This window comes from Schistocerca gregaria, chromosome 1 (genome assembly GCF_023897955.1).
Source record: "Schistocerca gregaria isolate iqSchGreg1 chromosome 1, iqSchGreg1.2, whole genome shotgun sequence".
NCBI lineage: Eukaryota > Metazoa > Arthropoda > Insecta > Orthoptera > Acrididae > Schistocerca > Schistocerca gregaria.
Window position 1 is genome coordinate 1,094,082,827 of NC_064920.1, and position 72,089 is coordinate 1,094,154,915.

A 72,089-nucleotide genomic window follows, 5' to 3' on the forward strand; every position below is an offset into this window, starting at 1 on the left:
TGCGTCGACATGGGGCAAAATGGAAGGCAGCGTCGGTAACACCTGGGGCTGAGGCGAGCCAGTAGCTGGGTTCCCGGGGCGCTGACCGGACGGCACCGTCGCTGAAAGCAGATGGCGAGCGGCAGATCCCGCACGACAGAGGCGCAGCTGATCGAGATGCCGACGCACCTCACCAGAGGCCCCCAAAACCAGATACATAGCGCGTCCGAGGCAGCGAAGAATGCGCCCTTCGAGCCAACGCCGTGAACCTCGATAGTGGCGATAGTAGACAACGTCGCCTGGAGCAAAAGCAGGTGTCTGCCGCTGCACAGGAACCTGATGCGGCGGATGTAGCAAAGACATCAAGGTTCGATGATGACGACCGTGGAACAGCTCAGCCGGCGAGCGACCATCTCGGGGCTGAGAGCGATACGAGGACAAAAAGAGCAATAACGCGTCCTCCCGAGAATGCGACTCTTTCATCTTCAACATCTGTGACTTGAAAGTCCTGACCAAACGTTCAGCGACACCGTTTGACTGTGGTGAAAACAGTGCGGACGTCAGATGTTTAATACCATTGGCCTTGCAGAATGACTGAAGTTCTGCGTACGTGAATTGTGGGCCATTGTCGGAAACAATAGTCTGTGGAAGACCTTCAATGCAAACGGATAACGCTTGGATAGTGGCAGATGGCGTCGTGGAAGAAATCCGGACAACAAAAGGAAAATTACTCAATGAATCTACCACAACCAACCATCGAGCATTCCAGAATGGACCAGCAAAATCGATGTGTAAGCGTTTCCAAGGGGAAGAGGCTTTTGGCCATGCAAGGAATTTCCGCGGTGGTGCTGATTGTTGTTGGCACACACCATGCAAGAAGAGCACATATTCGTAATCGCAGCATCGACTCCGAACCAAGTACAGTGCTGACGAGCAAGTTGTTTCGTTCTCACTATACCCCAATGTCCTTGGTGGAGAAGCTGTAAGACAGAGAACTGTAACGAACGTGGCACCACGAACCTGGACTGATCATTATCAGAACGCAACAGCAAAACACCACGTCGTACAAAAAGTCTCTCCTTGTCAGCAAGAAATCGGCGAACCAACGGGACCCGATCCGTGACTTCGATAAGGGCCATTGCGTATCAACAAAACGCAGAACGGGAGCAAGGACAGGGTCGGCAGCTGTGGCTGTAGCTACAAGACGAAAATCAATCGGAAACGATTCGACCACGTCATCGGTTTCCGCATCAATGAACATGCAAGCAAGTTCGGAGGAATCGAATGCCCTATCCTCAGCAACAGGTAAGCGGGACAACGCATCGGCGTTTCCGTGCTTAGCAGTGGACCGATACAATATATCGTAGCGGTACTACGAGAGGAAAGTAGACCAGCGAATGAATTTCTGCGCTGTACGTGGAGGTACAGGCTTCGTCGGATGAAAAAGCGATGTCAATGGTTTGTGGTCTGTGATTATGGTAAAGTGACGACCATACAAGAAATCATGAAACTTTGTAACACCAAATACGAGAGCCAATGCTTCTTTCTCGATCTGTGAATCATTACTTTGAGCAGACGAGAGCAATTTGGACGCAAAGGCAATAGGGTGATCGTACGATCCAACTTTGTGTGCAAGCACAGCACCGATCCCGAAATCCGATGCATCCACCATCAACAAAAGAGGCTTCTGGGGATCGAATGGCGTAAGGCAAGTATTGGAAAACAACGCCGATTTCAACTGGCGAAAGGCGCGTTCGCATTCCGTCGTCCAGACGAACGGAACACCCTTACGGCGTAAGCGATGAAGCGGAGCTGAAATGGAAGAGGCATGCGGAATATATTTATGATAATAGTTGATTTCTCCCAGCACACTCTGTAGCTGCTTCAAATTCTGCGGCGACGGCAAGTCTTGTATGGCACGGAGTTGCGCTGGACTGGGATGTATGCATTGAGTACATGTCCCAATTATGGCAAGTCCCGAGCAAAAAACACACACTTGTCCTTCCGCAAGCGAAGACCATTATGTCGCAAGACCTGAAATAATGTTCTGAGATTGGCCAAATGTTCTTCTTCCGTCGGTCCGGAGATCACAATATCGACCAGATAATTTGCTGCAGTAGGGACCGACGCACAAACAGTTTGTAGATATTGCTGAAACAATGCAGGGGCGTATACACACCCGAATGACAGTCTTTTGAATCGATACAACCCAAGATGCGTGTTAACCACCAAAACGCGCTGGGATTCTTCGTCCACCGGTATTTGCAAGTACGCATCTGCTAGGTCCCACTTTGAAAAATATTTACCCGGGCACAATTTGTCAAAAAGATCTTCCGGGCAGGGTAAAGGAAAAGTTGCAATCACTAGTTGTGGTTTCACCGTTGCCTTGAAGTCCACACAAAGTCTCAATTTTCCGGACGGTTTTGGCAAAATTACAAAGGGTGATGCCCAGAGAAAAGCCTGCACACGTTCAATTACACCTTGTGATTCCAAATCGTTTAATGTTTTTGCGACCTCATCACGCAATGCGTGGGGAACATTGCGCGCTCTGAAAAATTTCGGTTGCGCGTTTACTTTCAGGTCCATATGTGCTTTATAGTTCTTAGTGCAACCGAGGCCCGGTGCAAAAAGTCTGCAAATTCTTCACATAGACGAGAAACACTGTCTGAAGGCACAGCCTGGTTCACTGATAGGACCTGTTTGACTATAGACAAGTTAAACAACTGAAATAAATAGAAACCAAACACTGCAACCAAAACACTGCAGAAGAAGAACGAAGGACGTAAAATGAAACAAGTTTTGTTTGTCCGTTGTATGTTGCAAGAAGGCTACACTGTTCTAACACAGGGATCTTTTGTCCTGAATAGGTGGTTAACCGAACATTTGCGGCACGCGACAGGAGGTGTGCCCAGCAGTTTGTAAGTGTCTCGATTGATCAGTGAAACTGCAACTCCTGTATCGAGCTGGAATGGTATCGCTTTGCCGTTAATGTCCAAGTCCACAAAAAGTTTATTGTCCTGCTGACGACTTGACGGAATTTCCGGCGATGACGACGCACTCTATTCTTGGGACGAATACAGTCACTGTTAGAGAGAGTGGCACTGGGCGCAGTGGAATGAACTACATGTATGTCCATGGGCGAAGTTTCGCGAGCCTGAGTATACTTGGTTCGATTCCGATTCCGGCGCGAAGCAAAGGACGTGGAACGGTTTTGAGCTTCCGATCTGAGCTTTTTCTATCAAACACTCTGAACATGTCCTTTTTTATTACAATAAAAGCAAATAGCTTCGTGTGATGGGTAATTCTCACGCGAATGTTTAGTAGCACATCGCGGGCATGATTTGATCACTGCATTTGCTTGCGGGCGCGGTACACGTGGCTGAGAGCCTGGTGGCAGCGGCGCGGCCGGGCGCGAGGGCTGTTGACTGCTCCGTGCAGCTCGCCCGGCGAGCCGGTTAACCTGACACACTGCTGGCGAAGTTTCAAATGATTCCCGAGCAAAGTCAAGTGTGTCCTGCCGATCCAATATGTCCATCACTTGTTGAATGGAGGAATTTACTAGTTTCAAAATCTGTTCCCTTATACGAACATCAGAAACGTTCTGTGCAATTGCATCATGTACCATAGTATCTGAATAATGGAGTCCACATTGACACTCAAAAGCACCATCCCTAGTAAGACCTTGCAAGGTTGCAACCCACTCCCGATTAGTCTGACCTGCCGTACATTTTGTACGAAAGAAGGTATACCTTTTCGCAACTACATTGACTGATTCTTTGAAATATGCATCTAATGCAGACAAAATTTCTTCGTAGGACAGAGTTGCTACGTCGCGTCGGGGAAATAATTTGACTATCACGTACGTGGTCACCCCTACGAACGATAACAAAAAAGGCTGTCGCTCGTTACCCTGAATTCTGTAGGCGGCGAGATGGAATCCAAATTGGCGTGACCACTCCGTCCAGCTTTACAGTGCAGCATCAAAAGTTCGAAAAGTGGGTGCAACAGCGTGTTGTGGCTGCGTTAGCGGTGACGCGGCTGCTGCCTCATCGTTTTGCATCGCACGTTGACCCTGGACGAGCTGTCCAAGGGCATCCAGTAAGGCCTGCGTCTGCTCAGTCTGTAAGCGATAAAATTCGGACAGTACATCTGGAGATTGTGGCGAAGCCATTACCCAAGTAAATCAGGGCAATATCGATAACAACACTTTTACTCTCGTCGCCAATGTTGTGGTTGGCAGGAGAGCCAACCCGTATAACTAAAGGAGGCCGCAATGCACGCGCTTTATCTCACGCAGTCTGGCGTGAGGTCTGGAACATGACAAGGGAATTATAATTGAGAAAGACGGACGTAGCTGGTGGAATACTTAACTTTAATCCATTAATGACGAACATCACTCTTGACATTACATGATTCACAGTACTAATAGCAACAGATAATGGCGCCTTGCTAGGTCGTAGTAAAAAACGTAGCTGAAGGCTATGCTAACTATCGTCTCGGCAAATGAGAGCGTAGAAGTGAGTGAACCATCGCTAGCAAAGTCGGCTGTACAAATGGGACGAGTGCTAGGAAGTCTCTCTAGACCTGCCGTGTGGCGGCGCTCGGTCTGCAATCACTGATAGTGGCGACAGGCGGGTCCGACGTATACTAACGGACCGCGGCCGATTTAAAGGCTACCACCTAGCAAGTGTGGTGTCTGGCGGTGACACCACATTAAGTCCCTACTTTCTGTTTATGGACGACAATGTCTGTTCACACAGGACTAATGAAGCGTCGGACATATTATAACGTGAAGATATTGAACGTATGGAGCGGCTTGCGTACTCACCAGACCTAAACTCTGCTGGACAGTCCGCAGCTCGTGGTCGTGCGGTAGCGTTCTCGCTTTCCGCGCCCGGGTTCCCGGGTTCGCTTCCCGGCTTGGTCAGGGATTTTCTCTGCCTCGTCATGACTGGGTGTTGTGTGATGTCCTTAGGTTAGTTAGGTTTAAGTAATTCTAAGTTCTAAGGGACTGACGACCTTAGATGTTAAGTTCTATAGTGCTCCGAGCCATTTGAACCATTTCTTCCGGACATACCTGGCATGTTCTTTGCAGACATGTTTGTATCGTGAAACAACTGAAACCCGCCTTATGACAGGCCGTTATCGCTTAAGTACTCTTCAACGGTTTGGTGGCCAGTATGAATAACAGGAGCAAAATGTACCTTAGTGCCCGAAGAGGCCATATTCCTTACTGAGAGTCGGATGTCGACCATTATGTTGGGATTCCGACCTATGTCAAACATTAACGTTATTTACCTCTGTTACCCTGCTTTCCCATGTACTGACACCTGTACCATTTTTCACTACAAATATATCACTCTGCCTCTGTTACGCATGTAGTGTATTTCATGCAATTCATCATTGGATGTGATTATTCCTGTCCAAAAATGTTTCTGTTCCTTAGCAAATATCAAACAGAATAATTACCACTCCGATTATCCGGTGTCTTAGCTGCTGTTATGTCCTGCGGAAATGGGAGTACGTAAACCATGTCTTCCTTCACACATCACCAAAATAAAAAAATAAAAAAAATACATTGTTGCTAGTTAATGCCACCTGCGGGAGGGAAATGGCACTACTTGAACTTCACATAATTCGACCCAGCACGACCTTCCTGAAATTCCAGGCACCATCCAGACACGAATACGGGATACTGTCAGCCAGGCAGCCAGTCCCTGGAAACACCTGATGAAGACGTCGGATTACAGTGTCGAAATATCGTGTCGGGAAGACTCGGACCATCGGCAGAACACCCGATGTCAACGGGATGACAATCAGTTACTGGAAAAGTATAAGAGATTTCGTTGATGTAGCTGTGTACGATGTCTAGCCAAAATGGCGGGCTCTGTCGTGGAAGTCGGGTACCTTGCAACGACTTGCTTAAAACTATACGTTCTACAGAAAATATCCACTGTGCTTGCGGTTATTTCTTCTTTTTCCCTGTTAGGAAGCAAATCAGTGCTGCTCGACTGGGTAAACTGTAGTAGAGGTAGCGGCACTAATTGTAGTGACAGATCGCAGTATAGATTTTAGTTGCAGGTTAACTGAGCTATAAAGGATGGGTAGTTTCTGAGCGGAAACTTTATAATTAAACTTACCCTATTTAACACTTATAACATGAAAACTAATTACCGTACGAGGACAAACACGTTAGCATTAATGTCAACGACATGGGGAAGAGAAATAGTATAGAATCAGTTCAGCTGAAACAATTTTAATGTGCTGCTGCGGTACATCACACCATAACACACAGGAACCCGTATTGCTACAAAAGGGGCTCAATATGGCGCCCATCAGTGCCCAGAGGAGTCTGAAAGTGCAGGATTGCATTCTACACAGCAGAACGAAGCATGTCGTTACGTATTCTGGCTGCTTCTGTTGGTATGCTGCGCTTCAGATCAGCGCTTCTGTGAATGTTCCCTGATTTGGGAACGGTCGGCTCATGATTCGATCGTTCCCAAATGTGTTTCAGAGAAATAGGTGAACTTCACTAGAAACGTGCGGTGGTGCCCATCTTGCATGAAAACTGTTGAGTTCAATGCGTCTCTTTCCTGCAGGGCGGATACGACGTTCTGGCAAAGCATATCAGTAACGAAACTTCCTCGCAGATTAAAACTGTGTGACCGAGCGAGACTCGAACTCGGGACCTTTGCCTTTCGCGAGCAAGTGCTCTACCATCTGAGCTAGCGAAGCACGACTCACACCCGGTACTCACAGTTCTACTTCTGCCAGTACCTCGTCTCCTACCTTTCAAACTTTACAGAAGCTCTCGTGCGAACCTTGCAGAACTAGCACTCCTGAAAGAAAGGAGTCGTGCTTGGGTAGTCAGTAACGTTGACCAGTCACACTGCATGGTTTTGGTCTTTGAGCGCCAACCTGTTCAAAAAAGAATGAGCCAACAATAAACATAGCCGTGAAGCCACAACATACAGTGACACTTCCACCATTCGAGGAGCTTCATGCACAGTGACAGGACGTGAAGTTCCCCACAATAAGCAGTTGTGTGTGATCACCTCACCTATAAGGAAAATAATGACGTGTCAACAAGTGCCCTGCGACTGGTGAGGTGTGTAAGACGATGTAACACGAAGACTGATCACGGTACGTGGTGGCCATAGTTGGAACAGGATGGTGGCGCTGTGATGCATGGAAACCATACCCTCCATTCACTGGACATTACCGTTTTACTACTCTGGACGTATTAACGCGCGTGCCTTTGTAGCTATCCCTGTGTGATCTGAACATCTGTGGAAAACATCCGCTTTCGCTTGGATATTATTCGAATGCTGATGTTTTTCACAAAACCAAATAACAGTTTTGTTAATCGATGCAACGATTCACACGAGGTGTAGAGAGAGAAGCCTTATCAAGAGTATATACAGTGGAATACAGGGAATACATGTTTAGCTTCACACTGTTGACTTTCAGTCACGTACAATATTTTATAAATGTCATCATACGTCACGATTTACTGTCAAAGGACTACTCTGATGTTGTCATTTACTGTCACAAGCTGTTTTTATGTTGCTAGCGATACATGCCTACATCTCGATACAGATTTCCAGGGCACAAATTTATGTGTAATGGAGGCGTGCGATAAACCGTATCATCTCTTACAAGGGCACACGTCACAGGACCGCGTGCGCGCTCTTTGCTGGATGAGTTTCGCTGTTAGCTGATTTGCCAGCAAAAATCAGTCACTGCCGTTGCTACGATTTCCGTGAAAATAATATAGAACGGGTTGTTACCTATAAGTTTAAATGATGTACTTGTATACGTTTTGGTGTACAACATTGTGAACGATGCAATTACCTGCTGTTTAATAACAAACGTACACATCTTTGACTTCTATTTACTGTTCTTAAGCCCGAATTTCTCTGTAGTGTAGAAGTATTAGAGGAGAGAATATGATTTACACTTTTACTTTCAAAATATGGTTCGCTGTTAGTTCGACTTTTACGTTACTAGGCAATGCACCAAAGATATTTGAAGCTGCCTGTTTGACCCTCTGCAGAGCCACTATAGGTTTTTCTTCTATTCTAGCAGATGAGGACATAATCCCATTCTAAAATTATAGGATTATTATTGGAGATTTCATTAGCTAATGTAGATTGAGAAAAACTGTTTAGGTTACTTAAATACATGGAAAAGAGTACATAACTGTGGGTGAACAATATTTGTTATTTCCACTGGTTGACCGGTATAGTCGAGAAATAGTTATGTTATCCTCAGGAGACTAATCAATGAGGTGTATTTTTCCGTGGTACTTTCCTTAAGAGACACCAACCACGGTATTTGAAGGTGGATGATGACCGTATATACAACTTCATAATCATACGTAAGTAAAAGAGTTTTTCAACGTGCTCGATAATGTTTTGAGGTGTAGGTAATACTGACAAATCGTGTTAAGTTTGTAACTAGAGCAATAAATATCATTTTAGTTTCGAAGAGTTACATATATATTAATACACCGCTCACAGATTTTCGAAAGTAGACAGTTTAATGGGTTTTTGCATTAGAATTCCATGTCTCACTTCTAGTGTTTATGACTGATTCTACACACTGATCGTAAATATAAGCTTGGGAATGATTTTATTTTAAAGAAACGACACTGAGGCATCTGTCTTCCTTTCTTTTTTAATTTATTTTTGTTTCGCCGTTTTAATTTGTTATCCATCCGGTCTTTGTCCTGAACTGTATTATTAATTAAGTAATGATAGTAATTATAATACTGCAATTAAAAAGTGTAACGGTAATAATAGAGATTAAAGGATAACTTTCCAATAGCTTAGACGACTTGGAATAGTAGTATTGGCTACGTATTATTAATAATAGCGATATTACAACAACAGCTACTACTGCTAAAAAGCAATACAAACAATAAAAATGGTAAGACAGTGCAATGTGCTAATGTAATCATGGGAATTGTGATGTTATTACGCAAGAGCTTATAAAAAGAGAGAAATTTAGATCGAATGCCCCAGGTACGAACATTCTGAAATAGGCAGAAACTTATTGTGAAACGGAGACCGAAGGTAACACAAAGGGATAGAAGGTGCGTACAAAACAGCAGCAGACGTTGTTGCTTTAGAAGATACATTAACGCCTGTCTTTTAAAACAGGAATGTGACTTAGTTCTCTGAGGTCCTGAGGACAATTATTCAAAGGGCCTAATCCGGCTACCTATAATGTTTTAGAGAATGGTGCTCGCATCATGAAGTGTAGCAAACTGTATCTTTGCCTTCTACTAAACTATTCAGCTACGAGTCTTGAGGCTGCGTGACAGGAGTTACTGTATTAGTCGATCGGACGACAGAGTACACAGACTTTGTGGATGTCTCTGCGATTCTCTCCACGTACCCAGGGTAGATGTTCATAATATGGCGAAATAGGAAACAAATGGTGAGAGGCAGACGCATCGCCCGATGCCGCTCTCTACTAGTTCCAAGCCTCTTGAAGTTACCTGACAAACACCTTGCAGAGTAAATGACCTGTGATCAAAAACAGAAATCACAAATGCGTATACAAGCTTCATTTTGGGGTTGAGAGCAACAGATTTATGTAGTACTTACGGCACTTAGAGGTGATACGATTCATATTGCTAAACACCTAAAACACTCCCAGTTGCAATTCGCTTGTCTAAAAACTTACTGAGGAAACAACATTCTCATTTTCCATGTTTTATAAAAGTATTGAACTAATTTAAAACTTCACATCCCGTAAAAATCTAATCATTAAGAGTACCTGGTGCTGAGATATATACAAAGGTGACTAAAGTCAGGAGACAGCGATATACATTCATCGCATAGCAGTAGTATTGCGCACACAAGGTATGAAAGGGCAGCGTATTGCTAGAGCTGTCATTTATACTCAGATGAGTCTTGAGAAACGGTGTCTGATGTGATCATGGCCGCACGACGGGATTTAACAGACTTCGAACACAGAATGCTGGTTCAGCCACGGCAGTTCACCACGGACTGCGCTGGATCCGACGGCCTTCAGTTAACGACCGAGAGCAGAGGTGTCTTTCTGGAGTTGTCAGTGCTAACAGACAAGCAACCGCAGAAATCAATGTGGGACTTTCGACGAACAGGAGACTGTGGCGAAATTTGGGCTCAATAGGCTATGGCAGTAGACGACCGGCGCAAGTGCCTTTTCTAACAGCACAACATCGTCTGCAGCGCCTCTCCTGGGCTCGTGACCATATCGGTCGGACCTTAGACGATTAGAAAACCGTGGTTCGGTCTCATGAGTCCCGATTTCAGTTGTTAAGAACTGATGGTAGGGGTCGAGCGTACCGCAGTCCAACGAAACCGTGGACCCAGGCTGACAGCAAGGCACTATGCAAGCTGGTGCTGACTACAAAATGGTGTGGGCTACTTCGAGCTTGTCTATTTGCAGCCATTCATGAACGTCACGTGCCCAGACAACGATGGGATTTTTACGGTTGACAATGCACCATGTCGCAAGGTCAAATAGTTCGTGATTGGTTTCAAGAACATTGTGGACAGTTCAAACAGGTGTTTTAGCCACACAGATAGCCCCATGTGAATTCCATCGAACATAAATTGAACACACTTGAGAGGTCTGTTGGTGCTCAAAATTCAGCACCGACAACACTTTCGAATTATGGACGGCTATAGACGCAGTGCAGCTCAATATTTCTGCAGACGACCTCAAATGACTTGTTAAGTCCTTTCCACGATTAATTGCTACACCGCGCCGGAGTAAATGAGATCCAACACCATATTAGGAAGTATTCCATGACTTTTGTCAATTCAGAGTGCAAGTCCTTAAGCAACATAGCTCACCGCTAAATTACCACCGCGATATTTGTCGTTTGGAAATGACTGTACTTATTGGCTTCCAACAAATTTCATTCGTGAGGACGAAGTATTTTGCGGCAGTACTTTTGTATAAAACGCTCTCCGACTTCTTACTGCATCATTTCAGGGTAAAACTTTGAGCTTTCGATGACAATATCGTTTGGGCCAGATGTAATGTGTTTAATTTTCTCAAAGAACATCCGTTGTACGCACTGGCCAGCTATGGGAGTCATCTACGTAGCTAAATATTTTGCTATCCAGTAGTAAAAAAAAAATTTTCTTAATGGAATACCTTCCTCGTGGACTTTTAATCAGTCTGGATGAGATCTCACTTATTATAAAAGTTCCAGTAGTGACGTGGTGAAATTGTTCGCAGGTGTTCCGACATGTTATTAAGACCAGCGGCAAATTTTATCAAATGACTTAGAGAAGAACAATGGTTCCTCCATTGTCTAAAGCAAGGACCAACTTTTTATGGAACTTTTTTGGCTCGCATGCGTCTATATTCATTCTATTGGCATGTTAGCGACAGGGTTATTGTGTGGCAACGTGGCATATACACTCTTGAGCACTTCTTTGAAAGTGTAAGCACCAGGAATCCAAACATTCAGTTCACTGTCGACACAAAGGAAGAAAGACAGCTGTCATTTTTAGATCTTTTTGGCATACCGAATGACAAATTGACGTCTTTGTCACTCAGTGTGCAGTAAGCACACCATCATCCACTTCAGAAGAGACCAGTTTTAAGTACCTCACTGCACACAGAAAAAAAATTTTCTACCGAGGAACATATTTTCCAGCCTCCTTAGAAATAAAGGAGATGCGTTTGTTTATTTACTTTATTTATTTGTTTCGGGCCATCAGTCAGCTGACTGGTTTTACCAGGCCCGCCACGAATTCCTCTTCTGCGCCAATCTCTTCGTCTCAGAGTAGCACTTGCCATCTACTTCCGCGATTCTTTGCTGGACGTATTCGAATCTCAGGCTTCCTCCACAGCTCCTCCCTCTACAGTACCATCTAGTACCATGACGGCTATTCTCTGATGTCTTACCAGATGACCTAATCATCCTGTTCTTTCTTCTTGTCAATATTTTCCACATATACCTTTCTTCACCGATTCTGCACACAACCTTCTCGTTTCTTACCTTACCAGTCCACTTAAGTCTTAACATTCGTCTGCAGCACTACACTGCTTCGATTCCTTCTGTTCCGATTTCTCAACATCCATGTTTCACTACCTTACAGTGCTGAGCTCCAAACGTATATTTACATAAATTTCTTCCTAAAATTAAGTCCTATAAATCATTCTAGCACACTTGACCAGGAATTCCCTTTTCGCCATTGCTAGTCTGCTTTTGATCTCCTCCGTGCTCTGTCCGTCATTGGTTTTTTTGCTGTGTGGGTAGTAGTGTTCCTTAATTTCATCTACTTCGTAACTATTAATCCTGATGTTAGATTTCTCGCCGTTCTCATTTCTGCTACTTCTCATTACTTCGACTTTCTCAGATTTACTCTGTCATTTTCTGTCCTCATTAGACTGTTCATGCCATTCAGCAAATCATGTAATTCTTCTTCGCTATCACTGAGGATGGTAATATCATCAGCGAATATTATCATTGATATCCTTTCACCTTCAATTTTAATTGCACTCCTGAATATTTCTTTTATTTCGATCATTGCTTCTTCGATGTATACATTGACCGGTAGGGACGAAAGACTACATTATTGTATTAAATTTTTCTTTAAATCTGAGCACTTCGTTCTTGGTCCTCCAGTATTATTGAAGCTTTGCATCCCCATTTCCGGGATTTCTAAGTTCCTTACCATGTTCGAACTTCTGACAGTTATGGCCCCGACTCATAGAACGTTATCCTGTCGTTAGTTACTCAGTCCTTCTTGCATGGACACCTCCCCCTTGGCAGTCTCCTTCTAGAGACCCAAACGGGGGACGATTTCGGGATCTTTTGCCAATGGAGAGATCATCATGACTGTTTTTGAATTACAGACCTGTGGACATTTTCCGCTTTATGTAGTATATACACATTTATATACCGTATATGTTTAAAAGGTGAATGCCATACCCATCTGAAAGTTTACCAGGGTGTCGTGTTAAATGTGAAGTAAATCGGTAGGAACTATTTGAGATATTTGGTACCAAAGACGGATGCCGCAAGTAGGTACAGGTATTCACATTATTTTTGCCTAAACCCTGTATGTACCTGGGTACATTACGTGCTCCTACCACACGCCATATAAGGCTACTACTCAGCCTGACCCGTCTCTTATGCGAGAAGAGCACGCAACCTACTCCTCTTGGTCCTGATCCTATGCATTTCCCAAAATGCCAAACGGTACCAGAACATTGACCGTCGGGCGCTGTGCCACTTTGCAGCCTGACATTGCGTGTCTTGCAGGCCTATTTAATAAGGCTAGATCTGCACCGCTCATTGACATGGATCCTTCTTTATTGCGGCACAACACAGCCGTCATCTACGTTCGTGAAGCTGTAGTTGAATTTGACCGGCCACCTCCTCCCCTTGCCTGTTATTCGGAATGCTCCTCCTACACGTCAAACTAAAATGTGAGCAGAACCAGTCTCCTGTGATTTACTTCTCACACTTCCTCCTTCTTCCATTTTCGCTACGATTTTTCGCGCGTGGCGTTATCATAGAGATGCCTCCGGATGCTATTGTTGTGCAGAACCCAACCGTCGTGCACCGTAACTGCTCTTTGACTGTCACATGCCGTCTTTTTCTTCTTCCTTCAGCTACTTAACTTCCCCGTGTTGCTGGGCTAGCCCCGCTTCAAGTTATAGTCACTCTGACCTGTCCCATTGTGCGTTCCAGCTTTCTGTGCATTACTGAGATACTTCTGACAACAATCTCCCGCATTTTCGTTCATTTCCACATAGCGCTAAGTATGTTGTATTACTTTACCTACGTCGCCCTTAAGTTTGTCTTCTGAAAAAAGAAAGCAGGTGCTGACAGATGTGAAAATTACCGAACTATCAGTTTAATAAGTCACAGCTGCAAAATACTAACGTGAATTCTTTACAGACGAATGGAAAAACTAGTAGAAGCTGACCTCGGGGAAGATCAGTTTGGATTCCATAGAAATGTTGGAACACGTGAGGCAATACTGTCCCTACGACTTATCTTAGAAGCTAGATTAAGGAATGGCAAACCTACGTTTCTAGCATTTGTAGACTTAGAGAAAGCTTTTCACAATGTTGATTGGAATACTCTATTTCAAATTCTGAAGGTAGCAGGGGTAACATACAGGGAGAGAAAGGCTATTTACAATTTGTACAGAAACCAGATGGCAGCTCTAAGAGTCGAGGGACATGAAAGGGAAGCAGTGGTTGGGAGAGGAGTAAGACAGGGTTGTAGCCTCTCCCCGATGTTATTCAATCTGTATATTGAGCAACCAGTGAAGGAAACAAAAGAAAAATTCGGAGTAGGTATTAAAATCCATGGAGAAGAAATAAAAATGTTGAGGTTCGCCGATGACATCGTAATTCTATCTGAGACAGCAAAGGACTTGGAAGAGCAGTTGAACGGAATGGATAGTGTCTTGAAAAGAGGATATAAGATGAACATCAACAAAAGCAAAACGAGGATAATGGAATGTAGTCGAATAAAGTCGGGTGATGATAAGGGAATTAGATTAGGAAATGAGACAATTAAAGTAGTAAAGGAATTTTGCTATTTGGGGAGCAAAATAACTGATGATGGTCGAAGTAGAGAGGATATAAAATGTAGACTGGCAATTGCAAGGAAAGCGTTTCCGAAGAAGAGAAATTTGTTAACATCGAGTATAGATTTAAGTGTCAGGAAGTTATTTCTGAAAGTATTTGTATGGAGTGTAGCCATGTATGGAAGTGAAACATGGACGATAAATAGTTTGGACAAGAAGAGAATATAAACTTTCGAAATGTGGTGCTACAGAAGAATGCTGAAGATTAGATGGGTAGATCACATAACTAATGAGGAAGTATTGAATAGGATTGGAGAGAAGAGAAGTTTGTGGCACAACTTGACCAGAAGAAGGGATCGGTTGGTAGGACATGTTCTGAGGCATCAAGGGATCACCAATTTAGTATTGGAGGGCAGCGTGGAGGGTAAAAATCATAGAGGGAGACCAAGATATGAATACACTAAGCAGATTCAGAAGGATGTAGGTTGCAGTAGGTATTGGGAGATGATGAAGCTTGCACAAGGTAGAATAGCGTGGAGAGCTGCATCAAACCATTCTCAGGACTGAAGACCACAACAAAAACAAGGGTAGATTAACGGCTATTGCGTGAGACTTTAATCTAGAACAGTAATAGAGCAATGGAAGACTTCGATATGAAATGGTGTCATCTCCTCCCTCCTTCGTAATTCCATCTATTGCCAACATTAGTCTCTTGTGAAGATTTGAGAGGAGCGATAATTACAATAAACTTTCTAATTTACTTAGCTCGTCATGTAGAGTTGGCTCCAGTTCATCCTGTCTAGGGGTGTGATTCTTGAAGCTGAAATTGTCTCACTTTATGTCCTCGCGGTTTGATTGATCTAAATAAATTTGAAGATTTTTGTTGCAGAGCTTTTGTTTTTATGTTTGGGTATTTCCTCATATTTTAGTATATGATACAGTCTTTTGATTTTTGACGTTAACGAAGCCGAAATTACGTTGCTCACAGAAAATATAAAAAACCCTCCGATCCCATTAGAGGCATTCTGCGTAATTAACTATATTCCAAAGGGTTTACAATTTCTTTTAAAAATGAATTTCTATTAGTTTCTGTTACATTATAAATTTCGATTATTATTTCATGAATTAATCCAGAGATAAACGTTGTAAAGAGTAGAGTATTGCGTAATTAATGGTAGAAATTATAAGTGTGCCAATAGTTCGTAATTTCAATTTTTTCCAAAAAAATTATTTTAATAGTACACTCAGAAGTATACTCTGTTCATCATAAGGAAAAGCCTGATGTAAACATTATACCATGTATTCTTCCGCTTTTGCGTGAATCTCATTGGATTTCGTTTCACATAGAGCGGAAGCCAATTTGTGAGCAGTACAGTGAAGTACGATCATAAGGATGCCTTTTACACTGCGTTAGACGCACATAGATTTAGCGGTAATGCGCCGGACAACAGCTCTACTGGCGCATTTAACTTGAACAACAGCACTGGCCAGCCAGCGGTAAAGCGACCCTGCTATGATGTGAACAGCTGCAGTTCAGACGTAAAAAGAGACGAGCAAAGAAACATCACAGCTTCGAATGTCGTTTAATTTTTAAAGAGAATGAAATAATATTCGGAGAACCTCCGGCAATACTGCGCTTGTCTTACGTGATCAGACGGAAAGCATAAAATGCTCTGGTTCTCACTTGACTTAGTAGTATAATCTGAAACAAGAGTGACGAAAATTTCTAAAACGCAGGGTGTTTTTTTTCTAAGCGAGCCATTGTATTGTGTATTGTGTTGGTTCAAATGGCTCTGAGCACTATACGACTTAACTTCTGAAGTCATCAGTCGCCTATAACTTAGAACTGATTAAACCTAAGTAACCTAGGGACATCACACACATCCATGCCCGAGGCAGGATTCGAATCAGCGACCGTATCGGTCGCTCGGTTCCAGACTGTAGCGCCTAGAACCGCGCGGCCACTTCGGCTGGCCCTGTATTTAAACCGGAGACCTAGAAAAGACGGAGAGGCTTCGTCCCGCTGTAGCCCTCAGTGGTTCATAACCCCACAACAGGCCACACCAGTCCACCCGCCTCACCGCTGCTACATACCGAACCCACGAGACAGTGTCTGAGCAGCAATCTCAGGCACAGGAGCGAGCCATGGGCGATGCAAAAGTATACTGCAGGGATATCACCGAACTGTTGAATACTGGAGCCACTGAAAGTATTAATTACATTCAGTCGTCAGGTAATCTCTTAGCTTCTTCCTTATCCAACTCCGAGAAATACATTTAAGTACGGAACTGTCATTTTCTATGTTGATAACGAGTTGATCAACTACAGAATGCACGAAGCCACCCAGGCGCCTCATTTTCTTCTCTTCTCTTATGGCATGTCATTCTATGTCCGCCAACGTTCCGCAGTGACATGAAAAAGCTGCGTGCGTTAAATCTAATACGTCTGGTAGCTTAACAGTATTGTTATTTATCGGGCTAAACCCCTAATATTAGCTCCAGATGAGTTCTGTTGGTTTCATATTGTAATGGTACAGTGGAAAATGTAAAAATGCAGCATTTGTATAGTGTGCTCGATGCTATTAAAGTGATTGTTTTTCATGTTTCAACGACACATCTGTGGTATAAAATAATGGACGTAGTCTAAATTAAAGGTATTCATTTTTTCATTTTTGCCTTAAAAAAATCAAATTGTTATATTTTCATAATTTAAGCAACCTCTGTTAACATGATTTCATAAAATGTCGATAACTGAGAATTTGAAATGAAAACAGGAATTTCGCTTGCAATATGTAATCAAAAACAAGAAGATGAGCACTATTCTTGAAAACTGATGATGAATTTTACAATTATGAGATGTAAGTAATTGAGATTGAACGAGAAGAAAAATTGGCTCAAACAGGACTTAAACCAGTGCACCATGTGCTGCAACAATTAATGAAATTATTACGCTACCGATTCCGCAGTAGTTTACCTTGCTTTGGTGCTGCAACTGTATCTAATACAGTCCATCGGAAAAGTTCAAAGCGATTTTATCTATAAATTTATCACAAACATTAAGAAAAATCTACTTCTCGGCACTTTCTAACCGTGTTCCACATGCGTGTTTCACTACGGAACAGGAAACAGCCTCAGCCATTTTCATACTGCGTATTAACGGCGTGACAATTTGATCTCAACAGTGCAGAGGCCGTGAGTATACACGATTTTTGAAATACAATGTACATAACCAAAGCGTAATTAAGAAAAACGTTGATTGCTGTTAATATACTTGAATATCTTAGTTTCATTAAACGTATCTTAGTAATATCACGAGGTGCATTCAAGTTCTAAGGCGTCCGATTTTTTTTCTCCGGACTGGAAAGAGATAGAACCATGCGCATTGTTTTCAAATGAGGCCGCGTTCATTGTCAATACGTCCCAGAGATGGCAGCACCGTACCGCAGATGGAATTTTACCGCCAGCGGCGGAATGAGAAGTGTTTTAAATACTTCAAATGGCTACGTTTTCCTTATTTGAACAGTGCGCAATCATTCGTTTTCTGAATTTGCGTGGTGTGAAACCAATTGAAATTCATCGACAGTTGAAGGAGACATGTGGTGATGGAGTTATGGATGAGTCGAAAAGGCGTTCGTGGGTGCGACAGTTTAATGAAGGCAGAACATCGTGTGACAACAAACCGAAACAACATCGGGCTCGCACAAGCCGGTCTGACGACATGATCGAGAAAGTGGAAAGAATTATTTTGGGGGATCGCCGAATGACTGTTGAACAGATCACCTCCAGAGATGGCATTTCTGTGGGTTCTGTGCACACAATCCTGCATGAGGACCTGAAAATGCAAAAAGTGTCATCCAGGTGGGTGGTGGGTACCACGAATGCTGACGGACGACCACATGGCTTCTCGTGTGGCATGTTGCCAAGCAATGTTGACGCGCAACGACAGCATGAATGAGACTTTCTTTTTCTCGGTTGTGACAATGGATGAGACGTGGATGCTATTTTACAATCCAGAAACAAAGCGCTAGTCAGCTCAATGGAAGCACACAGATTCACCGCCACCAAAAAAATTTCGGGTAACCGCCAGTGCTGAATTACTGATAGTGTCCATGTTCTGGGACTGCGAGGGCGTAATGCTTACCCATTGCGTTCCAAAGGGCACTATGGTAATACGTGCATCCTACGAAAATGTTTTGAAGAACAAATTCCTTCCTGCACTGCAACAAAAACGTCCAGGAAGTCCTGCGCGTGTGCTATTTCACCAAGAAAACGCACCCGCACATCGAGCTAACGTTACGCAACAGTTTCTTCGTGATAACAATTTTGAAGTGATTCCTCATGCTCCCTTCTCACCTGACCTGGCTCCTAGTGACTTTTGGCTTTTTACAACAATGAAAGACACTCTCCGTGGCCGCACATTCACCAGCCGTGCTGCTATTGCTTCAGTGATTTTCCAGTGGTCAAAACAGACTCCTAAAGAAGCCTTCGCCGCTGCCATGGAATCAATGGCGTCAGCGTTGTGAAAAATGTGTGCGTTTGCAAGGCGATTACGTCGAGAAGTAACGCCAGTTTCATTCATTTCGGGTGAGTAGTTAATTAGAAAAAAAATCAGAGGCCTTAGAACTTTAATGCACCTCGTATATCTAAGACTTTAGAAGGACGTACTTCCAAGAGCGTAACAAAAGCAGTGTACGTGTGCTGCGGCTTCTGACCAATCGTGGTGTTTGTATTTGTTTGCATCAGGTTTATTCGTATGATGAAAGGAATATAGTACTTATCAAGCATAACATCAAGACTAATACTGAAATGTCCCCTTAGAAAAATTTATGAATGACTGCGCTGATATGAAACTTCCTGGCAGATTAAAACTGTGTGCCCGACCGAGACTCGAACTCGGCTTAGCAATATCCTTTCTTTCAGGAGTGCTAGTTCTGCAAGGTTTGCAGGAGACGGAAGGTAGGAGACGGATACTGGCAGAAGTAAAGCTGTGAGTACCGGCCGTGAGTCGTGCTTCGGTAGCTCAGATGGTAGAGCATTTGCCCGCGAAAGGCAAAGGTCCCGCGTTCGAGTCTCGGTCGGGCACAAAGTTTTAATCTGCCAGGAAGTTTCATATCAGCGCACATTCCGCTGCAGAGTGAAAATCTCATTCTAACTGCGCTGATAAACCTCTAACATTATTTGCTTTTCAAACAGCTGAGCAAAACTGAAAGTACTCAAACATTACTCTCTTTACTTATTCTGATCAACACTAAACTGACACGCAATATTTTTAGAACAACGAAATCTGACTCTTAACAATCCCTACAAAAGAATGGCCCTAACTAACAATAACCTATACCTTTCATGATTCACTTACCTCACAAAATTCTTCGTTACTCAAACTACTGCGCCAATACTGCCAGCCAAATAAAAGATTCTAACGACTGAAGTTACTAACTACTGATAGGCATAGTTAGCAAATGAAAGATTTTGATAAAGAACAAACACTGTATTTACCTTAATAGTGTTCATGACATCCAGTCTCTGGTGGACACACGTCCAGATCATCCTCTCTCAAAATTCCGCCATCTCTCTCCCCACAGCCACCACTGCTGGCGGCTCACCTGCAACTGCGCAACGCTACGCGCTGTTAACATCCAACTGCCCAACACCAAAATAGCAAATTCTAACAAAGCAAACACAGACTGCACACAGCAAAGTCAGTGATTTTCATATAGAGTGCTATGTGGCGTTACCAATATAAGAACCTAAACAACCTACTTACATAGCCCTCATGCACTTCACAAAAAATTTTACAAATTGTTTTGGGCACTGGCCAATACATATTTGTTAAAATTTTTCGTAATTACAATATCAAATGCACACACTTATTGATACACTGTTGGTCAAAGGCAAAGATTTTCTCACAGTCCATAAAGACAGTCGTGATCATTCAAGACAGTATTAATTACAATTTTATGCACGAAGTCTGAGCAGTAAAAGAAAATGCAGACGGGAGTAGTGGATTTCCATGCAGTCTTGAAGAAGTAGTGTTGTCCTTCCAACGGAAAGACAGTGCTGACTCTTGACATGCACACAGGAAATGGGCCACAACAGACCAAACCCACAGCAGAGTCAGTCGAAGTTTTGAAGACTATTGGTAGGTAGGGCATCACAGAGCAGACCCACTGTAGTCCTGGTAGCGATTACGGTATTGGTGGGCCACCATAGGTGCAGACGCACTGCAGTCCTTGTAGAAATAATGGTAATGGTGGGCCATCAAAGATGCAGACCCACTGTAGTCCTTGTAGAGATGGCCAGCAGCCATCTGTTGCAACTGCGCAGATGCACAGTCACCATCGAAGAGTCTTGAGGATAATTTAGCAAGTCCATGAACCTCACAAAGTTTTTGGAATTGTTCTTAGAACCAGCAATGCTGTTAACCAGTTCCTTGCTGAATTATTAACACACGTGCAAACAATAACAGTCCCAACTTCTCACATATTGTGCATATACTATGACAAACAGAAACGTGTGCAGTGAAATGTATGGTTACAAGTTACTTAATTTGATGTAATGATGTCCATTACAATTTTATAACATTAGAATACAATTGCAGAGATACAGCAAACATCATTAAAACATAATAATACAGATAACATTTGTAGTAATACGGGCTTTACAAAAGAATAGAAATAAACATATACATCAATGTTACAGGATTATGACATGAGTAAATACATAAAATAATGAGAATAGTTTTCAAAACTTAATTTCACATATGAGCCTTGAAACAGAACAGAATTAATATCTATAAACATCTTTACAAAGAAAATAACATATTATTAATCCAAATTATATTTGAGGAAAACAGTATTCCTCATCATAGGGAATGTAGCTGAGTATTAGAAAAATTCTGGAACATAAGTCTTATCAGATAATCACATAAAGACAGTAAAAACACAAATACACAAGGTACACAGACACACAGTGTAATAACAAAAATTGACAGGACAGGGTGTGTTTTCAGTGTGACATTTGGTACCACAGTCCAACCCAAAATTTCATTGCATAGGTGTTTCCTCTTATTTCACTTTTTTTTTATACTTTGTCAATTTTATAAAGTCATTCATTTTCGTAATTTTTACTTGTGACATAAAATACTGTGTATAAAATTATATGGAAATTTTCAGAAGAGCAACTGAGATAATACTGACCAGTCCAAAATTCGAAAAATGATACTGGTATCGACAACTGCTGTTGAGGAAAAGTACTGAAATGCAAGAGGAAGATGTCCCGTTACAAGTTGAACTTCATTTATCTATTAGTATTAACTATGTTGCGTCTAGCCATTGTTAGGAAATGTGTTACTTATTGACTGAGTAAGTAGAACAATTGTTACAAAATGTTATCCGTTCACAGCTTTCGTTTTCCACTTAAAATTGGACACATTTACCAAATATTCGTTAAGGAAAGAGGCCCATTTCGTTTAAAGCAACGAGACCAAGATTCGTTCGAAGTGTGTTCTCTCAGTTATCTATCACTTACATGTGTCTTATCGCCTTAAAAAGGAAACTGTTACTATTAAAAATCAGTAAGACGTGACGGGACGGAGGCTACATAGTACATTTTATGAGGTATTTGAAGAGCTTATTCCCACCGTTGTGTTCTCGTTTGGTAGCATACACTTGTTGACTCAATTATAGTCAATGTAGCTTTAATTTTTAGTCTCCAGTCATTTGCCACAATCGATAGTACAGAAAACATTAAAATTGTGAGATACAATTATGAAAAACGAGAAACTAGGACCTATTTTCCGGACTGATATCAATTGCACCACAGAAAAAGCTGAAAATCTATTAAGGACATTTCATACGCATCATTGTCTAGTGTGGTATGACCACAGAGCGACGAAAATTATCGTAAGAAAACTCACAAGAATTCACTTATCTGTTTCATATGTGATATCTATAAGTGGTCGCATCATGTGCTGGACTTCGATATTACTGATAAGTATACTACACTGGAGTTCGCCCATGTCTTATCTGTAATAAACACTGAGATTCCATTATTGTTCGTTTTAGTTATAGATAGTAGAACAAACCACTAGGTAGATTCAAGGCGTATTAGCAAATTTCATTGCTCAACCCAAGAAAATTATTTTATTTGTTTCTCAGTAGCGGATGAGACTGTGAACTACATTATAATGAATTGTACTGTTTTCATCTTCGTTATTGTGAAGCAGATCTCCTCTATTCAAGAAGTACTCACAGCACTTAAGGTTTATTGTCAACTTTTTTCTTGTTTTGGTCCACACTAGCACCTCTGAAAGTTTCCTTCCCTACAATCTTAAGCGCGCGGGTTAGCCGTTCGGTTTAGGAGGTTACAGTCCACCCTATGGCACGGGTGTTTGTGTGTCGTCCTTAGCGTAAGTTTAAGTTAGATTAAGTAGTGTTTAAGCCTAGGGACCGATGCCCTCAGCAGTTTGGTCCCATGGGAACTTACCACCACCATCTACAATCCTAGAAACAGCAGTGCGAGTACATATAGAGGGTGTTACAAAAAGGTACGGCCAAACTTTCAGGAAACATCCCTCACACACAAATAAAGAAAAGATGTTATGTGGGCATGTGTCTGGAAACGCTTAATTTCCATGTTAGAGCTCATTTTAGTATGTATTGTACGTCCTCGATTCATCGCCACTTGGCCCAATTGAAGGAAGATAATGTTGACTTCGGTGCTTGTGTTGACATGCGACTCATTGCTCTACAGTACTAGCATCAAGCACATCAGTACGTAGTATCAACAGGTTAGTGTTCATCACGAACGTGGTTTTGCAGTCAGTGCAATGTTTACAAATGCGGAGTTGGCAGATGCCCATTTGATGAATCGATTAGCACGGGGCAATAGCCGAGGTACAGTACGTTTGTATCGAGACAGACTTCCAGAACGAAGGTGTCTTAGGGAGCACGGAACATTCCAACATATGACTCGCGACTGGGGAAGACCTAGAACGACGAGGACACCTGCAATGGACGAGGCAATTCTTCGTGCAGTTGACAATAACCCTAATGTCAGCGTCAGAGAAGTTGCTGCTGTGCAAGGTAACTTTGACCACGCCACTGTATGGAGAGTGCTACGGGAGAACCAGTTGTTTCCGTACCATGTACAGCTGTGCAAGCACTACCAGCAGCTGATTGGCCTCCACGGATACACTTCTGCGAATGGTTCATCCAACAATGTGTCAATCCTCATTTCAGTGCAAATGTTCTCTTTAAATATAAGGCTTCATTCCAACGTGATTAAATTGTAAATTTTCACAATCAACATGTGTGGGCTGACGAGAATTCGCACTCAATTTTGCAATCACGTCATCAACACAGATTTTTGTGAACGTTTGGGCAGACATTGTTGGTGATGTCTTGATTGGTCCCATGTTCTTCCACCTACGCTCAATGGAGCACGTTATCATGATTTCATACGGGATGCTCTATCTGTGCTGCTAGAACATGTGCCTTCACAAGTACGACACAACATGTGGTTCATGCACGATGGAGCTCCTGCACATTTCAGTCTAAGTGTTCGTATGCTTCTCAACAATAGATTCGGTGACCTATGGATTGGTAGAGGCGGACCAATTCCATGGCTTCCACGCTCTCCTGACCTCAAACCTCTTGACTTTCATTTATGGGGGCATTTGAAAGCTCTTGTCTACGCAACCCCGGTACCAAATGTAGAGACTCTTCGTGCTCGTATTGTGGACGGCTGTGATACAATACGCCATTCTCCAGGGCTGCATCAGCGCATCAGGGATTCCATGCGACGGAGGGTGGATGCATGTATCCTCGCTAATGGAGGACATTTTGAACATTTCCTGTAACAAAGTGTTTGAAGGCACGCTGGTACGTTCTGTTACTGTGCGTTTCCATTCCATGATTAATGCGATTTGAAGGGAAGTAATAATGTGAGCTCTAACATGGAAAGTAAGCGTTTCCGGACACATGTCCGCGTAATATATTTTCTTCCTTTGCGAGTGAGGAATGTTTCCTGAAAGTTTGGCTGTAGCTTTTTGTAACACCCTGTATATCGAAGTGTGAGAAGGCTTTCGCTAACAACTATCGACTTACTTGTAACCGGGCTGGATATCTCAAATTGATCCTTCTCTATCATACCTGGAAGTCTGTGACATCATCATGGAATCACATATAGGCGTCGCCACCTATAACTCTATAACGTCGGCTCTCCATAGCGTCACTGAATGACGTTTCCATACACGGGCTCCTATCCTAATTTCGTCCTCATGACTCTTTAGGTTAGGTTAGGCTGGCCGCAGAGCGTGCTCGGATAGGTGGGAAATCCCGGTTCGATTCCCGGTCTGGAACAAATTCTCGTAGTCGACATTCTATTGACATAAAATGTTTTTTATAACCACCATTATCTTGTTACTGACCTATTTATTTTGTCATTTCCTTAGACTTCACAAAATGATCTGTTCTGGAGATTAGTAGAAAATAATCTGATCCTACATCCTGTCCTCTATTAACTCTGGTATTTCTGGCTTGACCCTCTAGCTTATCTTTTACTAAAATGTACCTCAGAAGACCACTACAGGGCCAAGTATACTTTTGTGGGTCTTTTTCTTCAAAAGTGAGTTTACTGCTTTTAGATTATTGTAAATGGCTAAATCTCTTTGTGTTTTCCGTTTTCATTACATACCAAATCTCCAAAGGCCCTATACTATTCGTTACGGGGATATTTCCTATTCCGTCATTGAACTCACCCACCATAACGATCTGATCAGTAGCTCTCTATTTATTCAGAGTCTTCTGTGGCTCTTCCTAGAAGGTAATAGACTCAACCTATTTTTTCTTCTTCTGGTGCAAATGCTCTTATAATGATGGCGATACCTCTTCTTTGTTTCAGCCTGACTGTAAGCATTCTTTCGCTCGTGTATGTGCAATATTTGATCTTATTTTCTCACCTCCTACGCAGGAGTAAAGCCACACCTAGCTTGCTCGTTCATTTTGATTTCATCCACCATAGAACATAAGGTAATCGCCTACATATTTACTGCTTCTCACTTTCACGTTCGTTTCTGTGATTGATACAGCATCGATATTCATGTCTTTTAGAACATTTGCTAGTTCCGTCTCTTTCTGGGAAATTCTTATCACATTTCAGGATGCTACTTTGATATAATCATTGACCCATTTCCCTGTTCCGTTTTCACAGTTTTGTCATTGACTTTTGAATCCATCCTCTTTCAGAGGCTGCTTGGGTTCCTAGGAGTAACGGGGATTTTCCGAAAGTAGGTTACCAAACATCCGCTCGATCTTCTTTCTAGGAGGACCTGCATACATTTGGGATATTTAAAGGCTCCGGAAAACTCGCCTTTCATACTCCCTCCGTTGACTACATGGCTTACAACCACTGCTCGCCATCGATTGAGTAGAGGTTACGCGACTCTGAACCTGGTTTAGAGTTTCCTGGCAGGGCTGCTTGAATTTCTCAAGCACTGATTCGTTAGTCAAATTTCACTAGAAGTTTCTCAGAGTGTTGATTCTGAACAGGTATCGGTAACCTAAACAGACTCTGGGATACTTTGCAGCCGGCCGCGGTGGCCGAGCGGTTCTAGGCGCTTCAGTCCGGAACAGCTCGACTGCTGCGGTCGCAGGTTCGAATCCTGCCTCTGGCATGGACGTATGTGATGTCCTTAGGTTAGTTAGGTTTAAGCAGTTCTAAGTCTAGAAGACTGATGACTTCAGATGTTAAGTCCAATAGTACTTAGAACCATTTGATCCTTTGCCAAACTTTGGCCATTAGAGAACGGAAAGGAAAAGGAAAATGAAAGACACCATGATGCCTTGCAAGCTAATAGCGTTAGAACAAGTGTTGGCCAAGGGAGGCCGACAGAAACAAAAAACAGAAGAAGCCTGACACAAGTAAACAAAGTCAGACAGCTGATTCTCTTGCGATTTCCTCGCGTACTCCAAAGAAGAGAGTCCCGTAAAGGGACTACGCTTTGTGTGGAATCCCACAAACTCACCAATCTGGCATGGGTGACCGTGCCAGGGGTGTGGCTCCTCCCAGCATGGGTCAGTGGATCATCGAGACATATAAACCTATTCACCAGTGATAAAGTAGTAATCCATATGGCGGTAATGTTATTACACGGAAGCACCAAAGTTACTGGTATTGGAATGCGTATTCAAATACAGAGATATGTAAAGAGGCAGAGTACGGTGCTCCTATCTGCAACGCCTATATAAGACAACAAGTGTCTGGTGCAGTTTTTAGATCGGTTACTGCTGCTACAAATGGCAGGTTATCAAGTTTTAAGTGAGTTTGAACATAGTGTTATAGCCGGCGCACGATTGATAGGTCACAGCATCTCCGAGGTAGCGATGAAGTGGGGATTTTTCCGTACGACCATTTCACGAGTATACCTTGAATATCACGACTCCAGTAAAACATCAAATCTCCGACATCTCTGCGGAGGGGAAAAGATCCTGCAAGAATGGGACCATCGCCGACTGAAGAGAATCGTTCAAAGTAACTGAAGTGCAACCCTTCCGAAAATTGCTGCTTCTTTCAATGCTGTGCCTTCAGCAAGTGTCCGCTTGGGGACCATTCAACGAAACATCCTCGATAATGGCTTTTGGAGCCAAAGGTCCACTCGTGAACCCTTGATGACTGCATGACACAAAACTTTACGCCTCCCTTGAGCCCGTCAACACCGACAACGACTGCAAATATGTTGCGTGGTTAGATGAGTCTCGTTTCAAAGCGGATGGACGAATGCGGGTGTGGAGACAACCACATGAACCTATGACCCCTGAATGTCAGCAGGCGACTGTTCAAGCTGGTGGGGGCTCTGTAAATTGTGTCGGGCGTGTGGAATTACAATGATATGGGGTCTTTCATACGTCTATGTACGATTCTGACTGCTGACACGTTCGTAAGCATCCTGTCTGATCCACTGCATCGAATAATGTCCATTGTGCATCCAGATGGACTTGGGAAATCCAGCAGGACAATGCGATACTCCACACGTCCGGAATTGCTACAGAGTGGCTCCAGAAACACTCTCCTGAGATTAAACTGTTCCAGTGGCCACCAACATTCCCAGACGTGAACGTTACTGAGCACATCCGGGATGCTTTACAACGTGCTGCTCAGAGGAGATATACACCCCTCGTACACTTGCGGATTATTTACAGCCCTGCAGGATTCATGGTGTTAGTTCCCTCGATCACTAATTCAGACATTATTCGAGTCCGTGCCACGTCGTGATGCGGATCATCTGCGTGCTCGTAGTGGCAGGTTTAATAGTTTCTTTCGCTCTTGAGTGTATTGTTATAGCTGTGTAATAGCAATTATTATAACTGTGTGCTTCGAGAAACTGTTCACTTTTGAATAGCCATTGCCATTAATTATTTCCAATTAATGACAGGCAGAGTACTGAAGCTAACATTTGAATATTCATTACATTTGCCTCTAACAATTCAAATTCACCAGTTTCATAAATATCCAAAAGGTGAACGGCAGTCTTTTCTTGTCATATGTAACCCAGTGAATATTTTGTTTTCAATTCCAGTGTAAAGCGTTTCATGAATATTACCCATTCACAAAAACCTTACAATATACAGTGTTACAGAGGATGTACATCGACATCTACAATAAAAATGATGTCACCGTTCGCTAGCAATGTGTTCAGATCTCATGCAATTATGAAATCTGAGAAATTGTACTCTTCACGATCGTTCACAATTTATAAGTGGCTGCTCTTCTTTTATTTGGGAACGAAGCTGAAGCATTAACAAAGGGTGTAAAAAGCGAAATGCGTATAACGCTACGGATTAGCATGTCATGTTGCGCTCGTGGACGTTATCGGCTTCACCTCGCATAGTAAATTTATTGATCGTCCATCAATGATGACTAGTTGTGATTTTCATGGTTTAGCTTCAGTACCACCTACCTACCACGCCGAACATTATGAATGAGAGTATATGCTGTCACAGCGTTCATGAACTGATGATGGACTTTCTGTCAGCTCCACACTTCGACTGCCATAGGTCCCTTTATAAAAATTCCTTACGGCCCTAGGCGGAGGTAGAATAGACGCGTTCAGTTGCGCCATTTTAAGTAAGTAGAAATACAGAGGAAGCAAAGAGTATTCCTGTGATAAGAAAAATTTCTTTTTAGGAGCTGCGATAGATATAGCTACTCAGTCAATTCCAGATGGTCAGCCGCAGTGACCGAGTGGTTCTAGGCGCTTCAATCTGAAACCGTGGGACCGCTACGGTCGCAGGTTCGAATCCTGGCCCGGGCATGCATGTGTGTGCTGTCCTTAGGTTAGTTAGGTTTAAGTAGTTCTAAGCTCTAGGGGAGTCATGACCTCAGATGTTACGTTCAAAAAATGGTTCAAATGGGTCTGAGCACTATGGGACTTAACTTCTGAGGTCATCAGTCCCCTACAACTTAGAACTACTTAAACCTAACTAACCTAAGGACATCACACACACCCATGCCCGAGGCAGGATTCAAACCTGCGACCGTAGCGGTCGCGCGGTTCCAGACTGTAGCACCTAGAACCGCTCGGCCAACCCGGCCGCCTTCAGATGTTAAGTCCCATAGTGCTCAGAGTCATTTGAACCATTTTGTTCCAGATGTTCTCTTAATGCATAGAGTTTCTATAACTACACTTCTATATGTGCTCTGATTTCTTTCGTTTCTCTCTTATTACAAGTGGAGTAATTTAAGAAGTGCTACTGCCAAAATGCAGGAGACAATACAATGGGTTTTGTGGTTTCAGAAACACGGTCACATCCGCCAGGTGTTACGGTCATCAAAGGACGGTATGAAAGTTTAAAGAGGCTGGTAATGTTGGTGACGAAGCAAGAAGCGGCAGACATGGATTGATGGATGACAATGTCAGTATCGTGACTGTAACACGTCAAAGCAGGCGGCGAAAATCGACGCGCTGTTTTCCCACAGAAGCAGGAACATCTAGTCCCCACAACGCTATGATTAAGATTTCACGCAAAGTGCTGAATTTCCGCCCATATCATGTGCAGCCTTTGCAGGATTTCGGGGCAAATGCATCGGTGGAGACGATCCAGCACTTGGCCAACACGTTCACCAATCATAGCCTATCTTTTGCGTGACATCGACGTTGCCGCAGTGGTAACATCCGTTGCCGTCAGATCACCGAAGTTAAGCGCTGTCGGGCTGGGCTAGCACTTGGGTGGGTGACCATCCCGTCTGCCGAGCGCTGTTGGCAAATTGGCTGCACTCAGCCCATGTGAGGCAAACTGAAGAGCTACATGATTAAGAAGCAGCGGCTCAGGTATCGTAAACTGACATAAGGCCGGGGGAGTGGTGTGCTGACAATATGCCCCACCATCTCCGCATCTGGAGACGCTTTTGAGCTGAGGATGACACGGCAGTCGTTCGGTGCCGTTGGGCCTTCATGGCCTATTCGGGCGGAGTGTAGTATAGTATAGCTCCTCTTTCATGTGGGGTTAAACTGACGATAATGCGAGCCGTTAAGCTGTTCCGGATAGGAAAAACTTTATGGCAGGATTACGAGATGTTTCAGAGAATGGGACGGTAGATGTTGGCACAGACATGGAGAGAAATTGAGCGTAGCTCAGAAGTTGTACATGCAAAGCAAGGATAACATGCTGTACTGCAGCAATGTAAATTTAAAGCTACTATTAGAAATAAACTGCATAACAATATCTAGAAAACTTCCTTAGGAATGAAGTTTTGTAACCAAGAAAGACTTTTTGCTCACCATATATAGTCCGTTGAGCTTGCGGTTTGATGGCTGACCGTTAATGCTCGCAATGACAAACTTCTAACATTGAAGTAACTGTAGTCATCGTTTCATATATTTAAAATTTTGTCTCTGATTGTTTGAACAAGACACAGACCAAGCGCAAATGTCTAGCCAGGTCTTTCAAGAGAAACGTTTTAAAAACAGGTTGAGGCGATAAATATCGTACAGGGTACAAAAGGGCAGTACATTGGTGGAGCTGTCATTTGTACTCAGAAGATTAATGTGAAAAGTTTTTCGACATCATAATGGCCGAAGGACGGGGATTAACTGACTTTGAGCGCGGAAGAATAGTTGGAGCCAGATGCATCGAAAATTTCATTTCGGAAACCTTAGGGAATTCAATGTTTAAAAATCCACAGAGTGAAGAGTGTGCCCAGATTATCGTATTTCTGGCATTACCTATCACCACGGAAAATGCAGTGACCCGGCATTTAACGACGGAGAGAAGCGGCGTTAGCATAGAGTTGTCAGTGTTAACAGACAAATAACACTGCGCGAAATAACCGCAGAAACCAACGTGGGACATACGACGAACGTATTCGTTTGAACAGTGCGGCGTAATTCCGAGTTAATGAGCTATAGCAGCAGACGATCGACGCGAATGCTTTGCTAACAGAACGACATGGTCTGCAGCGCCTCTCCTAGGCTCCTGACCACATCGGTTTGATCCTAGACGACCGGAAAGCAGTGGATTGGCCAGACGAGTCCCGCTTTCAGCTGGTAAAAGTTGATGGTGCATAACCCACGAAGCATGGACCCAAGTTGTTAATAAGGTGTTTTGCAATCTTGTGATGGCCCCATAATTGTGTGGACGGTGTTTATATGTATGGACTGGGTCCTCTGAAGTTCGGCTACTTGTAGACATTTTACAGCCGTTCATGGACGTCATGTTCCCAAACAACGATGAATTATTTTATGGATAATAATACGCAATGTCACCGGTCCACAATTGTTCGCGTTTGGTTTGAAGAACACTTTGGACTATTCGAGCGAAAGGTATGGTCACTCAAATCACAAACATTTATCGGAAATAATCGAGAGGTCAGTTCGTGCTCAAAATCCTGTACCGGCAACACTTCCGTAATAATGGACGGCTATGGAGGCAGCGTGTCTCAATGTCTCTGAACGGAATTTCCAACGAACTGTTGAGCTCGTGCCACGATGGGTGCTGCACTATTCCGGGCAAAAGGAGGTTCGACGCGATATTAGGAGGTATCCCATGATTTTTGGGACCTCAGTGTATGTTGTATAAAAGGCAGTTAGATGAGAAGGGAACACGGGCCGGACTGTATGGAGGATGGTACAGTGTTTCCCGACCAAATCACAGTAATGTAGCCTTCGTCCGATTGGAAATGATGGTGTTGGCCTTTTCGTCAAACCTACCGGAACGTGTGTGAACAATTTTGGATTTCTTTGATGTGGGATTTCTGAGATGTAGGATGCTTTCAGTGTCTGCCTTTCGCTCACGGTCTGGAAAATGGTGGCACCTAGTACCCTCATGATGACCTTCTTCTTTGACTGCGGTGTCTCCCCTGCACGTTTATTTTCTCGAGCGTTGAACCACAATTAAAGTGCAGCGCTGTAAATACTCTTTCCACAAACTGCGATGCACTATCACATCAAAATGCCGATGAATGCTATCGGAGAGAATCATCCTCCCGCACGATAACGCCTGACCCCACACTGCCGATCGGGCGAAGACTTTGCGTCACCGATTTCATTCGAAAACACTGTGACATCCGCTATACAGCCCGGGTGTTTCACCGTGTGAGTTTCACATGTTTGTCGACCTGAAAAAAAGAGATGCGTAGTCGTCGTTTTCAGTCGAACGAGAAACTGCATGAGTCAACGCGGTTGTGGATCCGCTAGCGGCCGACAGCGTTCTACGAAACAGGAATTTTTCACCTGGTTTCCCTGTGAGATAAATGACTTACCTATTGTGCTGATTACTTTAAATTGGAACCGCCCCATGGCCCTATTATGACGAGTGTTTGATTTTCATTTGACTGCCTCTCATAAGTGACTGACACTTTGTGTGTTTTTAATGTGCTCTATCCGCTACCCATACTGGCAGAGATAGCTGGAGATCAGTTGTTTTCAGCCACTGCCAGCTGACAGTGATTAAGCAGGAGACCCAATTACAAATATTTGGAGTACGATTCTTGGAAATTGCAGTCAGTATGTCTCAGACAGATAAATGAGGGTCACTTCTCGTTCTGATTCCCGAATCCCCTGTAGTCCGCTGTCAAATTAATACGAGGGTTATTTCAAGACAAAGACGATGAAGCTTTGCGCAAATATGTTGCGCAATGTTTCCAGTACGCCAGTCGATTTCACCACGTCACATTGCAACATTATGTTACAGAAAATACAATTCTGTGGTATAAGAATAATGTGTGGGGCTCATAGTCGCAGATCTTGTAGACATCTGTTTAAAAGATTGGGAATTCTTACAACATCTTCACAGTGCATATACTCAGTAAGGAAATTTCTTCTCAACAACATGGGCCAGTTAGAAACAACACTTACATTTAGGATTATAACGCCAAAAGGAAGAAAGACTTACACTATCCTCTACTTACCGTATCTTTGGTGCTGAAAGAAGTAAATATGCCGCTGTAAAACCTTATGATAAATTACCGGATGAAATAAGGTGTCTGACAGACAGCAGCAATAGTTTCAAAAATAAACTGGAATCATATCTCCTTGACAACACCTGCTATGCCAAAGATGAATTCTTGAATAGGAATATATAAATCTGTAGGTATATCATATGCATTCTATCTCATTTAAGGGAATCGGGTATGTAAAAAATGTTTTAAGCTTAAAGCAAGGAACCCTTGATTGAAATGTGAATTTCTTGTTCTCTTGACACATTCCACATCACAACGGTTATGGTGAGACTGATCAATGGGACAAGTATTTAACTAATCAATTAACTAACTATTCTGAGTGCACAGTGACCACGTAAAGATGCCCAAAACAACAGCGTCTCCCGCCAAGTGTGTTGTACCCCATGCCATTCGATGTGCTCGTGCTGAGGGGTCCCGTCCGATATCACGCAACCCACGTAATGTAGGTGTAATGTGTGACAGCCAAGTCCTGTCTTGACAATCCTCGGCACTCAACGCAGCTGCAACAAAGATGATTCTGGAGCTTTTTCGCCTTGAAGTGTTTGATCACCCGCCGTACAGTCCAGACATGCCTCCCTCTGATTTTTATTTCTATATTCACACGAACCGCTAGCTATGAACACATCGTAGACATCGTAGACATCGTAGACAGCCAGGTGCAGGCCAACAAAGGAAACTGGCCCAAAGCATAAGTGGATGCCTTTTACGACGAGTGTATTGGGACGCTGGTACAAGGCTTTGACAGTTGTCTAAGTCGAAGTGGCGAGCCGTAGAGAACTACCTGGCCTGGAAGGATGGCCAAATGTTGCAAATAAAATATTTTTCAGTTTCACTGTGGTTTTCATTCTGCGACAGATCAGCCCTTGGAAAAAAGAATAACCCTCGTAGTAACACGCGCTCTTATGTTTTTGCCACATCGTTCGTCTGTCTTCGTACACACGCTTCTCGGTTGTCAAGACGACCTGCTGGATAAAGTTTTTACAAGAAACCCATGGGCGAAATGGGTCGTTTGGACATGAGTTTCAACATCAGATCATTTTCAATACCCCTGGTTTACAAAACAGTATGTAATGGTGGATCTCCACACTGCTGTATCGAGTAAATTTCGAGGTCCCTCAGTCCACCACAAAGCATTTGGGTCCGACCTCAGATACGGCTGTGAGAAACTGGTACGTTCGCAACTATTAGGGTTGGCTATTACTCGACCTTGATGAGGATGTCCTTCACCAAGTGGAAGAGAACCCGACTACGAGTACTTGAAACACAGCCACTGCTGTGGGATCTTGTAGAGAAGGCAGCTCATTGCTAGTTGTTTTCATTGTGTGAGTGCTGTGAAGCGGGAGTTTTAAAAGTGGTCCAGTCTTCAAACTTATCCGCAAACGGTACATTTCTGGACATCTGTTCCTTGTCAAAGCTTTATCTATCAAGTCCCATTTAAAATCCCCAGAAGCATGTAGTGGGAACTGAGAAACATCTCCCTGTTCTGTTGTTCAATGATGAGAGACAACTCTGACTCTTTACCTGCTTAACCACCTGTGTTCACCAGACGTACAATTTCTTGCTCCAAAATCCTGATGTTTTACTCCCTTCATTTTGCTTTTAAGCTCACTGCAGTCAGTTAAAGTTCTTTTCTAACACATCTGACATTGTATTGTATTGTATGGAACTGGGAGCCTAGGAACGACAGAGAGGCGTCGTCCCCGCCGCAGCTATCAGTGGTTCAAAATCCCACAACACGCTACAGCACTCCAGGCACCCCACCGCCACCCCACACCAAACGCAGGGTTATTATGCGGTTGGGCCCCCAGTGCACCCTGCACCCCCCCCCCCCCCCTCCAATGTTAATTATGGTGGTCGCGTACGTGGACAGCAACCACCGACCTAGTGTAACTGAGGAGTGTAAGGGGAACCAACGCGCATTCGCCGAGGCAGATGGAAAACCGCCTTGAAAACCACACACAGACTGACCGGCACACCAGACCTGGACAGTAATCCACCGGGCAGGAGCCTCAAAGGTTATTGGGAAGTATGGTTAACATCAAAGTAGTTTCTGTCATTTGTGGTCCTTGGGAAGCATTCTTACCAGCAACTTATGGTTACCCCAAAGCTTTAGTGAATACGTCTTACCACCTCCGACTGTACCGGACAACTTGTGGCAGTACACTGCACGGAAAGTATGAAAACTGTTGCAACAATCAGTTTCTGTTTTTCGTGGGATCACTACTGTTGTCGGCACACATTGCTTCGCTTCTGCAATACACATTATCGTGGCTTGTATCAGCTCATACCTTTATTGTGTGACAAAGTTTCTAGGACTGTTTCCACATTGTGGTAAGTAAACTTCAATAATGGTATCAAATATTTTAAAAGAAAGTAAAAGAAAACATAAAATAAAGGCAGAAAGCTCTGTTCATTACTATTTGTCGCGTAATAGCAACACAAAACAGCTCACGAGAGGAAAGTGGGAAATCCATTCACCACAGTTTTCATACCTCACAAAGGTGCCGTGGTGACTTACGTGGCAACATAGTTTTCGGTCCTAAATTAGAAAAGGAAACTTAAAAAAATTAAATGTAGTCAGTTGACCACAATTCTAATAGGATAGCAAAAAGCTACCTTCGCTGATTTGCTACAAAAATTCGTCCATGAAAGGGTTATACAGCAAATCCTACGAGCGTTCTTGAGGACTCGCAGGAAGAGTGGATATAAAATAGTACTTATATGACAATCCATATAGGCACATACGCATTCATTATTTTAGCTATCATCACTGAACGGGGCAGGAAAAAATTTCCGTTTGTGATACTATATACAGTAACCTCTGCCATATGACCACCAACACCTAATAACTCATTGAGATTGGGATGTAGTAGCAGAGTTGCATTCTGCCATCAGGTATCTTAAACGTTCCTCAGCTTCTTCACCTGTCCTCATTATTTCTTTGTCTGCAGTGTCTGATTAGAGTTACCTACCCTTGCTGCCATCCTAACCAATACAAGTGCTATAACATCCTACAACAGTAACAACGTAAATTGTAATAAAATAAATGCACCGCCAAAGAATAAAAAAATAGCAAATATAATTAAAAAAATATTCAACGTTCAGGCCATAACAGTTCAGTGCCTCACTTCAGTTAGTATTCTGGGAGGTAATAATTATAAGTGGCTCTTATGTTCTGTTCTAAGGATATTTTCAGGTTAACTCTTGAAAATATTGTGAAGCAAATGAATCACTTAAATGAATAATGTGAAGTACAGAGTGTATAAAAATCTGTGTTTGGGTTTTAAGGCGCTGTAGCATGTGTTACATTCAACCTACAATTCTAAATAACATTGTAAATGAAAGAGCAACTCAGGTTTTGTTTATATACCTGTGCACAGAGGTAGGAGCGTGTAAAGACAAAGATTGACTAAGGAATGCGTTGAAAGAACTAGTGTCTATCAAGCGTAGCCTCAAAAAATGATCTCAGAAGGCAATTCCAGTGACGTCTATATGGAAACTTAAGTAGACGCCTACAACTATGTCCATACCGTTTGCAGCTATTACAAGTTCTAAGTTTGCAGCAACTACAAACGATTTGGACATAGGTGCAAGCGTCTTCTTAGGCCATCATAAAGATGTCACCAGGATGGTTAAGTCACGGTTAGCTTTCCCGACTGAATTCTTGCGGCTAAGCGTGAAGGACTACAGTTTACGTGCCAACTTTGCAAAAGAAATGTTTCTACATGATACTGAAGATGTTCTGGAATGTGTCATCAGCAGTGATGCGTCGACATACCACGTAAGTAAAAAAGTGAACACACATAATGCATGCGTCTGGGTAGTCAACAAATGCCCACGAGAAGGTACAGTGTCAATGAGACTCCCCTAAATAGAATGATTGTGTGGCATATGCCAGCGGAAAGTTTATGTTTTTTTTTCGTTTTTTTTCTCGACGAAGCACCTGCATCAATTGTATACCCTAAGTAACTCCCAGCGAAGCACTGTCATCTTGGAAAATCTGGTTTTCTGCCGGTGATCTGCGTCTTACTTGCAAGATATGTCGATCGTGTAACTCACGTGCCTCAGGGAGCACCTGATGAAGATTGCGAGTACGTGGTCAAAACATAATGCAAGTAGGACGTGGATCCCTTGCAGAAAACCTACTTTTCAGAGATGGCAACTATACCTAGTGTTGCTTATCCTGATGCGCTAGGAACTATGGCTCTGTCCTGAATTGCAAGAAACTGAACCACAGAACTTTATCTCGTAGCAAGATGGTGCACCGCCTCACTGGCTTAACTCAGTACGCGATCGGTTAAGCGACGCTGAGTCCTACCGCTGCACTGGCTATAAGGGCCCGGAGACTGCTTGTTTTGCATGACCTCCATGTTCACACACGATCTGACGCCATGCGATTTTTACTTTTGTGGGACTTTTGGGAGATCATGAGCATGTGCCTCCACTACCACCCTACCTACTCTATTTTAGAAACAGCATTGTTACAACACTTACTCCAGACACAATTATCAAGGTTTGGGAAGATATCACCCATCGGCCCGATGTGTGATGGGTGACTTTCTCATAGAAAACTTGAAAAAAACTGAGATGAATTTTCGTTTACTACATAATTTATAACTATCGTAAACTGACAGTAATGAATTTTCATTTCATTTACTTAACATGCTCCATTACATTAGTTGTAATTCTTCACGTTCAGATATCTGCATACATAAAGAAGTAGTTTAATTATAACGTGTTACTATAGTACTGATGGGAAACATTTACAATAGAAATATTCTGTAAGATCGATGGAAGGTTTCCAGGTAAAACTTAGAAAAAGGTATACTAATAAATGTACCCACAACAGAAAACTTCCGTATGATTGATGTAAGGTTTCCAAGTAGAACTTTTTTTAGCGTTTAGTAACATACATATTCATTTGCTGGGAAACGTTATTAAACTGCAAAATTTATGAAATTTGTTCATGTATAGCTTTAATACAACTGATTTATCGACGGGCCAGCTCCCTTTCCGTCCCTGTATTACTCTTCTTTAGGGTAGCTTTGTATCAAGTTCGCTACAAACCCGCAACAGGAGGTCTTGTGTTCGATCACCCTCTTAGCACGTACAAGCAGCACTTGGGTAGCAAGACATTAATTTACCATGACCGGTTAACACTGTTGCAAGATTAGATGATTGCGTTATCAAAATGGTTCAAATGGCTCTGAGCACTATGGGACTCGACTGCTGTGGTCATCAGTCCCCTATAACTTAGAAATACTTAAACCTAACTAACCTAAGGACATCACACACATCCATGCCCGAAGCAGGATTCGAACCTGCGACCGTAGCAGTCGCACGGTTCCGGACTGCGCGCCTAGAACCGCGAGACCACCACGGCCCGCGCGTTATCTTTAGGGAAATACGATGTTGAACTGACTGTAATAAATGATAGACAGCCTTAAAACCCTATATTCATCCTGAAACACCGGTATAAATCATTTACAAATTATAAACAAAAATTTGTTGCACATATTGTCGCCAGCGCAATTCGTAAATCGCGATTCCGCGCGCCACGCTATAAGGCCATTGGCAAGTCACAGACGATGAGTCATTATCCGACCCTGTCCAGTGCTGCCGCACATCTTTGTAATAACAGAAAACAGCAGATACATCTTGTGACACGAGTGCTGTCCATACAGAGCGCTGTGCGCGTATTTTTCGGTTGTACACCCTTTGCAGTTTTGGTACGAAGCACTCTTATCTCTGAAGCCTCTTCAGGTTTGCTGCCGGAGCCTAAAATCAACACGTCTCGATATGTCGGCGTTTCAACTGACCACCATCTTCAGGAGGATAAACAGTAGCAGCGCTTCTCAGAATATGGTGGACAGGTGCACCTCCGAAATATCGAGTCGTGTTGTTTTTAGGACTGTGCGGTAAACCCGAAGAGGCTACCGAGAACTGTAAAGCGAGGGAACCCTACGCAGTGTCTGTCGTCTCTCTTACCATGAGCAGCACACCAAGCAGAACTAATTAAGATTCTTCTCTTTTGTGTTTCATATGGGACCATCCACAGCCAACTGCAAGCTTTGGAGCGGTATTCACACATTCACAGGAGGATCAGATGAAAGGGTGAGAGTATTGGAAGTACGTAAAATTGTGTACTTTTCGGGTTCCATTCAACTTTAGGACTTCGCGCAAAATGTTGCGCCTTTGTTCTTATTCTCGATCTCAACAGAACACATAGTGATCCACATGCATTTCCGAGTTAAGCATTTTAGATTCAAGGGAAAAGAAATATTCTCTCATCTGAATGATAATTTCTCAGACTTTTGTAGATTTGCTTCTACTGCATTTTCGTGCCATGATGCTTCAGAGTGGATAACAAATGTTCTGTTCAGATGTTTGTCTGTCTCTATAACAGCTGCTTCGTAAGCCTCATTTATTCACGTGTTTCACTAGAGTAATTATACGTCCGGGCATTGTGGATTCATTATCTTAGACTTTAATTCGCTCACAAATTCCATAACATACCCCTAACCGTCGTTGGTTACATACTTCACTCCAGTATTCCAATAACGAAATGATGTGGAACAAATACACTCCTGGAAATTGAAATAAGAACACTGTGAATTCATTGTCTCAGGAAGGGGAAACTTTATTGACACATTCCTGGGGTCAGATACATCACATGATCACACTGACAGAACCACAGGCACATAGACACAGGCAACAGAGCATGCACAATGTCGGCACTAGTACAGTGTATATCCACCTTTCGCAGAAATGCAGGCTGCTATTCTCCCATGGAGACGATCGTAGAGATGCTAGATGTAGTCCTGTGCAACGGCTTGCCATGCCATTTCCACCTGGCGCCTCAGTTGGACCAGCGTTCGTGCTGGACGTGCAGACCGCGTGAGACGACGCTTCATCCAGTCCCAAACATGCTCAATGGGGGACAGATCCGGAGATCTTGCTGGCCAGGGTAGTTGACTTACACCTTTTAGAGCACGTTGGGTGGCACGGGATACATGCGGACGTGCATTGTCCTGTTGGAACAGCAAGTTTCCTTGCCGGTCTAGGAATGGCAGAACAATGGGTTCGATGACGGTTTGGATGTACCGTGCACTATTCAGTGTCCCCTCGACGATCACCAGAGGTGTACGGCCAGTGTAGGAGATCGCTCCCCACACCATGATGCCGGGTGTTGGCCCTGTGTGCCTCGGTCGTATGCAGTCCTGATTGTGGCGCTCACCTGTACGGCGCCAAACACGCGTACGACCATCATTGGCACCAAGGCAGAAGCGACTGTCATCGCTGAAGACGACACGTCTCCATTCGTCCCTCCATTCATGCCTGTCGCGACACCACTGGAGGCGGGCTGCACGATGTTGGGGCGTGAGCGGAAGATGGCCTAACGGTGTGCGGGACCGTAGCCCAGCTTCATGGAGACGGTTGCGAATGGTCCTCGCCGATACCCCAGGAGCAACAGTGTCCATAATTTGCTGGGAAGTGGCGGTGCGGTCCCCTAAGGCACTGCGTAGGATCCTACGGTCTTGGCGTGCATCCGTGCGTCGCTGCGGTCCGGTCCCAGATCGACGGGCACGTGCACCTTCCGCCGACCACTGGCGACAACATCGATGTACTGTGGAGACCTCACGCCCCACGTGTTGAGCAATTCGGCGGTACGTCCACCCGGCCTCCCGCATGCCCACTATACGCCCTCGCTCAAAGTCCGTCAACTGCACATACGGTTCACGTCCACGCTGTCGCGGCATGCTACCAGTGTTAAAGACTGCGATGGAGCTCCGTATGCCACGGCAAACTGGCTGACACTGACGGTGGCGGTGCACAAATGCTGCGCAGCTAGCGCCATTCGACGGCCAACACCGCGGTTCCTGGTGTGTCCGCTGTGCCGTGCGTGTGATCATAGCTTGTACAGCCCTCTCGCAGTGTCCGGAGCAAGTATGGTGGGTCTGACACACCGGTGTCAATGTGTTCTTTTTTCCATTTCCAGGAGTGTATATTTACAGAATATGTATATGTTTGGTCCCCTCCCCTCAAATCAAGCAACTAACCAAGTGAACGAAGAAATTTCCTATGAACACTGGTTATAAGCCTCGTATCTTCGGAATTATTGCCTGCATATGTACGAGGAGCATCTTACACACCGAACACTTTGAAACGAGGCAAGTGAGGAAACAGTGTACGTAGTAGACTTTTCTCCTGTGAAACGTGTATCAAGCAGGCACCACAGACAAGAACACTTACAGTGCTCCACAGCGTCCTACAGTATGTAGTGTATCTTTCAGGTAATCTAGTTTTATTTTGTGTAACTGTAGTATTCATATTGCTCATTGCGTCTTGTGACGCAGCCGTACAATACCGTAATTTCTTTCTGTGCCCGTCACTGGAGGCACAGCTCACAATTCAACAGAGGATACTACAGATACGGCCTTCTTTTGCAGACAAGGCGATGGAAGCAGAGAACGTGTTTTCATTATCTGTGATGCATTCCGGCAACAGCCTGATGTCTTCCAGCGAATGCTTTAGTACATGTGATGTAGGGTGGAAAGTTACGTTTGTAGTGGATCGCAGTCAGAGCGAACACATCTTGTGAACAGCAGGGCAGAGACGTGATGATTGACATTAATACTAATTGTTGTAGTATTAGCAGCAGTAGAGACTAAGGTATGAGGCTCACCACTAATGTTTAAATGACCTTTTTTCTTCCCTTTTTGTGTACTACATTCTCAATAGTATTTGAACATTTTTGTAGGCGAACAGTATATATGAATGACATGACCCTTATCTTTCAGCAAGCAAAATGGTGCTTTTATCAGATTATGCTGGTGTTATAATAAATCCCTCTAAAGAGGGAGAGCAAAAGAAGAAATTTTTAATTATGTTTTTCAAAGAATTGTTATACGGTTCTCTTAAAATACTCTCCCTCCATTTTGAGAAAACACAGTATACTCAGTTCTGCGCAACAAATAATCATGGCAACAGTTCATGTAACATGTGAACGGTAATCAGTAAATAGGCTAACATTCTCCAGAGTTTTGGGTGTACACTTTGCAGTTAACTTAAACAGGAAGAAGTATAATAGTGAGATTTTCAGACACTTCAACAACATTTGCTCATCTTTAAGAAACGAATCGATCTCCTGACGTTTTTCACACTGTAATGTGTTACGGAATAATTTTATGGGATATCTAACAACTTCGAAAATACTGATTACACAAAAGGGAGCAGTTCACCTGCACACATCATGTCAGTGCCTCTTAAAGGAGTTAGGCATTTTAACTGCATCGCCACAGTACATATATTCGCTAATGAATTTGGTCATACATAATGCGTGAAAATTTGGTGCATATACTTCTACATCTACATTTATACTCCGCAAGCCACACAACGGTGTGTGGCGGAGGCCCTTTACGTGCCACTGTCATTACCTCCCTTTTCTGTTCCAGTCGCGTATGGTTCGCGGGAAGAACAACTGTCTGAAAGCCTCCGTGCGCGCTCGAATCTCTCTAATTTTACATTCGTAATCTCCTGGGGAGGTATAAGTAGGGGGCAGCAATATATTCGATACCTCATCCAGAAAAGCACCCTGTCGACACCTGGCGAGCCAGCTACACCGCGATGCAGAGCGCCTCTCTTGCAGAGTCTGCCACTTGAGTTTGCTAAACATCACCGTAACGCTATCACGGTTACCAAATAACCCTGTGACGAAACGCGCCGCTCTTCTTTGGATCTTCTCTATCGCCTCCGTCAACCAGATATGGTACGGATCCCACACTGATGAGCAATACTCAAGTATAGGTCGAACGAGTGTTTTGTAAGCCACCTCCTTTGTTGATGGACTACATTTTCTAAGGACTCTCCCAATGAATCTCAACCTGGTACCCGTCTTACCAACAATTAATTTTATATGATCTTTCGACTTCAAATCGTTCCGCAACGCATACTCCCAGATATTTTACAGAAGTAACTGCTACCAGTGTTTCTTCCGCTTTCATATAATCATACAATAAAGGATCCTTACAACGCTACAGATAAAAGACTTTCATTGCGCATTAATAAAGCTCCCAGTGGCTGAGAAAAGAGTTCAACATGCAGCTAGAAATTTTTTTATCACTGTCCCAATAGGATTAAATAATCATTTCTCCGGAACATCTCCTTCTGCTCCAGGTACGAAATTCTATCTAAAAAATTTTTAGCCTTAAAAAAAAGAAAGGAATAAGACAAAGAAACATCCCTAGGTTTTAAATATAGTTGCATGTGTAGGACAAAAGATAATGTTAACATTAATCATGTATACATATTCTGTAAATATATTTGTTCCACATCATTTCGTTATTGGAGTAGTGAAGTGAAGTAGCAAACTAACGTCGGTAAGGGGTATGTTATGGAATCTGTGCAGCACGGTTCCCCACTGGAGCGCCTAGAACCGCTGGGCCACAACAGCCGGCAGTATGCTTGTTAAAAGCTGGTTCATGCTTAGGGAACTTGTATTTGTAACATGGAAACGCTGTAGGGAACTCCATCCACAACGAAAGTGGCATGGCGCGATGTAAAAGGTGCGTTTCGTGGTCGAACTGAGCGGCTCCTTTGCGTGTACCTTAGCACGGTACACCTCGACGGTGCTAAGAGAGGCGATTGCAGGCTTCATTAAAATGGATTTGCCTCGGATGTGGGACGGGCTAATATTTGGTATTCACGGCATAATGAAATATCTCTAATATGTTGAAAATCAGACGCCAAGAAGAGATTTTATAGAGCATATGCACATCATGAGCCTTGAGTACAGTTAGCCGCCATTTTGCCTGCTACTGATCTTCGCCACTGCTTTACAGACTTCAGACATTCAGTTACGTAACGAATATTGGCATGGACCAGTTAATTTGCGTGTTGTTTCAATAATAATCATATAAAACGTCAATTCGTCTTTGAAACCATAACTTCAGTCCTGAGCTCGAACCTACGCAGTGTCCTCACCTAAATGCTATTAAAACCTACTATCCTAATTTAAATGAACAATTCTGGCATTCGTGTGTTAAAAATGAGTAGCAGAAGTTAAAGTAAGAGTATAATTTGGATGCTTTGTTTATGGACCACGCCAAGCGAAATTGTTAAGGTAGGAAGTTTCAGTACAAAATATAACGATCACTCAATAGGAAAGTGAAAACCTTAATTACTTAAAAGCTAAAACCATAAAAGTGAAGTTGGATAGGATTTTGCTAAAGTGTCCTCAGTTTATTATACAATATAGTTTTAAAGAGTTACAGTGCAAAAGCTACAGGCCCCGTACTGCACACACTCCAGACAATGTGCAGAGAGTTAACGAATTGGTGACTGCTGACAGACGCATCACAGTGAACGAAGTGCTACGCTACGTTGGGATAGGGGAAGGAAGTGTTTGCAGAGTACTGAAAGTGCCGGCGTTAAAAAAGGTTTGTGCCAGATGGGTTCCCAGGATTTTGACAGAGGTTCAGAAAGTAACAAGAAAAACGGTTTGCAACGAACTTTTGGAACAGTACGAGAATTGTTGAGATGAATTTCTTGGAAGAATTATGACAAGTTATGAAACATGGCTCCATCATTTTTCACCAGAGACGAAGAGGCAATCAATGGAGTGGTATCATGCAAATTCACATAAAAAAATTTAAAACCACACCTTCTGCTGGGAAAGTTATGGGTACGGTGTTTTTCGATTAAGAAGGACTCTTGCTTGTGGACATCAAGCCAAGTGGAACAACCATAAATTCTGAACCATATGTGACGTCACTGAAGAAACTTCAAGCTCGACTGAGTCGTATTCGACTGCATCGGCAAAAGTAGGATGTTTTGCTGTTGCACGACAATGTATGGCCACATGTCAGTCAAAAACCATGGAAGCGATAGCAAAACTTGGATGGACAACACTGAAACACCCGCCTTAGATTCTTGACCTGGCTTCATATGACTATCATCTCTTTGAGAAACTGAAAGACTCTCTTCGTGGAACACAGTTTGAAGATGATGGCTCCCATGTGCACGCTGACGAACAGTGGCTACAACAGGTTGGTCCAGAACTTTACTGTGCTAGTAGGGTTTAAAAAAATACTGTACATTTCTTTTGGAGTGATCCTCGTATTATTGACAAGAATACCTGCTTCATAGGTGATTCAAATAGAAGTACATATAAATCTTTAATGAACCGATTTGCGGTAATACTATTAGAAGTGAAGTTACACACATTTTGAAAGATAGTGTAGCTTTGGTGCCCATAATGTTTGGTTCCTCTTGACGTTAATTAAGCGCAGTGTTGAATGGTATTACCCTGCAAAGTAATTTAAGTGAATTATTAGCTTTTAGAGATAGTTTATTACTTTTGCAATAATCAAAGAACCTTGGTTAGTGAAAATATACCAGTTTACAGGTCCCCACCATATAGTCCTCCTTTTAAGAAAAATAAAGCTGGTACTGTTACCAAAGAAAACTGCTGTATGCAGAGGAACTTAAACAGGGTATTTAAGATGTTAACCATCTTCATTTGTGTTGTACATGACAGTCAACATAGAAGCCCGTCATGTCCAAAACTAGTTCTACAATTCATGCAGTGAAGTTTCAGGGTTTTGAATAAGTAATGCTATTGATTGAGGCCGTCATTACTATGAGCTCGGTGCAATTTTGCTCCCCATAATTTACTGGTGTGTGCGTTATTGGTAATAGCTACTACACATAGTACAGAGTACCCTGTGTCAGTTTGTATCCTGTTAACTTCAATAACTAATATCCAATTTTCTCAAATACATATTTCCAAATTAATGTACCTAATTAGGCTGACGACCGTTCATTTCTTTTCATTCACTTATAATTTTAACAGTTTTGTTAACTCCCAAGGTTAAAGCTCGTTTGGTTTACTGTCAAACTCACAAATTTTGAAATTATTGTCTTATACCGTTTTCCATGGAGAGCATAAGGGAACGATTGACAGGAATGGGGGAAAGAAATACAGTAGAGGAAGAATAGGTAGCTTTGAGGGATGAAACAGTGAAGGCAGCTGAGGATCGAGTAAGTAAATAGAAGAGAGGTAATATAAATCCTTGGGTAACAGAAGAAATATTGAGTTTAATTAATGAAGGAGAAAATATAAAAAATGCAGTAAATGAAGCAGGCAAAAAAGAATACAAACTCCTCAAAAATGAGATCGACAGGAAGTGCAAAATGGCTAAGCAGGGATGGCTAGAGAACAAATGTAAGGATGTAGAGGCTTATCGCACTGGTGGTATGACAGATACTGTCTACAGGAAAATTAAAGACCTTTGGAGAAAAGAGAACCACTTGTATGAATATCAAGAGCTCAGATGGAAACCCAGTTCTAAGCAAAGAAGGGAAAGCAGAAAGGTGGAAGGAGTATATAGAGGGTCTATACAAGGGCGATGTACCTGAGGACAATATTATGGAAATGGAAGAGGATGCAGAAGAAGATGAAATGGGAGGTATGAAACTGCGTGAAGAGTTTGTTAGAGGACTCAAAGACGTAAGTCGGATCAAGGCCCGGGAGCAGACAACATTCCATTAGAACTACTGACAGCCTTGTGAGACCCAGTCCTGACAAAACTCTACCAGCTCGTGAGTAACATGTATGCGACAGGCGGAATACCTTCAGACTTCAAGAAGAATATAATAATTCCAATCCCAAAGAAAGCAGGTGTTGGCAGATGTGAAACTTACCAAACTATCAGTTTAGTAAGTCACGGCTGAAAATACTAACACTAATTCTTTACAGAAGAATGGAAAAAGTGGTAGAAGCCGACCTCGGGGACATCAGTTTGGATTCTTTAGAAATATTGGAACCCTTGAGGCAATATTGACCCTACGACATATCTTAGAAGATTAAGGAAAGGCAAACCTACGTTTCTAGCATTTGTAGACTGAGAGAGAGCTTTTGACAATGTTCAGTGGAATACTCTCTCAAATACTAAAGGTGTCAGTGGTAAAATACAGGGAGCAAAAGGCTATTTACAATTCGTACAGAAACCATATTGCAGTTATAATAGTCGAGGGGCATGAAAGGGAAGCAGTGGTTGGGACGGGAGTGAGACAGGCTTGTAGCTTCTCCCCAATGTTATTCAATATGTATACTGAGTAAGCAGTAAAGGAAACAAAAAAAAATTCGGAGTAGGTATTAAAATCCATGGAGAAGAAATAAAAACTTTGAGCTTCGCCGATGGCATTGTAATTCTGTCAGAGACAGCAAAGGAATTGGAAGAGCAGTTGAACGGAATGGACAGTGTCTTGAAAGGAGGCTATAATATGAACATCAATAAAGGCAAAAGGAGGATAATGGAATGTAGTCGAATTAAGTCAGGTGATCCTGAGGGAATTAGATTAGGAAATGAGACACTTAAAGCATTAAAGGAGTTTTGTTATTTGGGGAGTAAAATAACTGATGATGGTCGAAGTATATAAGGATATAAAATGTAGACTAGTAATGGCAAGGAAAGGGTTTCTGAAGAAAAGAAATTTGTTAACACCGAGTATAGATTTAAGTGTCAGGAAGTCGTTTCTGAAAGTATTTTTATGGAGTGTAGCCATGCATGGAAGCGAAACATGGACGATAAATACACTCCTGGAAATGGAAAAAAGAACACAGTGACACCGGTGTGTCAGACCCCGATACTTGCTCCGGACACTGCGAGAGGGCTGTACAAGCAATGATCACACGGCACAGCGGACACACCAGGAACTGCGGTGTTGGCCGTCGAATGGCGCTAGCTGCGCAGTATTTGTGCACCGCCGCCGTCTGTGTCAGCCAGTTTGCCGTGGCATACGGAGCTCCATCGCAGTCTTTAACACTGGTAGCATGCCGCGACAGCGTGGACGTGAACCGTATGTGCAGTTGACGGACTTTGAGCGAGGGCGTATAGTGGGCATGCGGGAGGCCGGGTGGACGTACCGCCGAATTGCTCAACATGTGGGGCGTGAGGTCTCCACAGTACATCGATGTTGTCGCCAGTGGTCGGCGAAAGGTGCACGTGCCCATCGACCTGGGACTGGACCGCAGCGACGCACGGATGCACGCCAAGACCGTAGGATCCTACACAGTGCCGTAGGGGACCGCACCGCCACTTCCCAGCAAATTAGGGACACTGTTGCTCCTGGGGTATCGGCGAGGACCATTCGCAACCGTCTCCATGAAGCTGGGTTACGGTTCCGCACACCGTTAGGCCGTCTTCCGCTCACGCCCCAACATCGTGCAGCCCGCCTCCAGTGGTGTCGCGACAGGCATGAATGGTGGGACGATTGGAGACGTGTCGTCTTCAACGATGACAGTCGCTTCTGCCTTGGTGCCAATGATGGTCGTACGCGTGTTTGGCGCCGTGCAGGTGAGCGCCACAATCAGGCCTGCATACGACCGAGGCACACAGGGCCAACACCCGGCATCATGGTGTGGGGAGCGATCTCCTACACTGGCCGTACACCTCTGGTGATCGTCGAGGGGACACTGAATAGTGCACGGTACATCCAAACCGTCATCGAACCCATCGTTCTACCATTCCTAGACCGGCAAGGGAACTTGCTGTTCCAACAGGACAATGCACGTCCGCATGTATCCCGTGCCACCCAACGTGCTCTAGAAGGTGTAAGTCAACTACCCTGGCCAGCAAGATCTCCGGATTTGTCCCCCATTGAGCATGTATGGGACTGGATGAAGCGTCGTCTCACGCGGTCTGCACGACCAGCACGAACGCTGGTCCAACTGAGGCGCCAGGTGGAAATGGCATGGCAAGCCGTTCCTCAGGACTACATCCAGCATCTCTACGATCGTCTCCATGGGAGAATAGCAGCCTGTATTGCTGCGAAAGGTGGATATACACTGTAGTAGTTCCGACATTGTGCATGCTCTGTTGCCTGTGTCTATGTGCCTGTGGTTCTGTCAGTGTGATCATGTGATGTATCTGACCCCAGGAATGTGTCAATAAAGTTTCCCCTTCCTGGGACAATTAATTCACGGTGTTCTTATTTCAATTTCCAGAAGTGTAGTTTGGACAAGAAGCTTTCGAAATGTGGTGCTACAGAAGAGTGCTGAATATTACATGGGTAGATCACATAACTAACGAGGAGGAATTGAGGACAATTGGGGAGAAGAGGAGTTTGTGGCTCAACTTGACCAGAAGAAGGGATCGGTTGGTAGGACATGTTCTGTGGTATGGAGGGATCACCAAGTTAGTATTGGCGGGTAGTGTTGGGGGTAAACATTGCAGAGGGAGACAAAGAGATGAATAGACGAAGCAGATTCAGAAGGATGTAGGTTGCAGTAGGTACTGGGAGATGAAGAAGCTGGCACGGGATAGAGTAGCATGGAGAGCTGCACCAAACCAGTCTCAGGTCTGAAGACCACAACAACAACAACAATAATCCTTTTCCATTAGACACACGCACGGTCGAACCTCCTCTCAGAGGGTAACATTAGCGTATTTCACTCGCGTTCGTTTCATATGTAGCCTTTCCCGTGAAAGAACTAAAGGTTCTAAAGGGACTAGTGTTATAAGCGAGGTCATCGGTCCCATCTGAGTAGGGAAGGTTGCTGAAGGAAACTGGCTGTGCCTTTCAAAGGAACCATCCCAGCATTTACCTGAAGTGATTTACGGATATTACGGAAAACTGAATCCAGACAGCGGGACGCCAAATTTAACGCTCGTCCTGCCGAATGCGAGCCAGGGTGCTAACCACTGCACCACCTCTGTCGGCGTTTCTTCCCTTGATGTATACTACATACTGTATAAACACTGGAACCTTTACTCTGGACATCGTGTGTAAGAAGTAGCAGCACTCCGTCATCACGCGACACGTGGCCCACTGGGACCACCCGACTGTCGTGTCATCCTCAGCTGTGGATGTAGGTAGGAGGGGCATGTGGTCAGCACACCGCTCTCCTGGCCGTTACTATGGGTTTCTTTGATCGGAGCCGCGCTTTACTGTCGAGTAGGTCCTCAATTGGCATCATAAGCTTGAGTGCATCCCGAAAAATGGTAACAGCACATGGCGGCCACGATGGTCACCCATCCATGTGCTGGCCACGCCCGACAGAACTTAACTTCGGTGATCTGACGGGAATCTGTGTATCCACTGCGGCAAGGCCGTATAATGAACAGGAGTGGTTCCAAAATTGAATCCTTTGTGACTTTATCCTTTGTGACTTTTCCCCAGTCACTAAATTTCTTACCCTTCTAATATTGTTTGAATTGTTGATCACAACTGTTGCATTCTGTTCCTTAGGTACATTTGAAACAAATTGTGTGAAAATCGTTCATTTCGGTAAAACTGAGTTTTCATTAGACGGTAACATGAACTACACAATCAAACACCTTGGAAAGATCACAGAAAATGCCAAGATTACAAAAAATATCAAATGGTAATTTTTCATTATTTAACGCTTGAGAATATTTTACGAGTGAATGTATAAATAGAACTCTTAGAATGGCATCCCGCCTGGACTATAAACAGTGACATGCTAAGTAAATTGCTTGTTCATAAAAATGATATAAATCTTGAGTGCGTAAGTCTTTCGAGTATTTTCGAAAAAGATGTCAGTATCTATATTACACTATAATTATTTGTGTCTTTCATGTTTCCTTTCTTCTGAAGAGGTTTTACGGTTGCATACTTTAATTCGCCTGGGAAAATTCCTTATGCCAGTGATGCATTATGTATTCCACCAAGCATTACTTATTAAGTTAGTACAATTTAGAATTCTATTTGAAATTCCATTAACGCCATATGAAGTTTAGCACTTTAGAATTTTTGCAATTCTATTACTTTCAGTGAGCACTTAACATTTCTTTAACACAAAATTTGTCCCATTCACTTACACTGTAGTTTGCTCAGTAGCTAAGCAAAATATAGCGGTTGCCTTTACCTTCTGTAATAACTTCTCACCATTTCAGTTAATGCGTCGGTAGTGAACTTCTTGGAGTTATACAATGACAGAGACAGACTGTATCGCTATACATTATTGCTCTGAACGCACAAGCTCATCATTTTCAGGTCATTAGTTAGTGTAGGCAACAGACAACAACACATTTGTCCTGCTCAAACTGAGCCTATTAAGATCATACTAGTTCAGTTTTAGACACAATAGTTTGAGATTTGCTGTGTATGTCATACTTTCAAACTCAGTTGTTTTACAGCCTGGTAGCTCCCATTTCGTTACACTTTGCATAAATATAGCTGTCTCCAAAATGTTTCTGCAGTCAGACTGTCTATTTAATGACTCATATTCCGTTGTGGACATATATTTTATTGCAGAAACTTGGTTCATAATGTGTATAAAGATTCAGGCACAGTTACAAAATGAGTGCTGCGCATACAGGTGTAATAATGTAAAGTCTCCTTTATCAACATTTAAAGAATACAGTTGCATGGTATGTTGTTAACAAATCATTGTTAAACGAAGTGTAGATATCTTCACAGCCTTCGGCAACGCCCAGCTAGTGTAGTCGATCTCTGTGTGTCCTTCGGTCCACCACCCTTTCGCCTGGCTAAGGCAGATACAACCGCTTCACCTCCCCCCCCCCTTCCCCCACCACCACCACTCACCAATCCGCAGCCAGCGACGCGTGCGGGATGCTTCCATTATGGAGTGTCAGCCCCTGGTGTGGTAGCTCTCTGTTACAATGCATGCAGAAGATCTGAAACAGCTCTACTACAGCCTACGTCATGTTAACTTCTACACCAACTGCTCCGTCTGTCTCACAGGGCTTCTAATGGCAACCTTTATGAATGACTTATTGAATAATAAGTAATTGTGATTCTCATGATTTAGGGATGGCTAGACTGTTCTTTTATTTGTCATTTCTAAATAGTAATGTTAATATTAATTTATAATTTTTGTAAAATAATGAAAAGGGAAAACAATTGTCACATTCTGTGTGATTAATAAATCAGTTGATTACTGGCACGACATGTTATCATTTATTTCACCATAGCGATCAATCAGATCAATTTACTTTGAAATAAATATGTAGGGTCCAATGCTTTTAATGTAGAGTGCAGTAACCGAGAAGGACATCCACATACTTTTGAATAGTTACTTCTGTACTTTGATAATATTAGAACCTTCAGGTCTCCTTCGACAGACAAAGAGGATTTTTAGTGTAGTAAACAGTCCAATAAAAAAACAGTGGTTTCAAGAAATAGAAGAAAGTCTTAAAAAATCAAGAATCTGTATTGAAATGATAAATAAAAGACAAAAATACAGGAACAAAACTATGAACACGAAATTTGAACTAAAAGAAAGGTAGAAAATAGGCAAAATATGACCGAACAAAGGAAACTGGAACATAGCCAAAGAATGAAGTGGTTATGAGAAGAGAAAAAGAAGGAAACAAAAAGAAAGGAATATACATCTAACATTGAAGTTAATCACTGTCCGGAGTAATTGTAATAACAATAATAAATAATAATGATGATAATAATCATAACACTGCAGTTAATAAAAACAAAAACTATTTCGGGACGATTTTCGTGTAGGTTAGGCTGTATGAAGAAACATTACAGGCAAAGAACTAATAATAATAATAATAATAATAATAATACGAATACAAAAACAACAGTAGTAGATACTGAAACTTGCTCGAAGATTAAAACTCTGTACCGGACTGAGGATGGAGCTCTGGACCTTCGCTCTTTGCAGGTAAGTGCCATACCAACTGAGCTGTTCAAATACAGCTCATGAACCTTCTTCACAGCTTTACTTCCACCAGTACCTCATCTCCTACCTTCCAAACTACACAGAAGCTCACCTGCGAAACTTTCGACACTACCACTCCTGGACGAAAGGACATGGCTTAAACACAGCCGGACGGACATTTCCAGAATGAAATTGTCACTTTCCAGTGGAATATGCGCTAATATGAAACTTCCTAGTACATTAGAAGTGGGTGCCGCTCCGAGAGTCGAGCTTGGAGTCTTTTCCTTTCGGGGGAAGGTGCTCTACTGATTGAACTACCCAACCACGAGTCACGACCCGTCTTCACAGATATAGTTCCGCCATCATCTCCATAATTCTAATACGTTTTCCTGGAGGATCTGCTAAACTAGCACTCCTGGAAGAAAGGATATTGTGGAAACATGGGTTAGCCACAACTTGGGGGCCGTTTCAAGAATGAGATTTTCACAGAAGTACTTTAAGGTGAAAGTAAAATCGTGAAAACGGGTTCGTGAGTCGTGGTTGGGTAGCACAGTCGGTAGAGCACATGCACGCAAAACGCAAAGGTCAGGAGTTCGAGTCTCAGTCAACCACACAATAGATACCGCTACTACTCAAGTTACGACAAACGACGAATCAGTACCAGAAAGCTGTACTCCAACGCCAGTCAGAGAGCCTGCCCACTAACGCATTGCATGTGTTGTTTCTGGAGAAGACTGCTGTGAATGATGTTATAAAAATGATAAAGATAAGAACGGGAAAGTTCAAAAGTAATATAGGGGACAGAGTGCGAAACATTGATAGAACGATACACTTAGTTCTAAGAGAAAGAAATTGAGGTTTGCTACCGCACATAAGGCCATTCTTGGAACAGACAGTGTGTGATGAGAAAAGGGGGTGGAATTCTACATAAGTAATACGAGGATGATGCAACATACAAAAACAGGCGTTAATGTGCTTATAGCTGAGAAGCCATTAACTGTGTCTTGAAGCCATAGATATCATTCAGTTCTCAAATGTCGTGAGAGAGATGATTCAAAAATTGGCTTCCTGCTACCGAATGGCATTTGGAAAATGGGGCTACACGATGGAGTGAGACAGATGATTTTTCTGCGATTGTAAGAACTCTTAATGTTGGGCAAAAAATCTTAAGTTTGAAATAGAGAAGGGACTGCGAACGTTGATCAGACGGTGAAGCAGTGAGAAATCTATGCTTCAGTGTGCACATAGTCAGGACAGACAATCATAGGGCGAAATATGAAGAGAAACAAATCACGAACCTCATAGACATGTAAAAATGTACAGCACTTGGAAATTGCAGCGTGTGTGCACCCTGGTATCCAAAGTTTAACTTTCGGGTGCTGTGTCACTGCAAGTTACAAAGCTCGATGAAACACAGAAAGAACCCGGGTCGGAACTGTGTTTTGTCTTCCGAATAAAACTCCTGCACTGGTGGGGAGCGCGAAAGATAACCTCGGTTTGAGGAAGGCCGGCGTGTACCAGATTCCGTGACAATGTGCAAGTCGTATATTGGTAAGACGATGCGTACCGTCGAGGATCGGTGCCGTGAACACCAGAGGCAACCTCGACTGATGTATCCGAGCAAGTCGGCGGTCGCTGAACATTATTTGTAGGAAAATCACGCTATGGAGAATGAACGCACGAGGATTCTGGTACAGACATCGAGATACTGGGACAGAGTTATTAGAGAGGCCATCGAAATTCGCACCAATGACGACCTCATAAACCGTGACTGTGGCTATAATGTTAGCAAGGCTTGGGAACCAGCGATTGGGTTAATCAAGAGTAAATCGAGCAAACGTACAGTTGTGACGACCCCGGCGGACAGAGCCATCACACCAACGTCATCTCAGACGCCGTCGCAATCTGTTCCACCTCGTGACCGTGGCGTGGGGCACGGACGGCGGGGGGAGTACGCCGCGGGCGGAGGGTGTTTAAATCGGCCGCCGCCGCGACCGAACCCAGTTCCCCCTGAGCAACCATAGAGTACGGATCTGCGTACCGGCACGTTCACAGGAACTCAGTCCGTCAGTTCACCTGATGATGGCGACATGTATGATCGCCGAAATATTGTGTCCGTTGGACACTGTAGACCGGCATTGCACCTGTGGATATTTTGATTATCACATACTCCGGGAGAAACTCAAGAATCACATGATTTTACTACTTTTCACGGTGGCAACACTCGTCAACAACTACATCTTAAGCCCATCACCATATGACCTCCAATTGCTAACTAAAAGAACAAAGAATGTTTGCATATCAATGAAAGTGCTTTAGGTAAGAAATGAATTAATTGCGTATTACTACTTTGAGTTTATTTTAAATGTAATTTAAAAGTAGTTGTAACATCATGTGAAGTCACTGACGTTGGAACTGTATACAACTAAGAATTCCAATATCACTGACGTTAAATGTAATTAAAATTTTGAAGTAAATTGGATTTACGAAAAAGTTATTAAGTTGTTTGAAAAGTGATTAAATCAATATTATTGATATCAGAGCCCTCATTTAAATGGTACTTTGTTATTTGTTCCCTCAAAAGCATCTTTTTCTATTAATGATAAATATCAGTGTATCAAGCAATCCAATTATTTTTGTGAAAGGAGTAACCTGAAGTTTTCTGTATAACAAGTTGTATGATTATTTGTGTGCATCGAAAAGTCAAGTACGTGGCTAAAGTGAGCCATTGATTAGTTCCGTTACAGCCGGCAAACAGGTAAATAGTAATGAAGCAGAAAAGTTAGTGCAAGACAACGGAACAGCCAGCACATGACGATCATTTCCACTCCACCACTCCACTCTTCCAAGAACTGAAACACACCCATGCACCAACCAGTGCACCAACACCGATGACACACCTTACGCCGGCTCTTGCCCTGCAAGCATCAGTGAGGCAGCAAGCCTCGTGACAGTGACTGTTATGGTTACATATTTTTAAGTAATAATGGTTTGGTCCTGTCTGTGCATTGTCCTCACTTGTCCGCTTTCCTTAAATAAATCAATAAATTGTTTCTTATGATAAATTTATAAATTGTCCCTTTTGTTTGAATGAGATTAAGAAATGGTATGTATATAGGTGGCGTAATCTAAATAATATCCCCCAACCATATCCTCTAAAGTTCAATAATAAGAATTTATTCTGCTTTGGCACACACTGAATGCAGTCTGGTGATTAATCTCGATTTAAATAGCATGACCACCCAGATAGCACATAGTGAACTCACTACATAAGTAAAATAAGCGGTAACACAGCATGTGGTCACACCTCCAAATTGTTCACAGTTCACTTTGACAGTAAACAGGAGAAACACAAGTACCGTAGTCAAACGATGGAATTATTCTGTATCTATCAGATCAGTTTCGACTCAGAATAAGATCGCACTGAACAAGCAAAAAATTGTAAGTTTCACTAAACTACTGACAGGATAATCATAGTCCACACCTCGTTACCACCTGGAATATTTACAAGAGCCTCAGTCAGCCTCACAAAACGGCCTTCTGCATCCTAAAAGTATGTGGCTCGATCACCAGTCAGACCGGCGTACATAATGCCTATTCAGCCATGTCGAAGTAAGTGTGATTGAGCAAGTTGTGCACTGCCTTTTTATAAATTTGGAAGTATTAGTATCTTCCTCAGTTAACGACTTTGAACAATCACTAGCCTTAGTTACAACTTTTATGCAATAAGTCAGTCCTAAAATCAGATGTTTCGTCCGAAGTGCGCAAAAAATCTGAATAGAATAAGATATTACACTTGATGCCACGTCAAATACTTTGACAACAAGTCGAAGTTGAACAAATACATATTTTAACTGAATGATAAATTCCAGTTTCGTCTTCTGTGCCTTCAATAGTTATTGTACTTACATGTATGACATCTCTTTGTTACATGATATGATCTACTCTTTTCATTTCTGCAGTCACAATTCATATATCTCAAATCATGTTTAAACTATCGATTAAACTACATAGAATATTGAATAATTTAAATAAACTCTTCAGCATACTTGATGTTGTAGGTGAAGCATATATACGTCTGCCAACACATACTACCATGCTGAAGGTGTCACTGTTCTGATTTATTAAGCTAACTTTGATTAATTGGCCAATTAAACTGCCTCTGTCTCATTAATCACACATGCAATCAAGTTAATTACGCACGCAATCAACCATGTATGTAGCTCAATCGATTCATATTGATGAGCACTATAAACTGATAGGCTGATCTTGTGGGCATAAAATTACAATTGTTGTTAATTATTTACTAAATATCCGTTACGAAAGTTTCTTGGTTCTGTATATAAGCATAGTCATCACTTTCGTATCATATCTATATATCCATTGAATTATTTCTTTCTCCTGTTTAATACGGTACTTGGTATTTTACTGTGACTCAGAGTCTCTGGAGTGGTGGTGAAGACTCCCGTGAGGCCCATCTACTTCATTACGACGTACAGTCGCGAAGGAGTGCACTGTATTCTGTTGGTTATGTATCACTGGTCTCACATGGGGAGAAACATTGCAGGTTGTATATTTCAGTAACAAACTTTTGACTTGGAACACCAGCTGAAGGCGGCTCTTTCGGGTCGCTGAAATGTACAAGGCAATTGCTGTGTGAACATATGACCCCGATATTTAGCCATAGAACGGGACGTAGTCTGGCGTCATCACATTGCTGTCATCAAGGGCCTACGTCACATGTTTCCTGTTTGACACGCTACGCTCCGTAGCCCGACCACACTGTTTATGGTTTACGACATCGACGCAGCCGCCATTGCATAACACCAGCAGTCCAACAGTCCGTGTCGTCTCTCTCTCTCTCTCTCTCTCTCTCTCTCTCTCTCTCTCTCCCTTTTTTTTATAAGGTATTGGTCTGTTACGTTTAGAATCTTGGATGAAAATATTTATAAATTTACTTTACCTTACGTCTATGGTCACAAATTTTTTGTCGTCAGACTACCGGTTTCGGTCTATAATGACCATCTTCAGATCTGCAACAGAATACCGGAAGACATAAATACCCTAGCAGATTTTCTACAGCTTAAAACAATAAAACAGATCAAAATTTGTTTCATAGTGATTTATATTGTTCTGTGCACTCTGAAAGCTGTTTACTATTTATGTCATTATCAATAATATTGGCACTTTAGCATATGTCAATTACTGTGTCTTAGCTATTCCTCTTTTTAACTATCTAACTTTGCCGTATTTTATTTAATCTCTTTTTACTACTGTGGTGCCTCTTATAACTTACAAGCCCATTACAGCCCATAGCGATTGTATCCAATTTTATTTTTAGTTGTTCAATTAATTACTGAAGAACATGTTTATGCCTACAGTAGCGACATCTGGTGAACTTGCAACAAAACCATATTCTGGCAACTGTAAGGCAGTTTGTTTTGAACGGTAGTGCTGCTGACAAGACTACTATTACATATGCTGTTACATACATTTGACGATGCTGATGCTAATTTTGCGTTTAACATTTAACGAGGTCATTATGGCTGCAGTGCATTAGGACATGTTTTTATAGACAGGTATGCCTCTTCATACCTAAAGCGCACAAGTGTACGTGTATGTCAGCGTGCTTTTCATTATGATCTATGTTATTGTTTTAAGCTTTAGATAATCTGCCAATGTATTTCTGTTTTCCCATAGACAGGTATGCCTCTTCAAACCTAAAGCGCACAAGTGTACGTGTATGTCAGCGTGCTTTTCATTATGGTCTATGTTATTGTTTTAAGCTTTAGATAATCTGCCAATGTATTTCTGTATTCCCATATACTGAGGCAGTTCTGGAGGTGTCCATTATAGACCGAAACCGGTAGCCTGATGACAAAAAATTTGTGAGCACAGACGTAAAGAAAAGGAAATTTATTCCATATTCGGGTCAATGTGTTATTCGCGACCATGTCGCTGCTTGTAAAATTATTTATGAGTCGTGTTGTAGCGGATATTTCGCACACTCGTGTTAGCGGCTAAAATATACACTAACAACCATCAATGTTGCTACGAAGGCAAATAATTCTGGATAAAGGTACTAGTTCGGGTTGTAACAAATAACTCGTGTTGTCAACACACACGGCGAACTCAGAAATACTGTTGTGTTGTTTAAAAATTTAGTGTTAGTTAGTGTCTTATCAAAGAACTATTGCAACAGCAAATAACTTACACTGATTTCGGTAACAAATACAGAAACAGGACGCGCAAGTTATCCAAAACCATGCATGACGGCAGTACATATATACTGTTTATACTTTTCTTTTACTCTTGGTGACGCAAAAGCCTACAAACATTTCAAAATTGAATACTTTGCCGAATGTAGTGTAGGTAGAGAGCTAGAAACTAACTGGCATTCCAGAAATGGTGTTTTATTGAAACCAAGAAATGTGTATAAAATGACCAACATACGGTGCTTCACATGATACAAAAGCTGTAATTAGCATAACAATATGTTTTAACCGAAGACTGTCTTATTTACAACTATGCCCAAGATGTCTGCAGTCATTCGTCAATAATACCTTGAGTTGGAGGACAATGTTGTGGAGAGCACCGTACAGTATGCATATATTCAGGAACACGTCATCGTTCTTTTCAGTAACACGGGTACAGCGATATCGTATTTATGCACCGGTACCAGGCAGCGAGTTGCAATTAAAATGTCCTCCCCTCTCCCCCCCCCCCCCCACCCCCGTTCTGGAATTACATAAAGTGTGCACGAGTTCAAGTTGTGATGCAGGAAAGGTGATATATGAAAAGTTTAGATCCGGCCGTGAGTCGTGCACAGATAGCCGGTTAAGACTACCGCTCGCGTAGAACGGGAAATCCTGGTTCGAGTACCGTTCCGGTACAAATTTTCATTGTTGTAATTTCTCTTATACAGCTAATGTTAACTTGTATTCGTAAACTGTGAATACATTTCATGTATACGGATGATGGGGTTCTGTTACATATCGGCATACCTCGCACCCGTCGCTCTGGCAGGTTGAAAAGTAGCAGCATCCATCATTTCCTCAAAGAAAATGGGTGCGATCACGATTAACGTGGTAAATTTTCACAACATCGTGACTTTCTCGTCATGCAATGGGGTTTCCAGGACAGTTATAGGTTTTCGCTAGGGCAAATTCTGCAGTTATTAGTGGCGGCAGATCCTGTCCAGCGCCATCTGCTGACAGCAGTCGTTCTCGGTTACAATAACATCCCAAGTCCTTTCAGGAATGTGTTAAGTTTTACTTCTCTATTTACATTGCTGAATTAGAGCATTTTTAAATGGTAACGGACTTTTTTTGTGTGAAGCAGACCCACTTTCATCCCCTAACTTGCATTTTCGTAGAGTATGGCCTAGAATTAAACTAAATATGGCTCACTTACACACTTCTGATCAAGATATTTCGGTGTTTCCCTTCTTTGTATTGAAAATCCAGGCACACTAAGTCCCTCCCAAACGTGACCAGTTTGGACAGTTTCTACAACTGAGCCGGCTGGTCTGGGATTTGAAAAGACACCGACTCTACAATGGATCAGTACGTGAACAATCAGCTCCGTCTCAACTTCCTTTTCATTTATAAACTTTGAACGCATCCTGCACTGGCTTTCTGTCTGTCTACGACAACTGCGCCCTTCAAGGTGTATCATTGTATCAATCAGCATCCGTTCCTTCAACGTTTTTGCAACCTAGATTTCTGAAAATAGTGTTGCGTAAAAACAAAAATGAACATTCTTGACGCTACAGCCTTTAACCGATCTACCGCTACGGTCGCAGGTTCGCATCCTACCTCGGACATGGATGTGTATGATGTCCTTAGCTAGTTATGTTTAAGTAGTTCTACTTTCTAGGGGACTGATGACCTCAGAAGTTAAGTTCCAATAGTGCACAGAGCCATTTGAACATTTCTTGAAGATTCTAGTCATTTGGTCTTGATCTTATTATTGTACAGCCCTTATCTTCCCTATTTAACGAAAATATCTTTGGTTGCTTGTTAGGAGACAAATGCTATTGCCAACTGCCTGTTTACCATTTCCAATGAAAAAAAAAATTCGTAATTCCTTAACACACTTTTGGAATTGAATCTCAGATTAGAATTACCATGGAAATTCTGTATTGCATTCAGACTGTGACTTAAAAACTGCAGCAGGCTGAAGAAATTAAATGAAAACAAACCGTTTCCTGCCAGTGCAAAATTACAACAAATACAATATAAAATAATACCGGCCCAGAGATTATTTCGTGCACCTGATAGAGATGATGTAAGCTGCTTCGGCAGTTTTGTTTTTGTGGTCTCCAGCTTGCAGACTCGTTTGTTGAGCCGTCCTTGAGAGTCTATCCTGTGGATCCTACATCCTGAATCTGCTTACTGCATTCATCCCTTGATCTCCCTTATTCTCACATTTTCCTTGATGTCTCAGAATGTGCTCTGCCAACTGATTTCTTCTTCTAGTCAGAGTGCACCACAAATTGTTGTCCTCCCAATTCCATTCAGCACCTCCTCGTTTGTTACGTGACCTACCCATGTAATCTTCACAATAGTTCTGTAGCACCACGTTTCAAAAGCTTATTTTCCTGTCTTAACTGTTTATCGTCCATGTTTCAGTACCATAGAAGCCTACAATCCGGACAAATACCTTCATAAAAGACTTCGCAACACCTGAATCTGTATTCGATGTAATAAATTTCTCTTCTTCAGAAAACCTTTTCTTGCCATTCCCATTCAGCGTTTTATATCCTTTCTACTTCTGCCATCATCATTTACTTTAGTACCCACACAGCAAAATCCATGTACTTCTTTTAGTGTGTTGTTTCCTAAACTAATTTTCTCAACATTCCAGTAAGCTTGTTTTACTTTCGTTGAAGCTCATCTTATATCCTCCTTTCGAAACACCTAGCCCTACGTTCAACTGCTCTTCCAAGTCCTTTGCTGCCTTTGATAAGATTACAATGTCATATTTGTCTTTTGATGTATCAAGCATTTTGTGAACCGGTTCTATTTTATGAATCGTATATAACTAACTAAATATTTTATGCGAAACGGATGCACCCTACACAACGATACTATATCTACTAAATTTAATACAGACGTCACGAAAAGAACGATAGCGTACTGAGCCAAAATCTTTTCTGTCTCTTCGCTTTGCTCCATTTACGCAGCGCTTTTTCGTCAGCGTTTTTCCGACAGTCGGCTCTTCACTTATGGAGCCTCTTCGTTCAAATGGCATCATATTTTGGTGTAGATCAGCATTGAGAGAGAAAGTATTCATTGCATAAAAGCATTGTAATCGGCAGCTTTTAAAATCCATCGCTGGCCTTGCTGACTATCGATATTGCTTATCCCTATTACGTCGTAAAGATGAAATGTTAAGATGAATACTATTTTATTTATTACTTAGATTTTAGTGTACTTAGTGAAAAGAAACATAATGGTTAAAACATCGCAAAAGAATGGCCTTGCTGACTATCGATATTGCTTATCCCTATTACGTCGTAAAGATGAAATGTTAAGATGAATACTATTTTATTTATTACTTAGATTTTAGTGTACTTCGTGAAAAGAAACATAATGGTTAAAACATCGTAAAATAATAGGTTAAGTTAAAAAGTATGTAGAGCACCAGTCGAAAATGCCCGTCAGAGTGTTTTAACAGCGGAGTACCCTTACGGAGCATAAAGTTTTTCACGAGAGCAACGGTACGCAACTCACCGAACCTCGTCTGTAGTCACCGAAAGAAGAGTAAAGCGAATTGCAGGTAAGAGGCGGCGCCGAAACGTGTGGACACAACAGGACGCTCATCGGGTTGAGTGCTAGCGGTGGCTGACGGGCGGCGTGTGCAGTAACAGAGTCTGCTCAAAGCTCACGGGACGGCACAGGACTTAAAAGGCTTGCAGCCCTACACTTTGTCGCAATTCTACTCAGTTATATTGCATCTGCCTAAAAGCTCTCAGAGGGAGTGCACACGTGTGCAGGAATACCTAGCAGTGCATTATTCCCACATGCGAACATTGCAATTTAACATGAAATGTAGTACATAACGGCAAAGCGTTAGCTAGCTTAACCCCATATACAGGGTGTTACAAAAAGGTACGGGCAAACTTTCAGGAAACATTCGTCACACACAAATAAAGAAAAGATATTATGTGGACACGTGTCCGGAAACGCTTAATTTCCACGTTAGAAGTCATTTCAGTTTCTTTCTTCCACCTACGCTCAATGGAGCACGTTATCATGATTTCATACGAGATGCTCTACCTGTGCTGCTAGAACATGTGCCTTTACAAGTACGACACAACATGTGGTTCATGCACGATGGGGCTCCTGCACATTTTAGTCAAAGTGTTCGTACGCTTCTGAACAACAGATTCGGTGACCGATGGATTGTTAGAGGCGGACCAATTCCATGGCCTCCACGCTCTCCTGACCTCAACCCTCTTGGCTTTCATTTATGGGGGCATTTGAACGCTCTTGTCTACGCAACCCCGGTACCAAATGTAGAGAGTCTTCGTGCTCGTATTGTGGACGGCTGTGATACAATACGTCATTCTCCAGGGCTGCATGTATCCTCAATAACGGAGGAGATTTTGAACATTTCCTGTAACAAAGTGATTGAAGTCACGCTGGTACGTTCTGTTGCTGTGTGTTTCTATTCCATGATTAACGTGATTTTAAGTGAAGTAATAAAATGAGGTCTAGCATGGAAAGTAAGCGTTTCCGGACACATGTCCACATAACATCTTTTCTTTCGTTGTCTGTGAGGAATGTTTCCTGAAAGTTTGGCCGTACGTTTTTGTAACACCCTGTATAAGGTTCGTGCATACGTTTATAGCGCTTTTGTTCTTCGTGTTAGTATTTCGGTTGCTATGGGATTATTGTTCGACTGTCATTAAATATTTGTAGTTCAATGTTACTGTTTCAGGTTATATATTGTAATTCTGTCACTTAAAGATAGTGAGTGGAGCTGTAGACGCTATAAAATGAAGTCACAAGTGGAGAAATCAAAACATTTCCGACATATTCTTCTGTTTGATTTGAGTACATGGATACCAACAGCGGATGCAGCCAGAAACATTTGCGCCGTGTTTGAGGATAATGCCATTGTACAGAAAATACTTTTCTCGTTTTAAAGACGATTTTTTTTCGTAATAGAGAGTCTCCACATTCAGGAAGAACTTCAGGGTTTGATAAATATCATTTAAAGGCATTAACCCACAATTACCCACGAATGTGTACTCGGGAACTGAAAAATGCAATGAACTGTGATCATTGCACCAACGTGCGACATTTGTATGCAGTGGGGAGGGTTCAAAAATCGTGTGTGTGAGTACCGCATTCTCTACGCCAACACTACAAAAGTCAGCGGATAGCTTTATTGCAACTCTGCTTGGTCATACTCAACTGGCTGGCGAACAACGCCGACCATTCCTATCCTGTACCGTTAGTGGTGCCGAGCAATTGTCTTTATGTTGACATAAGGAAAAAAAGGAATGGTTGCTCCGAAACCAAGTAGCAACTTGCCGTAGAAAGTCCTGCACACATCCTCAACAATAGTGATGGTGTGGTGTATTACGAATTGCTACCCCGAGGTGTAACCATCACTGTTGTTGTTTACTGTCAACAACTGAGTCGTATTGCAGATGCATTCCAAGAACAACAACCAGACAGACTGCGTGAAGTGGTGCTAGTCCACTATCACGCCTTTTAGAATTGATTAGATTAATTACACATTCCATTGGCCCACAAAAGCGGGCCTATGGAATGTGTAATGTTCCTGGGTGTGGAACATGTCAGATAAACACATTACAAGAATGAAATCAGAAAAAAACTTGAGTTTCAATAATTTTAATGATCCTTAGTCAATAAACAGTAAAATACTGTACATGAATTAAAATTAATCTTATAATAATTACAGGTTTCATATTTACATCTTTCATTAATTCTATCATTCACACAGTAGCTAGTTACTTGGCGAATACAACCAAGTATTGTCAAAAATTAAAGTAAATTATTCATTTCAGTGATCCTCAGTAAGATAAATCAAATTATGTACAAGATTTAAAATTAAACTTCCACTATTTACAGATGTAAGACTTACATCTGCTTTCCATGCATCCATCATTCACACAGTAGATAGTTACTTGGCAGTTACATCTAAGTATTGTCAAAAATAAAAGTACAATACATTTTCATTAAAATGGTCTACTGCACTTGTTGAGAAATTAATTCAGCCTGACTGTCCGACTGACAACTGCAGTAGGTAGTTACTTGGCTTTTACAACCAAGTATTGTCAAAAATAAAAGTATAATGAATTTTCAATTAAATGGTCTACTGCACTTGTGAAATTCATTCTGCCTGACTGACAAAAAACACTATACGGGAGTTTGGTTAGGAAGTCATTCCAGACCCAACTTATTCACCTAATCTTGCATCGTTAGATTTTTGACTTTCCCGCTTCCAACTGAACAACCTTCAAGGAACTTCCTTTCCGGATGAAAACATGGCTCGACGAGTTGTTCGTCTCAAAACCAATGATTTCTACAGTCGACGAATTGAAAAGCTACACAAGTGGCAGTACACTGTTGTAAACAGTGAGAAAAAGTATCTTATTGTTGATTAAAGTCTGTTACGTGTATTTCTTGTGTTTATTAAACTTACGGAATAACGCACCAACCAATACAGACTTTACTCAGAAATCAATCAAATCAATGGACTTTGTAAGAAGTTATAGTTATATTTAACTAACAAGAAGTAGAAGGTTAAGTAACGTACCTTGCAGTTTAAAATACGACTCTTGTACTGAGACAAATTATCACACTTTTTCCGCAGTATCAAATGTTTGGACCACTTCTGCTCTTGACATAGATGATGCTTTACTTCACAGTGATGAAGCAAAAATTGGAACCTTTAATGATGGCATGAACATAATTATCAGGCGCAATAGATGTGGATCAATAGTAGGAAAAATAGATGAAACATCAGGAAAATTACTGATCAGTTTTGAGTAAACGCCTGATGACTTAATATAAACTTATTACCTTTAGTTCTAGCAAAAAGACGATATAGAGTCGCCAACAGCGGTAGGCCACCTCAGGGTTAACTGGTTTGCTGGTGTAGGCTATTTTGCGCAATAAGAATACTCTAACACAATAAAAACGACGTACCACGAGGGAACTATCCAAACGGGATGGAATTGGGTACATGTTCATGTATAGACAAGAAATGACTACAATTTCCGAAATAATTGGATAATTTATGGAAGACAAAGAGTTTCTAAAACTGAGAAACTCAATAAGGTTTTGGTCCACCTGTCACCCTTATGCAGGAAGTTATTCAGTTTAGCATTGACTGATAGAGTTGTTGGATCTTCTCTTGAGGTTTCTATCCTAGTTGCGAAACAGGTCGTCAAAATCCCAAGGTTTATGGATGACCCTGCACATAATGCTCCAAATGTTCTCCATTGGGTAGAGATTCGGCGACTTTGCTGACCGAGGAAGGGTTTGGCAAGCAGAAAGACAAGCTGCACAAATCCCCAATGGTATTATCTTGCTGAAACGCAAGCACAGACTGGATCCCCTTGTAGGGTAACAAAACGGGGCGTAAAGTGTCGTCGACGTACCCCTGTACTGTAAGTGTGCCACGGATATCAACGAAAGGGATCCTGCTGTATAAAGAAATGGCACGCCAAACCATCACTCCTCATTTCCGGGCCATATGTCGAGAGACAGTAAGGTTGCTATACCACCGCTGTCCAGCGCGTCTCGAGACACGTCTTCGCTGGTGACCGGGACTCAATTCTAATTGGATCACTGAAGTCAATTCTACACCAGTTAATGACTTTCCAGGCCGAAGAATGTTCAGTGAAAAATTTGTTAAAGGTTTCTTGATGAATCCGTGCATTTTATTTCAAAACCTTCACGAAGGAGGTTTCTTCTTTCTTTCCCGTTTACTCAAATTATTTCTGGAAGTTAAAAATAAATAAATGAATGCCTTCCAGTCCGCGGTATGAAATTGGTAACGAAGTGAGCAAATATCTTAAAATATCAGAGCCCAAGGCAACCAGCCTTTACTCAGTATTTCTCATCACCCAAGTACGGCGACTTGTGTATACACCGAGGATGCTTTGTCAGTTGTAGTTCCCGTGGCTCTGTTAACACAGACTGGACAAAAAGCTAAATGAATGATCTTCACGTATGCAAGCTATGCAAATCAACAGAGTGCAGTGCTGCTGTTTAATTAAGGTTTAGAACCATGTGAAGGTCAAATATGGAATGCAGATTTAGATTACGCTGTTAAATTTTATGAATATTCAACGCTATGCGGAAGTGGATTGGTTGTGTGCTAGTTTTTTTACACACAGTGCACCAACCCAACACATCTCTCCGACATAAAAGAAAATACATCAGTCCACGACAGTAATAGGCAATCATAGCATAGTCTGTAACAAAATCTGCTGGCCAAGACAACTAAGCAAGGAATTTTTAAAAAAATATCTCAGATATAAAATAGACACTATTCCACAGCACAGCATTAAAATGCATACGAACTGTGTTAAGTGAGCGCACAAAAATGTGGAGAATTAAGTCATACGTATACACCTTGAAACTGATGATTGTTTACATAAACGAGACAAAAGACAGGTACTAAAAATCTAACTTATAAATTTTATTTCTAAACAGAATAGGAAAGGAATTTTAAGGTTAAAGCCATCTCAAATGCTTATCAGAATTGTTCAATATAGTAGTGAGGATTCACTATTACCCCGTGGCTTCTAACGGAGCTGAATAGTTCGTTATCCATTACAGAAAAGTTTTAAAATCAGTTCGTTATGGCATGGCAGCACTGTTTGGTGCTTTCCATTGATTAGAAGATAGAGATTCATCTCCGAGAAAGAGATTATTGCCTTGTTATACTACAGGAGGCGTTTGATGCATCACGCATGTACGCTGAATAGACCGTAAAAATGTTTCTGAGCATTATGGGACTTAACTTCTGAGGTCATCAGTCCCCTAGAAATTAAACCTACTTAAACTTAACTAACCTATGGACATCACATACATCCATGCCCGAGGCAAGATTCGAACCTGCGACCGTAGTGGTCACGCGGTTCCAGACTGTAGCGCATAGAACCGCTCTGTCATCCCGGCCGGGGCGCCTTAGGTCGTCTGTCTGTTACTCTACTACACACCAACATCAGTAAGTGAAATGAAATTAAGCAGAAGTAGTATCAAAAACCAGTTATAAGTTAAATACACAGAGCGTCTCTCTTTCAGAGTCTGCCACTTGAGTTTACTAAACATCTCCGTAACGCTATCACGGTTACCAAATAACCCTGTGACGAAACGCGCCGCTCTTCTTTAGATCTTCTCTATGTCCTCTGTCAACCCGATCTGGTACGGATCCCATACTGATGAGCAATACTCAAGTATAGGTCGAAAGAGTGTTTTGTAAGCCACCTCCTTTGTTGATGGACTACATTTTCTAAGGACTATCCCAATGAATCTCAACCTGGTACCCGCCTTACCAACAATTAATTTTATATGATCATTCCACTTCAAATCGTTCCGCACGCATACTGCTAGACATTTTACAGAAGTAACTGCTACTAGTATTTGTTCCGCTATCATATAATCATACAATAAAGGATCCTTCTTTCTATGTATTCGCAATACATTACATTTGTCTGTGTTAAGGGTCAGTTGCCACTCCCTGCACCAAGTGCCTATCCGCTGCAGATCTTCCTGCATTTCGCTACAATTTTCTAATGCTGCAACTTCTCTGTATACTACAGCATCATCCGCGAAAAGCCGCATGGAACTTCCGACATTATCTACTAGCTCATTTACATATATTGTGAAAAGCAATGGTCCCATAACACTCCCCTGTGGCACGCCAGAGGCTACTGTAACGTCTGTAGACGTCTCTCCATTGATAACAACATGCTGTGTTCTGTTTGCTAAAAACTCTTCAATCCAGCCACACAGATGGTCTGATATTCCGTAGGCTCTTAATTTGTTTATCAGGCGACAGTGAGGAACTGTATCGAACGCCTACCGGAAATCAAGGAAAATAACATATACCTGGGAGCCTGTATCTAATATCTTCTGGGTCTCATGAACAAATAAAGCGAGTTGGGTCTCACACGATCGCTGTTTCCGGAATCTATGTTGATTCCTAGAGAGTAGATTCTGGGTCTCCAAAAACGACATGATACTCGAGCAAAAAACATGTTCTAAAATTCTAGAACAGATCGACGTCAGAGATATAGGTCTATAGTTTTGCGCATCTACTCGACTACCCTTCTTGAAGACTGGGACTACCTGTGCTCTTTTCCAATCATTTGGAACCTTCCGTTCCTCTAGAGATTTGCGGTACACGGCTGTTAGAAGGGGTGCAAGCTCTTTCGCGTACTCAATGTAGAATCAAATTGGTATCCCGTCAGGTCCAGTGGCCTTTCCTCTGTTGAGTGATTCCAGTTGCTTTGCTATTCCTAAGTAACCTAAGGACATCTCACACATCCATGCCCAAAGCAGGATTCGAACCTGCAACCGTGGGAGTCGCGCGGCTCCGGACAGTGAGCCTAGACCAACGCGGCCGGCATTGTTGGCCTTTCCAACGATTTCTGCAGACTGTTTGCTTTCAGACGTTTCACGCCGACGGAGCATAAATTTTAATTTATCTGAAAAGTCCCCCAGTCGAAACTCAGTGGACATCTGGTTGTGGTACTGGCGTGCAAATTCCATCCTTCGTTGGCAATGAAAAGCAGTCAGTGTCGGTGCACGAACCAGGCACCTGCTGCGGAGGCCATTACGGAGCAACGTTCATTGAACGGTCATTGAAGAGACACTGTCCGGCAGCCCCTTGGTCCATCTCGCCGGTCAGTTGCTCAACAGTGGCACGCCTATTCGCCTGTACACACCTTCTCAGCCGTCGTTCACCCCGGTTGTCTACTGCCAGTGGTGAGCCACAGTTGCCAGTATTGGATACTTCAACCACGGCGGTACGTGAATAGTTTTCAGATGTTTCCGAAATGCTCCGTCCTTGAGCTGAAAGCAAAAAGGTCATGCCCTCTGGACGTCAGATAAATCTCTCCGTTTCCGCATTACGACAGCGACAGTACTGTTTCCTGCGTCCCTCGGACGTACTTTATGTAGCCTCCACTGGTAGTGCCGCCACCGGCAATTTCTGTATGTTTGTTGCACGTTGACGTTGAACATTGGCGGTGGTCACGTTAATGTGGCTGGACCGTGTACAACTAGCTTCGAAAATATAGTATGTAGGATTTTACTTGTCACAAGAATCTGTTTGGAAATTTGTGCTAAGGTTCTATGGGACCAAACTGCTGAGGTCATCGGTTCCTAGGCTTACACACGAATTAAACTAACTTAAATACAAGGCGCGTCAGACAGTACAGCTACTCCGAGCGGCAAAGAATCTATAAATGAGGAATTAGCAACGTATTCCAAATAGCAGCAATATATTACACAGTACTTAAGTGTGTAGACCTCGAAGTACGCACAAATACTTTGTGAAACACAGTTACACCTAGCAACAACAAAAACTTTAGGAAATGGCGGAAACTGCTTAAGGAGGCCGTGCCATCCACTATAGTGAAGTAGCGAAAAAAAAAACACTGTTTGTTCGTAGGTACACTGCAGGATACGTACAGCACTAGCCCCTCTAAGTAATGCTACAGAAATCCGTGACTTGAAGAAAGACAAAATAAGTTTCCATTATGTCACAGAGCGAAGAGCTGAGCATATCTAAATCCAGCAACTAAGGGAAAAACTTTTAGGAGTGAGAAATATGGAAGGCGAATATGCAGTATCTAAGAAAAATGAGATAGGACGTAAAAAATGGTGCCAGAACTTGTGAATCGTAACAACTGGGGCGTTGCATAAAGTGTCAACATGGAGCTAGTTTGACAGTCAGACGTCAACAGTGATTGGGAGTCAAGGGAAACTGCTGAAGTTATGTTGGACCTTCGCGCGCTCTTAGTCGCCTTGTCAGGGTCCGCGTGGTTGCCCCCCGTCGGAGGTTTGAGTCCTCCCTCGGGCATGACCTTAAACACAAATTTCCCAAATATATTGGATCATACTATTTATATTAGGGTCGTTGCGTAACCTAGTATTTCTTGTGGTTATTCATTTTTCTTAGTTTTTACTTCCTGCCATCTTGCTTATTCGGCCTTGGAACTGCAATTACTAAAATTAAACTCGGTAAATAAGTACCGAGTCACATTTATGAAATTTATAATATTACATTTGTCTAGAATGTTACCAAACTCCCCATAACAAAAACTTAATACAAAAGACAATACGATTATGGTCGGTAGTAGGAGCAATAACGTGTTACAGAAGGACAAAGTTCATGATGATACAGCTGCACTTAAATACCAAACTAATATCACATGGGTTCCCTAACAGCTATTTCCTGACCTCTAAGTTATGCCACATTCGCAGTGAAAATGACAACACCTTAATACTAACACGACATATATGATTCCAAAGCGAGAGCAGCTCATAATTATTCAAACATTTTACTTTGAACATTTCCCAATCGTTCTGTATCCACACATCTCTGAATTATTATTTTCTACAGAGGGTCTCCTGCACTCTGATTTGAAAATTTTCACTTAATAACAGTAATAGCATTATTAAAATCTGAAACCAACAAAACCATTACTAAAATCCAAGGAGCACAATATAACTTATTTATTAATAAGTTTAAAATCACATTGATATAGAATATAACTGCTATAAACGTTCATGTAACTTGCGAACATCGGCGAAGTGGCTCATGCAGTTGCATCTTATGTCACCAGCATGGTAAATTCCCATTCATCTGACCGCCGTTACCTGTAGGGGCCTTTCTGCTAGCTGTCCACATAGATGACGGGTAGTTAAAATACCAAAAGTTCATCTTGAACGAAGATACTATACAATACATCCCTTGGTGCCCAGAAAGATACAGAAAAGTCCACGTGAAGTCCGACCACACAGCCAGCACTACACACTGAGGTGAAAATTAGTTCATACCAATAATTCACTATAGCCCAGTCATCGTATCACCGTACTGTAGACCCTATACTCCCGCCACAGCGTATTCACTAACACGGTAGGCAAGCAATCACCAACAGCTTCTGTTCCGTTGGCAGTTCTATACTGCTTAGGGGCCCCACGGCAAAGTCCCGCTACACCCTCCATGAGTTTACGAAAAAGATGGCAACAACAAGCTATGAATCATATCAGCTCAGAACAGCAAATTCAACTGCACACAGAATTACACAGAATGCCTACCACATGAAAGCCCCTTAACTCGTCCCATGTGTACTACTTAACAGGAAGCTGCTCCCATCTAGTAGGTTCCATAAAGAGCAACATACCGTCATGTCCATGC